Source organism: Nansenia antarctica, assembly GCF_963989245.1.
Source record: "Nansenia antarctica genome assembly, chromosome: 10".
Lineage (NCBI taxonomy): Eukaryota > Metazoa > Chordata > Actinopteri > Argentiniformes > Microstomatidae > Nansenia > Nansenia antarctica.
This window is the reverse complement of record NC_137680.1, coordinates 31,727,157-31,793,604: the sequence shown is the minus strand read 5'-3', so window position 1 is coordinate 31,793,604 and position 66,448 is coordinate 31,727,157. Positions and strand designations below refer to the sequence as shown.

At 43.1% G+C, this 66,448-nt stretch overlaps 2 protein-coding genes across 2 annotated transcripts; one reads left to right on the top strand and one right to left on the bottom strand.

Annotated features, from left to right (window-relative positions):
* Positions 1–5,798: 5,798 nt before the first annotated feature.
* Positions 5,799–27,933, bottom strand: psmc4 (proteasome 26S subunit, ATPase 4). The gene is made up of 11 exons (XM_080540922.1): positions 27,892–27,933; positions 26,087–26,185; positions 25,518–25,704; positions 25,044–25,190; positions 23,171–23,280; positions 12,785–12,878; positions 10,872–11,039; positions 9,502–9,578; positions 9,120–9,288; positions 7,526–7,581; positions 5,799–6,269 (listed from the first exon to the last, which is right to left on the bottom strand). Exons 1-11 carry the CDS (start codon positions 27,925–27,927, stop codon positions 6,156–6,158), a joined length of 1,257 nt encoding a protein of 418 aa, XP_080397048.1. The 5' UTR covers positions 27,928–27,933; the 3' UTR covers positions 5,799–6,155.
* A 25,641-nt stretch (positions 27,934–53,574) lies between these two features.
* On the top strand, positions 53,575–62,192 carry LOC308166871 (kinetochore protein Nuf2-like; the record flags this gene model as incomplete). Its single annotated transcript, XM_080541195.1, has 12 exons — positions 53,575–53,700; positions 54,751–54,803; positions 55,508–55,569; positions 55,750–55,847; positions 56,144–56,217; positions 57,669–57,762; positions 58,226–58,288; positions 58,426–58,551; positions 58,913–59,053; positions 59,433–59,608; positions 61,402–61,537; positions 62,085–62,192. The coding sequence occupies 12 exons, from the start codon at positions 53,575–53,577 to the stop codon at positions 62,190–62,192; spliced, it is 1,257 nt and encodes a 418-aa protein (XP_080397321.1).
* Between the last annotated feature and the right edge of the window lie 4,256 nt (positions 62,193–66,448).

The following is a 66,448-nucleotide window of genomic DNA, read 5'->3' as shown; positions in this document are numbered from 1 at the left end:
CAAACAAAGCCCCCCAAAAATAAAGACGTCGGCAGAGAAATGGTGCAACCGTTCTCGTCATGGGCAACCTCTCCAGCACCCTGCCCATCCATTGTCATTGCAGCTGGTGCACGTCTCTTCAGCTGCTCCCCCAGGTCTGTGTCCACTGGGACAGGCTGTGGCTCTCTCTCTCTCTCTCTCTCTCTCTCTCCCTCTCCCTCTCTCTCCCTCCTCCTCTCCCTCTCTCCCTCTCTCCCTCCTCTCCCTCTCTCCCTCTCTCCCTCTCTCCTCCCTCCTCCCTCTTCTCTCTCTCTCTCTCTCTCTCTCTCTCTCTCTCTCTCTCTCTCTCTCTCTCTCTCTCTCTCCCCCTCTCTCTCTCTCCTCTCTCCCTCTCTCTCCCTCTCTCCCCCTCCCTCCCTCCCTCCCTCCCTCCCTCCCCTGCTTGTTTCCATAGTGCGGCGACTTCTTTTCTGGCTTGGGCACACTCCTCTGGGAAGGCCCTCGTTGCAATAATGATGACAATTTGCATGGCTCAGTGACTAAGCAATGGCTACCACGGGAACCAAAAGAAAATGATAACCATTGTCAACTCATAACAAAATGGCCACAAAGAAACAGTGACGCACACAGACACAAACGCAAACATCATTCCTGAGCAGAAAACAAACAAACTAACTAACTAACTAACAGGATAAAAGATTAGAATAGCAAAGGAGTCAGACACAGGTATAAGCCTACCACTCCCATGCTCACAATGCTCAAAGATCAGGCTATAAACGATTCATTGAATCTTGATGTTTCATATAAGACGCCACGGTAGTATTCAATATCAGGAGCTTCAGTTAACCAAACCCAAAGCTCCTGTATTCTGATGATAAATCAATCAGCACCAACAGTTTAAAGTCTGAAGCCTGAGATTAGGGTTTGAGTGCTTTTAAGAAACATGGCTTTCATTCCAGCAGGCAGTCAGTCCCTACATGAAGAGGGAGAACACTGGTCAGCTGTCTGCTCCTACTGATATCTACACAGGGGTCACATTCCAAACCATTAAAGAAAATAAATACCCTAACAATTGGACAAAAACAAGGTTAGCGAGTAGGTCTATTTCATTTATGAACCATTTGTGTGTCTAGCTGATTTGAGTTACCAGAAAAAAAGAAAAGAAAAAAAAAAGACAGGCTTAACAGTCTATCATTCGGGATAGGACTAGTAACATAATTAAATGTCTTCTTGCCTCGTGTCATATTGGCTTTGTGAAGCATGTCATCGCAGTCACTTTCTCGACATGACACACGGACCGATACCTTCAGATGTCAGTGTCCTATTCTATGTCTGTGGAGAAAACATACACTGGCAGACACTGGCAGATACGACCAAGTACAATAAGGCTATCAGGTTCTCTCCCCTTGACACTTTTGGACCTCTCCTGGACCCTCAACTCCTCCAGCTCCAGCCTAGCCAAAAAGGCACAGCAGCGTCTATACTTCCTGATGAGACTGAAAAAACCCAGCTGTCTCCCAGGATTCTGGTCAACTTCTACTGGTCAACTGGTCAACTTCTACTGGTCAACTGGTCAACTTCTACTGGTCAACTGGTCAACTTCTACTGGTCAACTGGTCAACTTCTACTGGTCAACTGGTCAACTTCTACTTCTACTTCTACTTCTATTGAGAGCATTCTGACCAACTGCATAACAGTGTGGTATGGCAGCTGCTCTGTCTCTGACCGAAAGGCAACGGGTGGTGAAAACCTCCCAGTAGATCACTGGTGCCCAACTCCCTGCCATCACGGACCTTCAGGAAAAGCAGTGTCTGCGGAGGGTGCGATGGTGAGCGCGATGGTGACACCTCTCACCCCAGCCACGGACTGTTTGCCCTCCTCCAACGCAGAAGGCTGTACAGGAGTCAGCTTCTCAGCTGTTCCCCCCCCCCCCCCCCCCAACAGGATGAATATTGCACCCCCGCCCCCCCCAACAGGATGAATATTGCCCCCCCGCCCCCCCCATACCACTCAGGACTTCAACTCAGCTTTTACCCACTGCTGTTAAATTAGACATTGATAACTAATAACCATTGCCCTGGCTCTGTACATATCATACTGCATATCGTATTGTACATATCTCGCCATTGTCTGTACATAGCACACTGTACATACTGTATATCTGGCTACATACCGAATGCGTTTTGTTGTCTTCGTACTCTCTGCCAATGACAATTAAATTGAATCAGAACCTCCAGGAGTACTCACAGTACTCTACTCACCCACTGCCAGCTTCGACTCGATTAATATGACAGCTTTAGGGCCTTTTGTTCAGGGAGGACTTCTGTTTGTACGACCACTCCGAAACAGAGGTAGGTTCACCCGTATCACATGCGCGATATGGTAGGTAGGTACACCTTACAAAAACACAGAGTATGTAAATAAAAGGAATGTAACCTTTCAAATTGTTTACTCAACTTTGGTGAGTTCAATTCACACCCTTCATTGTGTTTGCTGAAAGGTTGCGTTGAAAAATGACCATCGCCACCATGACACTATAGGATGCGCCTTGTGTATACAGGTCATTCATATAGCTAAGCCCTATTCAAAAAGTGTTTGATTTAGTGGCCTTAACCACTTACATCACAAGGGATCACGACAGACAGAGAGAGACACACACACACACACACACACACAGTCTGTCTCTCTCTCTCTCTCACATACACACTCACGCACAGCTTGTCTGTCACACACTCTCTCTCTCACACAGACACACACACACACACAGTCTGTCTCTCTCTCTCTCTCTCTCTCTCTCACATACACACTCACAGCTTGTCTGTCACACACTCTCTCTCTCTCTCACTCTCTCTCACTCTCTCTCACTCTCTCACTCTCTCTCACACACTCTCAATCTCTCTCTCTCACACACACACACACACACACACACACACACACACACAGACACAGACACAGACACAGACACAGACACAGACATACACTCACAGCTTGTCTGTCACACACTCTCTCTCTCTCTCTCACACACACACACACACACACACACACACACACACACACACACACACACACGTTTCCACCGTGTTCCCTCAACACTAGATGACTCTGATGATGGGGTGTGTTCAGTGTTGTTGGCATGGATTCAACACTACTAACGGTGTCTCATATAAGATACAATGACTCCTGTGACCACGGTGCCACATCATGTAACCCGCTGTGATGTCTAAATAAAGCAGCAACCAGAGCGTTTAATCAGACAGACAGACAGACAGCTGTCAGCTCCACGCAGCCCTGACCATCCTGACTCCTGATGTCTCCTGCTAGCCGAGAGCTAACCAGCTAACGACGCTAGCTAGGATGATGTCGCTGGCTAGTGACGAATTTACACATGACTAGCCATCTAAACTAACATAGGGATTTCCCATGAAACATTAGAAATAATCTTATTGTATTATTGTTCAATATATATATATGTAACACGTGTATATAGCGAAGTTACAGGACATTCTGGTAGCCACGACCAACTTCGCCAGAGAAGGATGGGGTGAGCCTAGCCTCGCTCAGCCTTTCTAGTTAGCGGAGAAAAAAAACAAAACCGATTCCAGCTCACCTTAATAAACCATTCCATTCTTTCTGCAGTTGTTCGTAAGTATCTGAACGGTTCCCTTCGTTTCTCCTCCGTTTCCTTTGTTATTCCATTTTGACCAGCAAAGATATCTGGAGCTCGACGACTGAGTTTCTGCTCCACAAAACGAGGGGAGCGACGTGAACCAGCAGAGAGACTGGACGGGAGGCAGCGATGGAAACAACGTGAAGCTGTCTGGTGTCGTTCTACAATCACTAGTGTCTGCGCAGCCCCGGAGAGACGTCTGATCTCACCTCCTCCTATTTTCATAGGAAAGACTTAAGTTGGTGTGGAAATAAAAATAAAGCCCAGTCTTGCCATTAGGCAAGTGGTAGTCAATATGTTCATAGGCAAAGGATTTAAGTTGGTGTGAAGATGGGAAACAATCAGTCTCTCTTTTTAGTGTTTCCCCCTGCTTTTATATTCATTCTATGCATGTAGATGTTTTTATATTCGCTTGATGTTCTTATTCCTGTTGTAAAGCACTTTGAGCTGCATTTCTTGTATGAAAGGTGCTGTATAAATAAAGCTTTACTTACTAACTCCTCCACCCTCCGCGCTAGGGACGGTGTCGTGGTTGTCTTACCAGGTGTCTGGCCCCAGGCGTGACCATGTGTGTCACATATCAACTGTTTGTGTGTGTGTGAATCACGATCATGTCCTCAAGTTTCATGTCTCCATCATCGGTGTGGTCCAGGCAGGAGAACAACACCTTCCCGTCGGGTCGCAACAACAGATCATTGTTGAGGGGGGGAGGGGGGGGGGGGTCCTGACGTGTGATGTTCTAGAATGGGGCTGACATCACATTTAACGTTTGAAATCAAGTGTAAACAAATTGCTCTCAAGTATTACTATTCTTCATATTTCTTTCTGTTTGAAGGTAAGGAACTATTTTCTTAACTCAAATCCATTGTATTTATCATTGTAAATGATAATGATAAAACTCAAGTAACAGGTAGCCTTACTTTACATGGTGGAACAACATTAATCTGTGTTGTACTTGTCCTTTACTGGTCAATTAAGATGAATGTATACTGTAGTGGCCAAACCTAATACATAGATTCGTATTGAATGCTTTCTTTTAATATAAATGTATTTAATAGGCTGTGTAAGAGGTGAATCCCCTAGCTCCCCCTGCTCATTTTTGTTGTTGTAAGAGTGTATGGCTCAAACCACATTAGGCACACTCATTTGGTAGCAGTAGGGTGGTCAAGTTACTGACTTATAGCATCTAATAGCTTTCCCCAGAATGTCTCAGCTGCCATCCCACCTTCCTCCCCATCATCCCTGGGGGCCCCGGCCCACTCTGGATGCAGTGGTGTCAGCATTGTGGTGTCGTCTATGCCCTGGCCATAGGGTGGGTCCCAACTACAACTTGGGTCCAATCTTTGCCAAGATGTCGCAGCACCCCGAATCAGCAACCTTGGCTCTCTATACCAACTACTTCGACCCCGTCACTGATCAACTGCCCAACAGTTTCGTATTGGGACACAAGTGGGTAGTTTGGATGTTTTTAGTTTGTTTTTCACTCTGATACCCTAACCCTACAATCTGACCCTTGAGATAAAGCTAAAATCATCATGCTATTATTGGGTATCTAGGGGCTGATTAAAAGCTATTTTCAGGGATTTGGCAAAACATTTGGACCACTAACTCAGATTAGTCTTACCATCTAATCCATGGATATAAATCATTGGCAAGTAGCGCATCACATCTGGTGTTTTGCTGAACATAGAGATCCCAAAGATAGACAAATCTCTCAAGGGATATACCCTTGCTATGCAGTAAATGTAGCCTTCCTCCCCCTTATGGTCTTAAGGCAGAACTACAACCTCAGGCTGAACATCTTCGACTCATGGGCCGACCCTGAGATGGAGAGGGAGAGAGAGCGGGAAAGACGACGCAGAGGACAGCGCATCAGTGGTTTCTGTCTGTCTAGACTGTCTCGTTTCAGGGCACAGAGCACAAGTAGAAGTTCTATGTCGGATCTGGAAGCCAGATTCATCATGGCTTCCACAGCAATTGAGAAAAGGCATTTTTCCATGTTTGATTTCATATGCCTATGACCACCAAGTCAGTGAGATCTAGTGTCAAGTGTTTCAAATGAAAGATGCTACATGGATGCATTTAAACCAATATATTTCAATTCAATAAAAAAATAGACGTCATTTTTTATGGAAAACTTTTTAATGGTTATTTTAGAGACCACTGTTTGGTCCAGTAAGTACTCACATACAGGTACAAACTCTCTGCCATCATACAAGCTACAGTCAAGGCAACGATACTCAAGAACCTGCAGAGAGTCCATAAAATTCACTAGATGTGTGTGTGTGTGTGTGTGTGTGTGTTTACATTGCATCTGTGTTTTCAAGGTTGGACTCACTGCCCCTACACGAAGGCCTAGTGTAGTGAAGTCAAATTCCATCCAAGGTCAATGCAGGTCAGGGTTTCGGAAACCATATATGGGCATGTAGACACACTAACATAAACCAAACAAAGTGTGTGTCTGAAAGCCACATCTTTTTTTCAGAGGGGGATGGGACATACTTTCTATCTACTTGTAGAACTCATGCTCCTGTTCATCCTTTTTTATAACAGTTTTGTAGGCCTTCTCAAAGTCCTTGGCCAGGACAATGTACCTGTTCTCACGGACTGCCAGCATGCCAGCCTGAAAGAGAGACACAGAAGCATGAATATGTACCACAGAAACAAGTTTAAACAGTAGTGTAGACGAGGCTAAGACCTCAAGTGTATAGTGTGTGTTCTTGCTCATTGGAACGTACATTCATGGTAAAAAATATTGGCACCCCTGCATAATGCACCACTTCTCCCAGAAAGTTGTTGCAATTACAAATGCTTTGGTACACCAAAAAATTAGAAAAAAGCCAAATCTGATATCATTCCACACAGAACTCCAAAAACAAAATTATTGGCACCTTTTAAAAATGTTAAGAAATAATTATATTTCAAGCACATAATGCCCCTTTAATTTGCATTTAAACTCACCTGTGGCAAGTTAGAGATGCTATAGAAATCACACTTGCAACCAGTTAAAATGGAGAAAAGTTGACTCAACCTTTGTGTTGTGTCTGTGTGTACCACACTGAACATGGAGAAAATTTAAAAAAGAGCAAAAAAATTGTCTCAGGATTTGAGAACCAAAATTGTGAAAAGGCATGGACAATCTCAAGGCTACAAGTCCATCTCCAGAGATCTTAATGTTCCTGTGTCCACTGTGCGCAACGTCATCAAGAAAGCTGGGTCTCCGTCAGAGGTCATGGTCTTCCAGCAGGACAATTACCCAAAGCATACTTCAAATAGCACCCAGAAATGGTGCAACGCGCTGGTCAAAGCGCTAGAGTTCTGAAGTGGCCAGCAATGGGTCCAGATCTAAATCCCATAGAACTCCTGTGGAGCGATCTCAGAACAGCAGTTGGGAGAACGCACACTTCAAATGTGAGAGATCTGGAGCAGTTGGCAAAAGAAGAGTGGTCCAAAATTCCAGTAGAGAGGTGTTAGAAACTCATTAATGGTTACATTAAGCGATTGATTTCAGTTACTTTTTCCAAAGGGTGTGCTACCCAAAATTAAGTTGCCAATCATTTTGTCCAGTCCATTTTTGGAATTATATCAGATTTGGCTTTTTTTCTCTGCTGTTTTGTGTTGTTCCAATGCAAACAAAAGAAATAAACATGAGAATACCAAAGCATTTGTAATTGCAACAATTTTCTGCGTAAAAGGGTGCCAATATTTCTGGCCATGACTGTACGTTAGGCCTAGCTTGTGTAATGCGGGCTACTATGACACGTTAAACCATTTTAAAAGTATTTAATAAAATGTATATTTAATAGTATTTAAATATGGTACTTTTATGGAGGTTATTTGATTATGCCTGAAGAAATTCCTCCCCACAGCCCAACTCACCTCCTGGCAGATGGAGTTGATGTCGGCTCCTGAAATCTTGTCTGGTCTGGCCACATCTACACACTGATTAAGGACAAACTGCACATGACCACTCAAGAAACAAAATAAATAAAGTGAACCGCTCCAAATATATTTGGCTATCTATTTGTACATTATATATATATATACACAATTATTAAATGTGGGCAGTACTTGTGTGTTATTCAATGACAAAAGAAAGGAATGTGGGAAAGTGTGAGAAAGTACATAAACTGATACCAAACATCACAGCTCATTAGGTCTTTTATGTACGGTAACTATTGTCAGATAAGAGGATGTAAATATTAGCTGGAAACCAATAGCCCACAGCAACGTACACGGAACAGTAAGGCCTCTGTGCTCCTGCTGTTTGTTCTGAGCACGAAGACTTCTGCTTACACCCTGCAGCATTTTCTCAAGGAATTGTAGTCATGTAAAAAAGTTAGGACTAAATTAAAGGATTACATATTATTATATATATATATATGTTTTTTTTCTTCCTAATATATAATAATTAATTATAGAATATATAATAATATTTGATCTCCTTTCAAACTATATCAATTGATAATGGTGACATTTTACTTTATCATTTATTTAACAAAAGAATTAACAAAGATGCCAATTCCTATTGAGGAAAAAGTTAGGACACCCTATACCCTAATAGCTGGTATTGCCCCCTTTGCTGAAAAAACCTCAATTAGACGTTTTCTATAAGTGTCTACTAGTCTCTGACTAGTAGAACGTTTTGGAGAAGGTTTATCCACTCCTCCATGCAGAATTCTTTGCGGTGTGTCTTGCATGCACAGCCTGTTTCAAATCGCCCTACAGCATCTCAGTAGGATTAAGATCCGGGCCATTCCAGAACTCTCCATTTCTTTCTTTTGAGCCATTCCGTGGTAGATTTACTGGAATGTTTTGGGTCATTGTCATGCTGCATGGTCCACATCCGCTTCAGCTTAAATTTGAACAGATGGTCTCACATTTTCCTCAAGCACCCTCTGATACAATAAGCAGCTCGCATCAGATTCAAGACCCTGGTGCTCGCCTACCGGGCGGCAAAGGGAACAGCCTAACGCATCTACAACCTTCTTTCTGAAGGCCTCAGAGAGCTCTTTTGATCTCACCATGGTGATACCACTCACTTCAACAATCAAGAGCAAACCAAACTAAATGTCTGAGGTTTAAATAAGACAGACCCCTCCAAAATCCTCTCTAACAATGTTCTTATCATTAGCACCTGATGTGGTGCATGTGTGGATTACATTCTACAAATCACAAAAAATCGGTTTAATTTGTTTAGTTATATTACCGCTCAGTTATATATATCGCTCAATATTGTTAAAGTGAAGATCAAATGTCCATGTTTAAATATGTTGAAAAAAATCAAGGTTTTCATGGGGTGCTGTGTTTAAATAAAAATATTTTGTTTTTTCATCAAAATTAATTTGTTATTTTGGTAATGATTATTTCTCACCAAAAAAACAACAACATCTTCCACTGGAGTTCATCTTTAAGCGGAATACGAGTACAATGCGCACATGCACACAGACGTAATGAGAGGGTGTAAGGATACAGTCCTCCAGGTCCACCTCCTCAGAGAGGTTCATCTTGCTGGTGATGGTGGAGAAGACCAGGCGTTTCTGCCGGCGGTCGGGCAGGGGGAACTCAATCTTCCTGTCCAGACGGCCTGGGCGCAGCAGGGCGGGGTCCAGGGTGTCGGCCCTGTTGGTGGCCATGATCACCTGATGGCATGACGTGGCAATTAAAGCAACACATAGCTAACAGATCAATCAAAACCGATAATGTTTGTTCTCAAGACAGCTTAAGGTGGGGCTCCAACCATGCCAAAGTTACCACCAATATAAATTGTATTCATGGTACTGTAACTACAATGCCAGGCAGCATAAAGGAAAAAGACTGGGCATTTCACAAGCTCTCATGCTAGGTGACCACACCTTGACGTTGACATTCTGGTCAAAGCCGTCCATTTGGTTGAGGAGCTCCAGCAGGATCCTCTGAACCTCTCTGTCCGCTGTTTGGTGAGGAAGCAGAGGGTTAAGTCAGCAATAATATATATACTCTGAAATGGTGTAGATGGATTTGAAGAGAGGCTGAAATTAAACTGGTCTGAAAATATGATTAGTGTGGGTAAATACAACTGTTGGCCAAACCCGTGACCAATCATCTTTTATGAATTGGAGTCAGATCAAACTTGTTCACTAACTATTCTACACTCTCCAACCTAATATATGGAACCTCACTTCAATGGTGGTTTTATTGAGACGCGCCAATAATGCTTTACACTTGTTTTTCTGTCCCACAACTGAATGAGAGGAATGTTAATATATCTTATTTTCAAAGTTATTATTTTAAAATTAACAATTTAAAGTTGACATTGAGAAGTGCCAGTGCCAACCGTGATTGGTGTTGTTCACACAGTCTACATCCTACCAAATATATCTTTCTGATTGGTGTTGTTCACACAGTCTACATCCTACCAAATATATCTTTCTCCAGAACCAACCCGGTTCTTCATGTTGATAAGGCATCCTCATGACATCACACTTGAGATCATACAAATGAAGGCATCAACGGTAAACATTTCCAGCATGACAGTGACCGAGCACATTAGCCTGGCCTGACTACATTTGAATAATGACAAATTATGATTTTTCTAATGGTATTTGCAACACTAACAGGTGACTTTAACTATAACTACTGTGTCCTGATGCGACTCCATAATGCAACGTTACTCAACTGAGCATGGGGAAATGCACAGTTGCACACACAAGAACCAGAGGGTTGTCCAACACGCAAGATAAGCTGGCAGACCAGGGAAATTGGGCCCGCTGTGTCCTTGTGTGTTTGAAACTAGGCCACAAACAACACAGCCAGCACTCAAGGGCAGCGATTGGAAGGCCATTACAAGGCTATACTTCCCCCTGGTGCTGGCTTCATTGGGATGGGCTGATTTAAGCATTTAAGTGTAACCAAACTAATTTGCTGTGAACGTGAATGACATCAAATGGAATGGTAAATGGACTGCACTTATATAGCGCCTTTATCCAAAGCGCTTTACAATGGCCTCTCGTTCACCCATTCACACACACATTCACACAACAATGGCCGCAAGCTACCATGCAAGGCGCCGGCCCACTCATTGGGGACAATTTGGGGTTCAGTGTCTTGCCCAAGGACACCTCGACACATGGACAGGAGTCGGGGATCGAACCGCCGATCTTGCGATCATTAGACGCTGGGTCTACCACAGCCACCCCACATCATATGTTGACATGGTATTTGGAGAGGCTATAAGGAATGGTACCTCCAGTCTGCGCGTCAAACCGCTTGGTGGCGATGGCGTCAATCTCGTCGATGAAGATGATGGCGGGGGCGTTCTCCTTTGCCAGCCTGAAGACATCACGCACCATGCGAGGACCCTCACCCAGGTACTTCTGCACAAACTCAGAGCCCACTACGCGGATGAATGCCGCTGAGAGAGAGGGAGGGAGAGGGAGAGAGAAAAAGAGAATAAGAAAGGGAGGTGGTGATGATACAGCCTGACTATGTTAGCACCAGTTCATCAACATGTGTATCAGTGACGTTGTTAGGCCTGGGCATCCAGGGCTCGAGCCCTGAATGGTTACAGAAAAGCCCCGGATCCTGGGGGACGACGACGACGATGACTACAAATAAAAAAATCGATTTAGCGCATCGTCATCGATTTATATACCGTATTTTCCGCACTATAAGGCGCACTTAAAAGCCTTTAATCTTCAAAAAAAACGACAGTGCGCCTTATAACCCGGAGCGCCTTATATATGGATCAATTGGTTAATTTGTTGATCCATACTGGTTGTACACGGCGCTCAAGGCGCTCTGTCAAAATGTTTCAGTACGACTGGTAAACTACAAAGCCGCACCGCTTGCAGCATTACGGTAATCAGTAAACACCGGTATACTGTGCTTACTCACAGTCCCACACCACAAGACCCCAAGTAAAGAAGACTAAACAGAGTTTCCGAGGGAACAAAGTGAGATTCTTGGTGCTTTCAACTTGAAGTTTTAAAGTACCCACTCGATATAATAAACAACAGTTTAACGATCACTAAACACTTATCATTTGTGTATTGGATTCATTATTCTCGTTTGCCGGAGGCTACCGGTAAGGGAGGGTTGACTTGTAAACATAGTTTCGTTTTAGCTCGTGTTCAAAAGCAAGAACTGTGTGTTCATCTAGTTATGTGTAGTTATGTGTTTTTAGCATGTCGATGTTCTCCCAGTATGTTGTCATGTTATTAAAATACAGTTTAGACCTTCGTAGCGATGTGTTTTGTTAGCTGTTAGCCGCTAGCAGCGTTTGTTGTGGTTTGGTCAGAGTCACTTTTCTCCCATTCAGTGTTTGAGGTGAACCAACATTCAAATACGCCTGTCGTGTTCAATCTTTCTCTGATTTGAATGTATGACACATCATTTGAAAGCTTACAATCTGTAGTTTAAGCATGTGTAAAAACTGAAAAAGTACGTTGCACATTTCACCAGGAGCTGTCACATATTGGTTGTTGGTTATAATTGTATAGCCTATTGGTTGTTTTCTGGTGTTGTTTTGCTCTGTTTGTAGTCTACTTGATGTATTTTTATCAGCTGTTAAATCACCACAGCGGTTAATCCACTAATAGAGATAATAGCAGATTGAAAATGCTTGTAGCTAACTACTCTATATCTCGTGGTTGCAGCTATTGCGAATTGCTATTCACGCGAGTCAGCTGTGAATCACCGCAGGTCCTTGACGCTTGTTGCAAAAATGGATGACGAACGGCTGATACTTGAGGTGGAAAAATATATATTTTTGACAGTGGAGCAGGTAGAACGTTGACGGTGACAACGCTCAGGTGAAGCATGGACAACGGGAAGTTGACACAACACCGATGGAGAGGTGACGCAACGCAGTACGTGGAGCTTGGGCGTAACGCAACCCCAGTCAAACGTTTGACTGCAGTATCTATTCTATGCGCCTTATAATCCGGTGCGCCTTATAATCCGGTGCGCCCTGTATATGAAAACAGTTCTAAAATAGGCCATTCATTGAAGGTGCGCCTTATAATCCGGTGCGCCTTATTATAGTGCGGAAAATACGGTACATCTAAACACTTGGCTGCACAATGAATATCCCTACTGGGACAATAAAGATTTGGCTAATTGAATTGGTGTGCATAGCGAGCAGGGAGCAGCCTATACCTGTCGTGTGGTGGGCCACGGCCTTGGCCAGCATGGTCTTCCCACAGCCTGGTGGCCCGTACATCAAAACCCCCCTGGGTGGGTCAATGCCAATCTGAGGACAAAGAGGGACACAGAGGGACACAGACCAGGGGTTGAGCATGTACAACAGACTGTACTGCTGCACTGGTTTCAAGAGACACAGGTTCTCAACGCCTTGCCTGATAGGATCAAGTAAGTATACACCTTAATCAACTTGTGTTGATGGTGCAACACACGTGCACGCACACGCACACGCGCACTCGCACGCACTGTTGGGATCAGTGAGTAACCAGACGAAGTTCATCTCAGCGTTCACAGGAAGTGTTTTATACTAACCCCAGTGTTTCCTCTATATGCATTTATTGGTGGCGGGCCGCCACCAATGAATTTCCTCCGCCACTAATTGATTCAGACAGTCCACTTTGATTCAGGCTGCGCAGAAAGGCAGCGAGTTATTATGACCGGAGAACAGAAAAAAAGCAGATTGAAGCTAGATTTAGGCCGCTTCCAGACCAACATTTCGTTACGATTTAGGGGTAGTTATTTACAATATGTTACAATGTTGCAATTAACCTCGTCGTTTGTGTTCGCACTGCAATCGAGACTCTCAACAGGCGCGCGGCGCAAGGCGACGCGCTTTCAAAACAGTTTTGTGATTGGTCCGAATTTAGCGGGACATTTGGATTTCTCTCTTCTCCCGTCGCCGGTGCCTTTAATCCCATATCCTAATCGAAAATGCAACATCATCAGCGACGACTGTGGGTTATTGCATTTACTGCTGTTCTCTGGTTCATGTTCTTATACCAGTGCTCCAAGGACGTGTCGTCCATATAAGCAGAGTAAGCAGTGCTTACCCAACGGGAAAAAAAAAAAGGACCGTGAAAATATTATTATTTGTTTTCATTAAAAGAGTCATATTTTAGGTCCCAGGGCAGCAGGAGTCATTAATTTTGACGCCACCTGCATGAGTAAGCACTCGCTATTCTGCTTGCTTGCATTGCGTTACATTATAAGCACTTCTCTCTCTGCTTTCCCTCGCGTACATTCGAATGTGTGAAAATGCCTTTTTTATTTTTTCCGATGCCTCAGCCCGCTGTTTAATGTGGCCAGGGTAAGCATGCTTACAGCCAATCAGTAGTTCTTTCATTCCGATAAGAGCTACTGATTGGCTCTTATCACTTTCAAGTTCACTTAAGTTTCACACTACTTTCTCTCGCCCGGCAGAATAGCATATGCTACCTAGCTCAAACGATCTAAATAATAATAATCAATAAGGATAACTTGCTTGATTTTGTGAATATGGACATTACTGTCAGCGACCTAAAGGGATTTCGTAGACTGGACTGGAGCCACCGCTCACCGATCTTCACACCCAGAAAGTGAGAGTCGCCAGCAAGCCTGGTATGAGCGGTTTATATGATTTATATAATTGGCGAGGCTGGTGGCGATCTGTGCTTGTTTATATGGTTTGAGTACTGCTGTGCTGCTGGTTATGGTTTCTTATTTAAGACTTCCTCTGCTTAATCAATCAATCAATCAGAGAGCTGCTTAATCAATCGCTGAGATAGGCCTAATGTCGCTGTCCGTGCCTTCTGGACATACCTGTCAACATTGGGATTTGAAAATAAGGGATATTTTCCAAAAAATAAGGGAAAATAAGGGATATCCCCCCTGCGCACCCCTGGGTCATCCTCCCCCCCCCCCCCCACCATCCACAAACCATACCCCTTACATTTAGACTGTACACACAGTCAATCCTAACATCACCACTAGACAACCATAGGATATCCCTTACATTTAGACTGTACACACAGTCAATCCTAACATCACCACTAGAAAACCATAGGATACCCCTTACATTTAGACTGTACACACAGTCAATCCTAACATCCTTTTTTCCCCCCTCTCCCCCGATGAGATTCTCACACTTATCACATCAAAGCGGGCAACCACATGCCCTCTTGATCCCATCCCCTCCCCCCTTCTCCAATCCATTTCCGCCGACATCCTTCCTTACCTTACCACCCTAATCAACTCCTCCCTATCCACAGGATCTGTCCCAGCGGCCTTCAAAATAGCCAGAGTCAAGCCTCTCCTCGAGAAACCTACCCTTGACCCATCATCTGTCCACAATTACAGACCTGTATCCCTTCTCTCCTTCCCTTCCAAAACCCTTGAACGCGCGGCATCTAAACAACTGACTGACTATCTCCGGAAGATGGATCACTTAGACCCCCACCAATCCGGCTTCAAGGCTGGGCATTCCACTGAGACTGCGCTCCTTGCTGTCACGGAAGCCCTCCACTCTGCCCAAGCTTCCTCCCTCTCCTCTGTTCTCATTCTCCTTGACCTGTCTGCTGCCTTCGACACAGTCAATCACCAGATCCTTCTCTCCATCCTCTCAGACCTGGGCATCTCTGGCACCGCACACTCCTGGTTTTCTTCCTACCTGGCGGGCCGCTCCTACCAGGTGACCTGGAGAGAATCGCTGTCTTCTCCACGAACCCTTTCCACTGGAGTACCCCAGGGTTCTGTCCTAGGGCCCCTACTTTTCTCCCTTTACACCAAGTCTCTTGGCTCGGTAATCTCTTCACATGGGCTCTCCTACCACAGCTACGCAGACGACACTCATCTCTTCCTGTCCTTCCCCCCGTCTGATGTACACGTGGCAACCCGTATCTCCGCATGTCTCGCTGACATTTCAACTTGGATGGCTGACCACCATCTCAAGCTCAATCTTAACAAGACCGAGCTCCTCTTCATCCCCGGGAAAGCCTGCCCTCTCCAAGACTTCTCCATCACAGTGGAGAACTCTACTGTAACCCCCTCCCTGACAGGCAAGAACCTTGGAGTGATCCTGGATAACCGACTATCCTGTGCAGAGAACATTGCAGCAACGGCTCGCTCCTGCAGATTCTTCCTCTACAACATCAGAAGGATACGACCATTCCTTACCAGAGAGGCAGCGCAACTCTTGACCCAGGCACTGGTCATCTCCCGCCTGGATTACTGCAATGTACTCCTGGCTGGGCTCCCCGCTTCAGCCATTAGACCTCTGCAGCTCATCCAGAATGCTGCTGCCCGGCTGGTATTCAACCTCCCCAAATACTCGCATGTCACCCCTCTCCTTCGCACCCTGCACTGGCTCCCGACAGCAGCTCGCATCAGATTCAAGACCCTGGTGCTTGCATACCAGGCAGCTAAAGGGACAGCCCCTGCCTACCTGAAGGAAATGGTAACCCCCCAAACCCCTGCCCGCTCACTCCGCTCCTCCACCTCGGCTGGCCGACTGGCCCCACCTCCTCTACACAGCAGTCGGGCTGCCCGATCACGTCTCTTCACAACACTGGCTCCCCGCTGGTGGAATGAGCTCCCCACGGCCGTCAGAACGGCTGAGTCACTACCCATCTTCCGTCGTAGACTGAAGACCCATCTCTTCAGGTTACATCTTAACTGCTCCTCCTGAGACATCTTCTGACCCTCACCACTACGTCTCCTAAAGACACCCGCTTTCCCCTCTACTGTGTCCCTAAGAACTTCTATTGCCCCCCTTGTACTGTTCTCAGTAGGGATGCACCGAACATTCGGCCACCGAATGTATTCGGCCGAATATCGCAAAATAAAGCACATTCGGTATTCGGCCGAATGTGTGAAAACACCGAATGTTTACCACCGAATAGTGGCCGTGTTTTGATGACGCAATACAATTAAATATAACTCTCAACAGGCGCGCGGCGCGAGGCGACGCGCTTTCAAAACTGGCTGCGTTCGTAAATTCACTCAGGAAGTCCGATCAGCACTCGTGGAATGCCTCTCGTCCAATCAAATGACTCGGTTTCTCTATGACGTCGGGCCCAGTGTGCGCTCCAGCGCTCTCAGAGCGACTTTACGAACGCAACCTTACACTCATCTAGCTAGTTAGCTTAGCAGTCGTAGCGGAAGAAGCAGAGTTGTTGCCTTGTTGAAAACATATTCAGACTCCCAGCTGTTCTACACGAGTTTATGACATGCAGCTGTATCATGCGGTGGTTTCTATGCAAACCAGAGACTATAAAAACAAAAGATATTCATTCTGAAATAACATGAACTATTATCCTTACACTCAGGTGGACTCAATTCAACTTGTTGAATGACTTGTTGAAGACATTTAGCATTTGACCTAATTTTAAGAGTGACAAAGGGTCTGAATACTTATGTACGTGAGGTATTTCTGTATTTACATTTTAATACATTTGCAAACATTAAAAAACGTTTTTACTTAGATTATATTACTGTGTGTGGATTGATGGCAAATCTATTCAAAAATGTGAAAAAAGTGAAGGGGGCTAAATACTTTCTGAAGCCTATGTAGAGACAAATCATGAATATCATTAACTTGAACCCTGGAAAGCAGTAGAGATTAAATCCCACGATAATTAGTTATAATAAGTTATATATAAAAGTTCTTTTTTTTCAATCTCAATTTCTTTCTTTGAGAAGCATGAATAAAAAGCAAAATGTATTTAGTTTATGCAATGATAAAAATTAAAAACTGCCGATACACATTCGGTATTCGGTATTCGGCCAAGTGTTTCCTTAAATTCGGCTTCGGCCAAGAATTTTCATTTCGGTGCATCCCTAGTTCTCAGTTTCTCCAGAGAAAAAAAAAAGGAAAAAAAAAAAAGAAAAAATGTTTTTGTAGAAGGCGATAGGGAGAAGGTTTTTCCTTATATCAGTGGCCCCGGGCCCGAGCTAGATTACTCTTCCTGCAACGAATGGTGGATTGCTGATTCACATGCTTAGTATTCAAATGTATTGATTGTAAGTCGCTTTGGAATAAGGCGTCTGCTAAATGCCAAAAATGTTAATGTAAATGTAAAACATCACCACTAGACAACCATAGGATACCCCTTACATTTAGACTGTACACACAGTCAATCCGATTCCTAACATCACCACTAGACAACCATAGGATACCCCTTACATTTAGACAAAGCTATACACTGTCAATCAACCACCTGCTTCAGTGCAACAAGAATTAAGTAGTTCCTACATTAAGTAAGTGACTACAGGTGGTCAGAATCAGATACCTGGTTGAAAGTAAAATACTTTGAACATCCCTGCATGAAAACACAAAAGGGCATCTAAATTCAGCACATTTATTTATACATTACTTGACACCATGATGTCAATGGGAAAAGAGCGGCGCAAAGCTACCAGCGATCATTTCAAAACAGCGATAATCGAGGCTGTGTTCGTAAAAAACGCTCTGGAAATCTGATCACCACTCATGGAATGCCTCTTATCCAATCAAATTACTTGGTCCCTTTATGACGTTGCACCTAGTGTGCGTTCCGGCACTCTCCGAGCAAAATTACGAACGCAGCCCAAGAAACGAGAGGAGACATGTCAACTCTGACATGGATATAGCGATTGTGCGCATGCGTCTAACGTCTAACAATTACCGGTAAGTGTTAAATTATATTTTATTATAGGTTACAAATACGGGAGATTTACGGGAAAATATTTAAACGGGAGCACAGCGGGAAAGAAAGGTAAAATACGGGAGAATCCCGGGAAAAACGGGAGGGTTGACAGTAGGGATGCACGATATTATCGGCACCGATATTTATCGGCCCGATATTGAGGAATTAATGTTTATCGGTATCGGTATTTATTATAAAATTAGCCGATATTTAAACCGATAATATGAAGCCGGAAATATTTCTGCTTCCGGTTTCCGGTTTCCGCACTCTGCTTCCGGGTTCCGCGCTCAGGCACGCAGTTTGTATAGACGAGACGCGAGCGAAACATGCCTTCCCCTGTGTGACATTCTTCACAATTTCTAAGGCAGATGTTGCGTTTGCAATTTGCAATACATGTTCAACAAAAGTTCGGAGAGGAGGGCAAAGGGCAAAGAGTTACAACACAACAAATCTAATAAGTCACCTGAAGAATCACCATTGCAAGCACGCTGTATGGAAGGAATATCAAGCACTCGTAGCAGAACACGTTAGCCCAGCCACGGAAAAAAAAATCTGCGGTGCCTATTGAAAACGCATTTGAAAACAGCAGGAAGTTCACTCGAGACAGCTCAAAGGCTCAAGCCATCAATGAAAAAATAATGGAGTTGATGGCCCTCGACGACCAGCCTTTCTCTGTAGTAGAAGATAAAGGATTTCGCCAGCTAATTTCACATTTAGAGCCCCGGTATGTACTCCCAAGTCGCCGCTATTTTGCAGACGTGTGCCTGCCGGCTCTGTGTGATACAGTCGCCACACACATCCATAGTCTGATCGATACTAGCGTAAGCCAGATAAGTTTTACCACGGACATATGGACTTCTGACGTTAGTCCAGTCAGTATGCTTAGTTTAACGGCCCAGTGGCTGGATGAGGACTTCAATATGAAGAAGACACTGCTTCATGCGCAGGAGTTCTCCGGTTCGCATACTGCGACAGCCATCCGCGGCGCTTTTGAAACCATGTTTGGACAGTGGAATATACCTAAGGAGCGGGTGCACAAATCCCGTTTCCCGACCCTGGCCCTGCTTGCAAGGGCGTACCTGTCAGCCCCTTGCACTAGCGTCGACAGCGAACGTTTATTTTCTGCAGCTTCTCATGTGATCGATGAAAAAAGAAACCGACTCGGATGCGAGAGAGCAGAGATTAGGGATGGACGGTTTCCAATTATTGAAACCGAAAAACCGTCAGAGAGTAAAACCGCGGTTTTCCGGTTAACCGAAAAATACAGTAAAAAAAAAAAAAAAAAAAAAAAAAAAATTTACATTTTTTTACAAAAAAGAGCGACAATTTCAAATAATTGAGCCCTACTGCTACAATACACTCATGTCGAACACCATTAAAACACCGTAAGCACAGTCGCAACACATTTAGGCTATTTAGTTTCACAAATATAAGTGGAAAGGCAGACTTTTGTAAGCTACACCATACATGAAAACACATGAACACTTAACACACCAGCTCCGCTGATCCAGGGTGCACGCCTGCACGGAAGATCATCTCTTGGAACAGCGTCTTCATTGAATGAACTGCTTTCTCAATATCTTGGTTCTTAGACAAAGTTTCAGCTGCTGCTCAATGTATTTAAATATTTGAATACTGCTCAATAATCACTGAAATATTAGACTTAGAATTATGCAGTGAACATACTTAAAGCTTTTCATAAAAACCACATGCTGCGAGACTGACTCGTCCTGAACTGTCGTAAGTCAATCAACAAAGAATGCCCCATCAAAATAAAAGTGCCCATGGTAGAGCTGTCAAAATAGAGCTTTCAAAATAAATGTACTAATACAGATAGAGATAAATACAGAACTACCTTTGCGTCACTAAGTGACCGCGTATCTTCTGAGACATGCGTTCTGTCATCACTTTCAGTAGCGCCTTCACACACAGTGGCGCTGTGCACAAACACTCTTGATCCGTATAGCTCTTGTTTTATTATATTGTGGTTTAGTAAATACTGCACTTGGAGTTACATTCAATGCATGATTTGTGCTATAGAACATAAATAAAGTTTGATTGATTGATTGATATCAAATCAAATCACATTTTATTTCTATAGCGCATTTCTCACAAAAGTGACCCAATGCGCTTTACAGAGAGCAGCGAAAATTATCTTATTAAATGTAAGCGAGTAATTGTAAAAACCTTTCCTATCTACCAATAACTGAAGGCAACTATCTTTCCCATAGAGTGATTCGTTACCCTTAAATATAATCCCAATTAGATATTAATCCTCAGTTATTCTTCACAACTGACCAAACCTCTCACTCATTGCGCGGCAGATTCAGACTGTATCATTGTTATTTTCACACACGACAAACATGTGACATGTTCCAGTTTTATTCTTATTCTATTTTATTCTTAAAAAAAAAAAAAAAAAAAAAAAAAAAAAAAACGGTTTCTGACGGTTTTGATAAAAAACCGTTTCTATTTTTATAAACCCCGGTTTTCGGTTTAACCGAAAAACCGTCCATCCCTAGCAGAGATGCTTCTTTTTATGAAGAAAAATATTCACCTGATGCCCTCAAAGTAGGCTAGCATAGTGTAAAGTAGCCTCAGAGTGGTAGGCCTACATTGCAAAGGTTCTATGAGGTAGGAATTGTATTCAGTTTGTATATTAGGGAACACCAATGGAAAACGTGTCTATTATTTAGGTGAGAATGTGAATGTAGGCTATACAAGACAAGTTGTTTACAAGGAAAACATTCACTTTTAGTTTTTCCATGTCAGTGCAATTTATTTTGAATTCTTATGCAAAACGTTTGAAGGGCTTTATCACAACCTACCTCATCCTCATGCACTAAAAGTAGCATAGCCCAGCCCTTTTCAGTTGCTTTATTAAGCATACTAGTGTAGCCTACTATGTGCCTTGTATCATTCTGTTTATCTGCAGACTAAGCAGCCATTTGGCACTAGTTTCTGTACAAGTTCTATACAACTTTTGGTTCTTTAAAAGTCTTTATTTTTGTATTGACTGATGCACAAGGTGCACTTTATTTTTGTATTGACTGATGCACAAGGTGCACTTTATTTTTGACACTTTTTTGATCTAATTACTCTTAGGTGAGCCTTTTTTGTTTTCATAAAAGGAGGCCAGATCTTGGGTAAAAAAAGCATTGTGCACTGTATAACAGATTCTGTTTGTTAGAGGAAATAATAAATGAACATTTGAAGACTCAGAAGTGTTCTCTTTGTTGTGTTAACAATAGTGATGTAAGTTAGATTTGGTGAGATCACTATGGAATATTAAATCATCAATCTTTGCTCACTACATAGCCTTTCTTACCTTCAGGTGTGCATGAACTACAGGTTATCAACTGTGAAATGATATCTGAATGGTCTTTATTGTCATTGATATAGTACAGGTACCAAACAACGAAATTTGGGAGGGGGAGCTCCCCTGGTGCTAGGAAAGAAAAAATAAAATAATAATAATAATATCGGTATCGGCCACGAGAAGCGGGTAAATATCGGTATCGGTATCGGTTGGGAAAAATGCATATCGTGCATCCCTAGTTGACAGGTATGCTTCTGGACCAAAAGTGTTTGAGAGAGATAGAGAGGGAGGGTTTGTGATGTGATGTCAAGTGCCTGTGTGACAAAGTGTGAAAAGAAAGTGTGTTGTGAGTTTACTATGGAGGATGGAAACGGTGTGTGTCTGTGTTGTGCATGTGTGCGTTTGCGATGTTGAAACTGGACTAGATTTCTGCAGGCTGGCTACTTGAAAAGATCTTGGTTCAAAAAAGATTTAACAATGAGCACCCCTGATATAGTCGAAACTGGCAACTGTTTTGTTTTGTTTTTGGTAATCTGATCACAAAGTGACACTACAGTTTATTAGCGGGTTCTAGGGCATAACAATTGCATTTCCTTGAAACTGTCTATATCTTATGCTTACCCAATGTAAAAGCTCACGGCACGTGCCTGCAGTGCTCAGTATAGAGTATTTTAAATGAACATTCGTAATGTATGTCTCTGATGTTCATGGTCAATTAAATCAGCCTATTTTGTGAAACAAATAATGTTCCCGCTAATGGGTTAACCGAGCATTCTCGCACCTAACGTGCAAGCACCTAGCTTCGAACTATTCATAGCAATATGCGCGGGGTTGGTTTTCTTTAACTCAACTGATAGCATTACCTTGCTGTTGTTGTTTACCGAATGCTCCATCTGACTGTCACACTGTGATTTTACTTGTGTAAACAGTTAATGAGTAGCGTTAGCCGGTTTTGTGCGTGTACTCTCATGTTGGCCTACTTCGTATTGATCTTTCTGTGTGTGTGCGTGTAATGCGCGTTCCGCATGTTCCGCTGCAGCTGTAGGATATATTGGTATTTGATCACCTTCTATATAAAATCACCTGCTCGGCTTTAATGACTTAACCGCTATTTAAGAAATTATAATTGTTGCCACCCTATAGTTTTTGGTGAAATTACGTCTTTGTTTTGAGCGCCAGTGCGCGTTTTATGCGCGTGCACGCGGAAAAAAAAATGTTTGTAAGTATCTTTATTAAACAATATATTTAGTAATGATGGAGTAACTATCTTTATTAAACAATATATTTAGTAATGATAGAGTAACTATCTTTATTAAACGATATATTTAGTAATGATGGAGTAACTATCTTTATTAAACGATACATTTAGTAATAAGAGAGTAACTATCTTTATTAAACAATATATTTAGTAATAAGAGAGTAACTATCTTTATTAAATGATATATTTAGGAATTATAGAGTAACTATCTTTGATAGTGAAAGGTAAAGTGTTCTGATGTTTGTTGATGGAGCAAAAGGATGATTGTGTCATCAGAAGGGTTTGAAACACACATTCAAACAGTGTGTGTCGGTGTGACTCACCTGTTTGTAAAGCTCAAAGTGTGTAAGTGGCAGCTCCACTGCTTCCCTCACTTCCTGCTTTTGGATGTCCATCCCTCCGATGTCGGCATACATCACATCTGGCTTTTGATCTGTAGGGAAAAATACAGGAGTAATGCAATAGCGCCACACAAAGGAGCTTAGCAGCGAGCAATCCAGGATGTATGAGATATAACACTAGACGTCTGGGGAGAATAACCTTGAACTATAGTAAACAGAAATATCCTCTCCCGAAATGGAGGATGTTGTCTAAGTAAATTTCTAAGTGTTATCATGAGAGGTAGAAAGTAGGTGTCCTGCTCCTCTCAAAACTGACCAAGTGAAGACAGCAGGACTTTGGGCCAATCCCGATTCCCTTTTCTACCCCTATGGCTCGTTTTCGAGTGTGACTCGATTCGAAGCCAAGGCCTTCGAACAGAGCCACAAGCCATATGGGTTGAAATCTACCCCTATGAATTGGGACAGCCCTTCATGACGTCAACAACAGTGGTTTAAATAGACGCGGTACGGGTGTTGCCGGCGAATTCTCACATCTCGCAATGCCCTCTTCAGCTGTGTTTATTTCTGTTGCGTGTGCTATAAGGATCTTTTTTCGTTTGTTATCAACACACTGTAGTGTTTAGACGTTCCTTTTCAGTCTCTTCCGTTTTGTGGACATCGCAATAATGACAATGAATGACTCCAACCAAAACACAGAGTATTAACCAGATCTGTCAGCGCACGATGTTCCTCCAAAGATACCCGTGACTAAATCCTCAGCCACCACATACACACGAGTCCATCAGTAGTCATAAAGCGTTGTCCAAAAATCACGTTACCAAGCGCCTTTCTCAGAACAATTCGTCGTCAAGAATCCAAAATCAATCCATCATAGTGGTGGTCAAAAACGTAGAAAGAGGATCTCTTGGGGACGCGGCCACATTTGCCCGTGAAGGAGAGATGACAAAATAGGTGGAAACATTTCTCAGTAGAGTCGAACGGTGATAGATCATCTTCCTTTACGCGTATCCGTAACTGTAGTTACATTTCGCGTGTCATATGCCATTAGACATGGAAATATGTCAATGCGCGGCTGTCATGCACAAATCAGCTTGTAACGTTAGACACACAGCACATCGGCATAATAACGTTTTGTTGTTGTTGTGCTTGTTATAAAGAAAAGGTCTATAATGCATTGAAATGAATGATACAACCCATTAATAATATTACCTAATAACAACTGCTCGGATTAGATTGCGGGTGCCTATGGAAATAGGTCAGACGAACGTTTGATAGATAACTTTACATATATGTGTACCATCATCCGCTGTCAAACGCCACAGGTAATAATTGATTTATGATTGTACATCTCTGAAATGCTCGACTGTCATGCAGCGTTGCGTTACTGTAACGTTAGACACAGCACCGACATAAAAGCGATATTTGGGTTATGCTTGTTATAAATAAAAGGTCTATAATGCATTGTAATGACATTAAACTAAGACAATAAGATGGTTATCATAATTTTTCAAATCTTTATTAATAAGTAATTACAGAGAAAGTAAAATGACATGTCCGCATTGAATAGAGCGACATAAGATTTCTGTCGATGATTCGCAATGCATCCTGGAATCAAGGGGTAGCGTACCCCTACGGCTTCAAAGCTAGTCTGGTCCTGGAATCGCTCGAAACGAAGTCATAGTTAGCCCTCGAAATGAAGCCATGGCTCGATGAAATATGAATTGGGATAGCCCTCCCCCTAAACGTGAACGCGCAAATCGAGCCATAGGGGTGAAAACTAAGGGCTAGGGGTGAATTGGGACAGAGCCGTTGTGTGTTGTGCGTGTTAATACCTAGGTGAATGTAAATGTAGTACCTGATGTGAGCATCATGATGCTGCTGTCAGCCTCCGGAGGGAGGACGTCCACCAGGGCATTGCTGTGCTTGTGCAGGGCCACAGAGGCATTGGGCTTCAGCAGCTCTCTGTCTATGGTGCTCAGGATACGCACATAATAGTTGGAGCCTGGTGGAGGGGGCGTGGAATCAGGCAGGAAGCGAAAACAGAGAAGTAGAAGAGGGGAGAAAAATAAAAAGGGGGATTATCATGAGGAATAGTTTTGGACCGAAATCACACTCCTTTGTTGATTTACTGACAGTGCTGCTGCCCCTCAGACTGTAAAATGTGAATATTTTGATGGGTACACATATTACAAATTGGGTGGGAACAAATATACAGTAGGTGACAGTTAGCTCTTGAATTCGAGGCATTAATTTACCGCATTCCTTTTTGAAGATGTATACTATGGACGGTTCTACTTCCTTTATAAATATGCACACAATGTAACAGTACCTGTAGTGGAGCCAACGATGGCTGTGTTCTGGTCTACAGCCTCCAGGAACTGGCCGATGACCAGGGGGATGCTCTGTATCCTCTTCACCTCCTCCTGGGCGTGGAGGAACTCCTTCTTCAGGTTCTTCTGTTCATCTTTGATATACTCTTCCTGCACTTCCAGAAACTCCAGCTCCTGCTGCAGCTTCTACAACACACAAAGAGAGGGTAGGGGAGGTGAATGGGAGAACATTGGTGTCAATGATATTATTATTATTATTATTGATAATTAGTTTGACACAAAGCATCAAGTGGTGATAAAAACAACTGTTCTGTGATTAAAGACAAAATGCACTGTAAAACGTATTGTGTTACTGTTAACATTGCATTATTTGTCAGTCATTGATCTGGTCTACCAGAAAGACTGAGCTTGGCCCGAAAGCAAAATAGCTGCTTTTATGTAGTAATGCTGTGGGAGATCATCCAGCTGAATGTGTGTGCAGTCTTCACTTAAGTTAAAATGAACATTGGCATGTAAATCAGAACATACACAAAGCATTGTCCACACAAAACAATATTCAGATACAAACCTTGTATCTGCTGTAAAGGTCTTCAAGATCCTCTGGTTCTGGGGCCAGGAAGGATAGACCTGTCTGGGGCCTTGAGCTGATCATGGCAGGCACCTCGTCCTAGTGAGAAAGTGACATTCACAATCAACACACAGGCACTAGATTCATCATCATCATCATCATCATCATCATCATCATCATCATATATGGCCAACAATGGTATTATGGCAGATATTCATAGCTTTCAGTCACATGGTTTCTTCCCTAGCAACCACCAACCTGACGGGCAAAAAGTATCATAGCAACATCGCTCAAAATGGCGAGTGGACGCAATTTACCGGCTGCCTACTATTTAGACCACCTCACCCATGAAGAACTATCAAGATACACGACGGTGATAGGAGAGTAGGATTGACACCATTCAAATGGTTTTGCATTCCCTGGCTTCTCCTCTATCCGGACACGTTGGAATTATTTTCCTAACCCCCGGAGAATCAAAGTTATTAACCCGCAAAAGGTGCTTCCTTGACCGGCTTTGTCCGTGAATAACACCGGTTATGGAGGTGCTACAAACACAGTTTTAATTTCTCTAAATTCCCCATCAGTATACGGTCATTTTGAGCCCACCGCGCTGACACCCCGAGAACATATACTTTTAATACGAAACTCGATCAACCGGGCGTTCGGGAGTTCTACCGCTGCTGGACGGAACTCCCGCTGACAGCGGGTCGAGGGGATATTTCTACCCGGGAATTCGCTCCTTGCTGTGTCCACGGTGATAGGAGTGGAGGATCGACTCCATTCAAATAGTTTTGGATTCGCTGTCCTCCCATGTATCCGGACACGTTGGAATTATTCTCCTAACCCACGGGAAATCAAAGTTATTAACCCGCAAAAAGTGGGTTTTGCCTGTGGGTTTTGCCCGCAAAAAGTGCCTTTTGCCCGTCAGGTGGGCGTTTCCACTATGCTGTGACGTCACATGAAAGCTATGAATAGCGACTGCATTTGATGCATGCAGATGAAAATGATGGTGGCACATATCCTCTTCCTAAAATAATCAGTAGTGACACACACAATAGCATTCTACAAAAGCATAATATCCACACAACTCGTGAGCTTATAAGGTTATATCTCCGTTTAGAATGATACGGTTCTATCTCCGTTTAGAATGATAAGGTTCTATCTCCGTTTCAGTAGTTCAGAGATATTGAGCGTCAGAGTTTTTACATTCCATTATGTTTTGTGAGATGGAACCTTTGTATTTTATGAATTACTAACTCAAAAATGTCAACATTTTAAAAATAACACCACACAGGCATTAATAAACACCTAATGGATCAGATTATGTAAAAAAACTCAATTTTGACAAAAATGGAGATAGAACCTTATAATTCTAACATCCACACAACTGTCCATCCCTGTGTCATTATGAAAGCTAGCCAGCTACTTAGCTAACGTTAGCTACTGTCCAAGGACTGCTGCTGACTTGTGGAGTTAACATAACGAGTTTATTATTGTTTGGGAGTTAGAGAACTTTTTAGCAAGTCATAATCTGAATTTCGAAAACACAAAAGGATGTCTTTACTCTTCAAACAGCCCTCCTTAGCTCGCTAGGCTAACACGTTAGCTGCTCGCATGACGGAGCATTAAGCTAACTGAATGAATTGGCACGATTACATCTGCGGGTTAAGGACTTACATGTCCCCAGAGAACACCTCAGACAGCAACAAACACATCTGAACAAGTACAGTGTAATTACATTTGTGTCCGAGGCCCCCGTAGAATGATAATAAGGTTAATTTGACACAATGATTGAAAATACAGACCTGGATTTTTTCCACAGTTACTCCGATGTCGTCCATGTTGGATTCCTAACTGACGTCAGCGCGTAGTACGTACAGGGAGACATGGGTAATGAAGTTTTTTGTAACGTCAATAAACTTACCTCATAGACTTCTTATTATAAGAAAATGTAATCATGTTGTTCCATTTCTTCGGGTTTTCTGAATGCACCCTCAAATCAAAAGTGATGGAGTTATACTAGACAAACGGACAGTTAGACAGACAGTCACATACAATGTCCTGCATAAGTGATGGTATAATAATAATAATAATAATAATAATAATACAAATAATACAAATAATAATAATAATAATAATAATAATAATAATAATAATAATAATATAAACAGCACATGACTACAGAATAAGGTAACGGTTGAGTGAACATTTACTTACTTTAATCCTGAATTATCAAACGCTCTCAATGAGGACTTTCAATGTGAACATAACAAATGGCTGTGACAAATACAACAACTGTCTATGCTGTTGTGGGTTGAAACAAACAGAAACATTAAAATGCAAAGGAAATCAATCCTGACCCCATATGTCTGTCTAATATCATGTTATATGTTGATGATTATGAAACACATACATTGATAAAAATAAAAAAAGGCAGTCAAAATGAGTCTGTGCAACTATTTTCCTCTCTAAACAGGTGAAACTACCCTAACATGCACTACAAGATGGACACTGTGTTTGAGGGGAAAAAGCTGAATAATCAAAACAAAAACAACAGTTAGAACAGGGGGTATTCCATCAATGTCGTCGGTATAGTGAAGCATTTTGTTTCTCTTTTGGCTCTACACTCCAAAAATTGTGGATTTGAAATCAAACAGCTATTATGCGGTTAAGTTACAGATTATCTACTTTATTTGTGTGCATATTGGTTTCCACATTCAGAAATGACAAAACCTTTTATGCATATTCCCCCTATTTCAAGGTGCCCAAAAGTGATGGGACAGTTGGCTTGACAGGTGTTTCTGGTTTGTTAGGTGTGTTCCGTTACATCATTTGTGCAGTCATATGAGAGCTCTCAATGTCTAGTATTGATTCTAGACTTTGCGTTTGCCTTTGGGGTCTGCTATTGGTGTCTGTCAGCATGAGGAAAAGTGTGTGCACTCTTACACACCTCTGTAGAGCTGTCTTTATTGATTTATTTATCGCTATTATATCTTCAGAGAGGTGTTGAAAGTAGTGTTTCCTACCTTCCAACGTTGCTCATTTAGACAAAACACAATGGTAGTATGGACACTTTATTTAACTTGCATGCATTTGGACTCATTAATTGTGCAACATTTATTGTGTTTTTGTTTTTTGTTTGTTAGTTTGTTTTAAAAAAAGAAGAAAAAAGAACATGCTCTGTTATTATTTATGGACAATGTACTACATATAGGGAAGTGCAAAACTAGTTTTCTATTCTTACCTGTGACAATAACCTTCCCCACGGACACTAGTTGTTCTGATGTCCTGTTGTGTACATGTCTCTATGTGAAATTCAATAACAAATATGAACCATTAAAAATGTGTTTTGTCTTAATAAGACAATAATAACAATTTAATAATAAGACAATCATACAGTTATACAGCTCAACCAACAATTTCCATCTCACAAAGACCAAATAACTCACATTTCTATTGGATATTGATACAAAACCAAAACTCAAACTGAGAAACTGATTGAATTGGGCCCATACTGTTCTGTTGCTCTTTAAAATAGCTGATTAGTTATTTTATATGATCTACATTCTTATTGTTCAATGGGATATTTTAGCTACCACAAATGACTGATAAATAGTACCTGCAAGCACCCACAATTTCCGAGTAATATCTTCCGTTCCTATAGTACGTAGATTATTCTTGGTATGGGTGGGTGTCACTTCTGGTGAAATTCAAGACCCGACAACAGGATGTGTGATACTGTCATACTTAGTAACTGTGTCTCAAGCCTTCCTGCTGCTATAGTTATTATTGCTTAATTTATCTACTTCTGAGAGTAGAAATGACAATGACCTCCATGTCTTCTAGTCAATATGGCTCAAATTGGAAAAAATATGTTTGGAACATTCTGAACATGTACCTCCTCCACCTTCTTTCAGGTTAGATTTTTCAGGCTTCTTTTATTACCTAGCAATGAATATTTCTGGAGTTATTGCTTACAATCTGAACTAAAATTTGAAATGAGTTTGACTGTTGGTTTCAAAACCTTGAGACTAAGCTCTGTATTTCAAATGGCATTCTGAAATGGAATTCTTATCATCTCTTCTTATCATCTCTTATGATCTAAATTGGTTAATTTGATAAACGGTATATTCCTTGATTCAATACAATTGTAACCTGATAAAAACCAATCCATAGATTATGACCATAGTGCTCCATAAAGTTGCATAAAGACAACAGTGAATTGACAGGAAATAGGTACGGTAGAAGTTAGGTTAACAACACCACTAGATCTGTAGTTCTGTTGCTGTGAGTACCATGGATGACTAATTGTCTATTTCCTCTTTTGGACTCTCTCAGGAACGAGTGCCAAAATCTTGGTTACCTTGAATCCTTCTGTGGTTGTATCCAAACTGGCTCAGAATGTCACTTTACCATGCAAGTTCACCTACTCCTCAGAAGATGAGGTCGAAAATAATCCTGTTCACTACTGGAATCTGATTCAGAGCAAAGAACATAGTGCTAGACTGCGGCCTGAGGATCCACAGTACAAGGATCGTGTGGAAGATCTTGACAGTGACCAGAACTCATCAAATAAGTCTATCCTCCTTAAGGATGTGCAGTGGGAAGACGCTGGGAAATACCAGTGCAAACTGTCTTATGTGGCAGGAGGAAAACCTGATAGGACGGCGAGCTGGGTTCAACTGTTGGTCTATGGTTATTATATTCAATTAATTTCAATTTGTTTTGCCAAATTGTAAGTTTGCTCTACCTGCAGGGTCGGTTATTGTTGTGGCTTAATAATCCATTGTGTGTGTGTGTGTGTGTGTGTGTGCGTGTGTGTGTGTGTGTGTATGCGTGTGTGTGTGTGTGTATGCGTGTGTGTGTCTGTCTGTGTGTGTGTGTGTGTGTGTGTGTGTGTGTGTGTGTCCCAGGTTCTGAGACCTGTGATCTCGTTCCTGAGGGAAAACATAGGTGTGCCGTGAACGTTTCCTTGGACCCTGGGGTCATCTTGTCCATGAGTGGCAACGCCACCAAAAACATCCACCGTCTCCAGGGCAACACTCTGTCTGTGGTCCTGTCCCCGAAGAGCGCCAGGGAGTATGAATGTCAACTGGACCTGAACTCTACTGTGGTACTGAGCTGGACCTGTCCACAGACTGGTAGTGTATTCTCATTCACACTTTCACCCTAACCGCTTTCCCTTCTCTGCAGTGCAGATCTGGACAGATCAGTTGGTTCTGTCCTCTTAAGGCGATTTTGTCGCACCGCGAATTCGATTCCATTGTTTTGAATGAGACAATGCACATGGCGTGCGATGCGATATTGTCGCACGACAACATTCGATTCTCAATTCACACCACCGAAGTCGGACCAGGCAGGCTGAGAATCAAATGTTGTCGTGCGACAAAATCGCACACCGGGTGCATTGGCCTTTACTCTGTTTCTCATACCCCTGAGCTCTCTCTCTCCGTCTCTATGACTAGGGCATTCTGGTGGAATCTCGCTTGCTTGGAATCACTTCCCTTGCCACATCATTTGCATTGGGTTTGTTTCAAAACAATGTAAATGAGATCTAAGACAACTCTTTTTTGTTTGTCATTTATGTTGTTGTTGTTGTTGTTGTTGTTGTTGTTGTTGTTGTTGTGCTCCCCCAGTGGAGGAGAAGCCCCGACTGGAGGAGTTCCCCCAGCCATGGCCTCTGTGGATAGCCCTCCTCTTGGTCCCCCTCACGGTACTCTTGGTCCTGCTCACAGCCTGTGTCTTCATGTTCAAGTGCAATCGGAGAGGGTGAAGACAGCTCCACTGGGCTTAGATGGAGAAGCAGGCCTCAGGAAAGGCAGAGAGTGAGACAGTCAACACAGTGGGGACTGAGAGTTAGTGTCACACAATTTGGACTTTGTGTTTTTCTCTTTTTATGATTTTATGTTTTTCTCTTTTTATAATTATTATGCAAATAAAAAACAAGTGTCTTTCTTTTATATTGGCTCATGTTTGTACCTTCATTCTGATGTCACACTTTTGATTGTTTTTACATTTGGACATTTTGGGGCAAACTAAAGCCAGCTACCACAACTGACTTATAGCAGCTACAAGCAACAATCACACACGAAGGAACAGACACACAAACAGCTGAGTTATGAGAATATGCAGCTGCCAATGTCTTCAGGAAACATCTGTGTTTTACTGCAGTTTCACTTAAGCAGGCCTCAGCCACTTAATCTCAATCAAGCACAAAACTGAACTGACTCCTTTAATTTCTGCAATATACATACTGTATATATAATTGTTGATCAACGCTTCACTTGCACAGCAATGTGGGAGGGAAGTGCAGAGCAGAAGAGCAGTAATCTTCTCAGCACTGATTAAATACTGCAGTTCAGGCATGTTTAAATGACCTTTTACTTGTAACATTCCAGTGAATTGCACACAGGCAAGATCACAATGGTAATCAATCTCCACAAAATCAGAGACCAATGGAAAAGTGGTCTGTTTCCCTCTTGACGACATTACTTATCATCATCAGCAGGATGGTTCGATTAAACTGTAAGCCGAGCTGCCTCTAATACCGGAGATCAACTGTAATGTAATGACCAGTAATTATGTCCCAGCATCACTGCATTTGGCTGTTAATTTAATTCTCCTTTATTTTATTATATTTTTAATAACATCTTGTAAGTAAAAAAATAAATAAAAAGTGTATCAATTCAGTAGGCCTATGTATGCGTTACTGTTTTTCAAGTGTCATACAAAAAAAACTTGCTTGACGATTACATACAACTTCCATCTTCCTCATGTAATAAATAGCAGATCTATAGCAAACCCAGGGTTTGTGATATTAAAGGCCAATAGGGGTAGTGCACTTAATTGTTAATTGTTAATTGTTAATTTTATTTATAATGCGCCCCCCATCCAACTTTTACATCGGCCCGGGGCGCAGCCCGGGTAAAGGAACAGATAAAGACAAGGACAAGGACAAGGAACACAGAAAGCAAACAGACATAGACTACTTAAACGAACATCTCAAGGGATACAATTTACAACAAATAGGGAGTAGACTTAGGGAACATCATTGACGAAGAGGTGGGTTTTTAACTTGGCTCTAAAGGAGTCCAGAGTGGGGGCAGACTTGATGGCGGAAGGGAGCGCGTTCCACAGGGTCGGTGCTATCACCGCAAAGGCACGGTCACCCTTCCTCTTGAGGTTGGTGCGGGGGACCCTCAGGCTGAGTTGGGCGTCGGACCTGAGTCTGGGCCTTGAGGTGGAAGACAGGTCCAGGAGGTCCTTGATGTAGGGTGGGGCGAGACTGTTGAGAGCTTTGTAGACAAAGGTGCAGATCTTGAACTTCAATCTCTTCTTTACTGGGAGCCAGTGAAGGGAGATGAGGACAGGGGAGATGTGGTCCCTCATTTTAGTGCCTGACACCAGCCTGGCAGCGGCATTTTGGACTAGCTGCAGGCGGTAGATGGTCTTATCAGGAAGTCCAGCATAGAGTGAGTTGCAGTAGTCGAGCCTAGATGAAATTAGCATGAGGACGACCCTCCTCAGGTCACTGGGGGTGAGGAAGGACTTGATCTTGGCTATGATACGTAGTTGGTAGAAACATGACTTCACGACGGAGCTCACTTGTCGGTTAAGGTTGAGCTCGGAGTCAAAGATGACACCGAGGTTCTTGACATGTGGTCTGACAAGGGTGGACAGGCTTCCCATGTTGGTGCTGAGCTGAGTGATGGCGGTGGTGTTGCCGATGAGGAGGATTTCCCCCTTGCTCTCATTCAGCTGTAGGAAGTTCTGGGCCATCCACTCCTTCACATCGTGGAGGCAGTCCATCAGGCGCATCAGATCGGCGGGGTCGTCAGTGTTGATTGATAAGTAAAGCTCATGGGTGTCGTCCGCATAGCAGTGGAATGAGATCTGGTAGCGTTGAGGGATTAGACAGAGGGGGAGCATGTAGAGGGAGAACAAGATGGGACCGAGGATGGAGCCCTGAGGGACCCCACAGGTGAGGTTGGCTTGTCTGGAGGAGCTGTCTGCTATGTGGACGGCGTAGGTTCTATTGCTGAGGTAAGACTTGAACCAGGACAAGGCGGTGTCGGTGATGCCAACCTCCTGCTGGAGTCGATTAAAGAGGATGGCGTGGTCTATGGTGTCAAAAGCTGCGCTGAGGTCCAGGAGGACCTGGGCAGCACATTTCCTGGAGTCTGCGATCAGGAGGATGTCGTTCCAAACCTTTAAAAGTGCCGACTCAGTGCTGTGGCCAGGTCTGAAGCCAGACTGAAACTTCTCCAGGATGTTGTTCTGTTGGAGGTAGGGCCATAGCTGGCTGAGGACAGCCTTTTCCAGGAGCTTGGCCACGACTGGGAGCTTGGAGATGGGTCTGTAGTTACTGAGGTTGGAAGGGTCCAGGTTGGGTTTCTTAAGGAGAGGCTGTACCACTGCTTGTTTGAGGGTGGGCGGAACAATGCCAGTGGCCAGCGAGCTGTTGATTATTGAGAGGATGTGTGGCCCTACTGTGTCGAACACCTCTTTGAGGAGGGGGGTAGGGATGGGGTCCAGAGGCGATGAGGCCGGCTTCAGTACAGCGGCCATCTTGGATAGGGCTGGTAGAGTGAAGGGACAGAAGCTGGAGAACGTGGATGAACATCCCAGTGTGGTGGCTAAGTTTTTGGTGGAGTGCGGGATGTTTTTTCTGATATTGGTGACTTTATCAGAAAAAAAGGATAAAAATTCCTCGCACTTAGCCGGGGATGGATCCTGGATGACGGTAGGGGGGGGGTGAACAACGGTGTTGATCTTCCTGAATAACACTCTGGGGTTGTGTGAGTTAATGGAGATGAGAGTGGCAAAGACTGGTTACGCACTTACCCACTATCAACAACCCAAAAATCATTAAGCCACTAATACAACACAGAAAAACAAGTCACATCAAATTCAGAAAAAAAAACATGTCTATAGATATTAAAGTACACAGGTTAACAAGTCGCTGGAAGGTGGCAGGGGCGTTACGTAAACCGAATGGCATAACAGTGTACTGTAGAAAAGTATCCGGGGTAGCAAAGGCGGAGATCTCAGAGGCCCGAGGTGTGAGCGGAACCTGAATAGTGATGGCTATGTTGGCCAGTTATAACGGCTTCAACCTTCAATTTTGCCATTTTTGTCCAAAAAGCATTTCATGCACGAAAACAAACTGCACGGTGTATTCAACAGCTTGGAGCTCGAGGATGATCTCCTCTCTCACCCGCAATTAGGAGTTGAAGGGCAGTTCAAATAGATTTTTCGCACTTGGGAGTTTTCGACTTGTCTTCCAAATGTCTGACTTGTCTTCACTACCCATTAGTCAAGCCTCCAGCCTCACTTGGTCAAGTGTCAACCCTGCACTAGTCAAACATGTTGAACCATGTTTTGAAGCTGTACGGTGTTTACAATTAGGACAGTAAAACAAAGGTAGGCTATCTGGTAGGTCTGGATGGGATAAGACATTTGAACTAAGCCTTGCTCCACATCATTCAGAATGCACTGCATAATTTTAGAACTGTGATACAATCCCTAGCCTTCCCCCCCACCTAGCTATTGGTCCCTGGCTTTTATTATCTTGTGGTTTTTGTTGTAGGTCCCTGGCTCTTATTGTCTTATTGTCTTATTGTTTTATTGTTTTGGTCCTTTTGTCTTCTCTTTTGATTTTGCCATGTTTTGTGTTGCATTGTGTTGTGTGCATTGTGCTTGCTTGTTTCCCGCATTTTATCTATTTTTACTGTGAAGCACTTTGGCTCAGCATTGCTGTACGTAAGGTGCTATACAAATAAAGTTGACTTGACTTGACTTGACCATTACCATGACAATTGTGTGCATGCATGTATGTATATATTCAAACAAATTCAGTTTCCATGTTCTTATACAAGAGTGCAAATGCTGACTGTTCACTGGTGTTAATGGTTACACCGCCCCCTTTTCTGGGTCTGAAATTCCCAAATATTTTCTTTAACTTCTAACTATCAAAAGCTAATATTGTGAATTGGAGATCTTGGAGGAAGAAAAATATCCATCTCATTTACATTAAGGGCAAATATCCTTAAGGAAGACAAGATGGAGAGATTGGCGGTGGCCTGTTTCAAGGAGTAGGTGAAAAGAAACAGAGAGAAGACAGAAGAGGAGAACATTGTAATATGTACAGAGAAAGAAAGGTGTGAGAGAGTGAGAAAAGCCATTGAGAGAGGAAAAGAGGACATCAAAATAATGCAGGAGATGGTTGAGCATAGGAAGAAGGAGGTGGAAGAGATTGAGAGAAAGGTGATGATGATTGAGCAAGAGTGGGAGGAGCTGGACAGAGATAATGAGAGATTAATTGGAAAATGGAACAGTTATGGGGAGGACTCCACATAAAATGTGACGTTCATTTTCATAGCACTATAATAAATCTGAATTGGTATTCAAAAGTTGCAAATGTTTTGGAAATCACTGTAACATTGGACCAGTTAATAAGGAATCATCATCAGTGACCAGATAAAGTACTTAGCAGCTTGACCTTGAGCACACACACACACACACACACACACACACACACACACACACACACACACACACACATTTGAAATTGAAAAATGACTGTTGTCTCAAGGATTATCATACTGTTTTGGTTTGAGACAAACGTACCCATCCAGTCTGCCTGAACTTGTCTAATTCTACCAACTTGCTTTTTAAATTATTATTATTATTTACGTGGATTATGCTTTTAAATCACAGCAGCCGCAGCAAGAAAGTTTCGTATATTTTGGTATCTGTTACTGCTAAAAATGAAGAAGAGTTCTTGAGCAAATTTAAGACTGTTTATTCAAAAAAGCAGGTTACACAGCATGGCCCCTCAATGGAGCTGGTCTTCCGAATCGGGCACAGGATATGAAGAAAAAGAGAAAGAGCCAATGTGTGTACAGGATTTTATACCCCCCCCTGTCACTGTCGCTGAGCCAATCAAAACAGAGATATGGTCTTGTTAACATCTGGTAATGATCGGTCCACGTCATTTTAATTTGGTCAGATACAAAGTTTGCCAGTGAGGTCATAGTAGTTTTCTGTCCTGTAAATAGGATGTTATTATCTTATTATCTTATTATCAGGGGCCATCCTAAGGATCCTTTGCTGTGTATTATCTGCCATACCTGAAGGCAGATAATGTACTCTGCATTGGTTTAATGCAATTCACCCTATGGTCTAATACAATTCTAATGCAATTTATGCTATGGGCGTCTTGCTGGCTCGGGCCCTAATGCAATTATATCTACCCATGATGATATTACAGCCTCTGCACATGCTGGTCAAAAGGCCATTGTGTGTATTAGAGGGCCATTGCTATGGTTACAGAGCATGAAATAAATAAATAATACACGACACAGCCCCCCTCGGAACACCCAGAGGGTGTTCCGAAACTAAACGACAGACAGAAAAACTACATCAACCCATCAACTACACCAACAACATCAACACATCAACACATCAACACATCAACACATCAACAAATCTCGGTAGAACCTCCACACAGACCAACCCAGGACCAGTACTATGAACCAAAGATAACACATACAAAAAATAGAAAACAACCAATAATAAAAAGAATCTTGTAAATAACAATCACAATTAAACCACACTCAGTTCATCATGCATAATACAAAAACTGAGATACAGAAATTTCCAACGACCGATGTTTCCCTCGTCCTCGAAGCGGCAGGGTCAGAGGTTACTAGCACATGGCCCCAGTTGGAGAACAGCCTTTACCGCTGTCTCAGATTGATAACACTTTCATAGTCAGGAGCTTCCATTGTCGCGTAACCATTACATCACTTCACAACCGACATCAATCACATGATATAGAAAGAAACAAACAGGAACCGAAGCAAACAATCACAAAACATCACTTAATAAACAAATCATCAAAAGAGGAAACAAAATCAGAAAGCAAAACAGAATCCAGCTTTTGCTCATCAGCTATGTCGGCCATCATTAAAGCATTAACCGGAACATCAGAAATACACTTTCCAAAACATTTGATTAAAATACCAAGTAACATAATACAGATGATAATGACAACAAGAATAATAGCGACGGACCTGATCATATTACCAATACCTGAAAAAGCAGAATCAAAGAAATCCAATGTATTCCAACCGTGTTCTTTACGTAAATCCTCTATACCCTTCTTGTTAGATTCATGGAAATCATACAGAGCGTTACCAGAATCCGAAATATAACTGCAGCATTCACCGCCTATCAAAGCACAAGTACCACCCTGACTGGCCAAAATAATGTCCAAAGCCATTCTATTTTGGAGAGCTACATTCTTAGTTTCAGTCAATTCAGTAGCCAGGGCAGATACTACAGCATCCGAAGCATTAATGTGTTTTTCAAGAACGGATGATAGGGCACTTAATTCAGTCTGAGAGTTGTAGACACCATAACTTGGGAATATTAGGCCAAAAAACTTCTGAGCGGTAGATAACGCCCTACGACTACGATGGGTTGCTTGTTTGTGAAGTACAGACATCTCCTCCCGAGTAACTTTCCTAATCAAAGGTATCAGATGAGCTAAATAACAAAGACCCTCACTCAAAGCAGGAAGCTTAGAGAATGCATTATTATCACACACAAGAAACACACCCTCCGGGAGTTGAAGCTCCTTACCAGGATACGAGAAAATGACACCACCTATACAAGACGCGGCCCCTAGCTGACGAATCGCGCTGCCCTTGAGCCGAGATTGTATGTCAATACAGGTTGTAATATTTACGAGAGGCATGACTTTAAGCTGCGTGGTGCCTTTCTGCCGTCTGGTAGTATTGGTATCATGTAATTTCATTTGAGGCACCATAGCACAATCAACAACTTTACATTTCAATCCAGAAATAACAACTGAACCTCTCCACCGTGTAGAAGTCACACTCCCAGAACATGACAGATGAGGACTCAATGCAGTACCATTCAATTGAACGAACATAGCTTGGATAATATATATCTTCTTCGGACCTGTTGGTTGTGACAAATGTGTAAGCCTATCAATAATAACCTTCCCCACACCGCTAGGCCTATGGTGTTTGTTAACTGCTGCTGTCAGACGTTCCAACACACCAATATCCACACCTGCATAGGAAGAATTTAAAGGAACCAGAATCGTGCTGGGCTGACAAGAAGAGCTCTGGTTCTTGCCCTGTAAAACAAATTGGGCTAAACCCTGCCAATTATAATGAAACCATTCTGCTTTAGTTAACGGTATGGGGAAAAACATAGGAGCAGATGTACTTACAGGGACCTGTTGACAAATCCAGCAATCAGAATAATTCATTTTTGAAGCAAAATCTTTCATGATACTAGTGGCAGAATTAGGGTGGGACCGTGTCCCCAGGTGATTAGAATCATACAACAAATAATCGTCAGTAGCGACTACAATCGCCTTCGTAGAAGCCTTCACAGCAACATTTTCAACCTTTCCTGGTAACTCAACGTGAACATATTCATGCACAAATTTCTCACAGTCCAACGAATAGTAGTGTGGAAAGTCAGGAGTGTTCCTACAAACTTTGTCCTTGAAATTGTTGGATTTACTAGACACCTGTTCACCGATATTACGTCTAGCACACCAATACGAGTTCAACACCTTGTCAACATTAGTTAATGTCACACGAGTTTCTTGCGTGTTGATTGAGTGTTGATTAAGTGTAACATATTTAGCATCCAGTAAATACCACTCGTCCGCTTCGGCGGTATAGATCAAACAATCATCAACAGTACAACGTGAATGTGGGCAAACAAAAGCTCTACCTGCTGTGATCATTCTTCTCTGACGTCCAGGCATAACAGTGTGTGAGTGAAGTGTAACATTGTCCAAAGAAGTCAATGGGGTAGGAACACTAAGGGGTATATTAGTCTCTGAAACGGCATGGCTTGAGTTTCCTCCTAATTGGCCTCGGTGTATCACGGGATCTGTCTGGTTGGGGTGTATCACTGACAGGTCTGTGTCTCTCAATGGTACCTTGGTCCGGGCAGCCGCCCGGGTTGCTGACATCTCCGTCTGGAGCATTGTCAGGGTCGGAAGGGGAGACAACAGGGGCAACACCAGGCTTGGTAGAACCCCCAAGAGGGGTGTCGCAGTCACTGGATCCTTCACGATCTCCATTGGCCCACTCATCTCTGGGCTGGACAGGGTCTGGGACGAGGCCCCCGGCATCATCTGCATCACGGCGCAGATACTCACCAACATCTTCGTCAGCCTGGATGTCCAAGTTGTGGACTTCCTCGTCCCCAGGGGTCTCCTCACCATCCTGCTGAGGCTCTCCCTCATCGTCCTCATTGGGTGCCTTGATGCAGTGATGAACGTGATACCAGGTGGGGGACCCCTTGATTTGGATGGCAGTCCCAGTGCACCGAACGACCTCGTATGGTCCTTCCCGTCGAGCCTCATGCCACTTCCGTCTGTAGACCTTCACGTATACTTTGTCACCCGGCTGCAACGCGTCCTTCCTCTCCTGTGCGTTCACCTCCTCTTCACGTTCCTGTTTGTGGAGCACATAAGAAGAGATACTCTTTTGCCGGTTAGTCATGTACTGTACATAGGCTTTCATGTCACTCTCCAAGAGAGCCAAACTTGGCCCTTTCCCACTGGTTCGTGCACAGGGAGCTGTCATTATTCTCCCCATAGCCAGTTCATGGGGAGTCAAGTGCAGCCCTCGAATCTCACTGGAACGACAGGCCATCAATGCAAGAGGGAGTCCTTCCACCCAATTAAGACCTGTATGCTGACAGACCTTAGAAAGACGGTTCTTAAGGACCCCGTTCATCCTCTCTACCATCCCCTGGCTTTGAGGTGAGTAAATACACCCAAATCTCTGCTTGATTCCCAACTTTTGTAGTATAAGCTTTACCGTCTTATCCACAAATTCCTTACCATTGTCTGACGCTATCCTATCTGGAATTCCAAACCTAGGTATGAATTCCCTGCATAGGAACTTTGCTACAGACTGAGCATCCTTTTTTCGAGTGGGGCATGCTTCTACCCATCTGCTGAACCTGTCCACTACAACTAACATGTACCTGTATCCTGCAACAGGACGAATCATGTCCACATAGTCAATCACCAAATGTTTCATTGGCCCGTTTGGGGTAGGGATATGCCCAGTTCCCACTGGTATTCCAGGTCTGATATTGTTTTTCAAACAGACCACACATTGACCAAGGATATGGTCTATTTGTTCCAATAAATATGGAGCCCAAAAACCATATTCCTTGGTGATCTTGCGTCTTACCTCCCCCCTGGCCACATGTGCTAATCCATGGGCTTCCTGTATCAGCATGCCTAATAAATCTGGGGGTGCCACAACCAGTCCCTCATGATTTCTCCATAGACCTGTGTCATCCTGACTAGCCCCCCTTGTTAACCATAGGTTTTTGTCTAGCGCATTTGCCCCACTCTGTAACATCAACAAATCCTCAAGCGTGACCATGCCCTGTAACTGTGCTTCATGTGTGACCAGCAGAACTTTACCTGCTTTGTCTGCTCCTGTAATGGCTTTGGCTGCATCATCTGCAGCCCTGTTACCTTGTGTGACATGTGATGAGTCAGATCTGTGTGCGGCACACTTCACTATGGCTAATTCCCTTGGTTTCATCATGGCTTGTAACAGCTTCATGATTTGAGCGTGGTGCTGAATAGGCGAACCATCAGTTTTCTTAAAACCCCGTCCCTTCCATACAGCTCCATGTAGATGACACACATTATGGGCGTAGGCAGAGTCGGTGTACACTGTCACTCTTCGTCCGGTTCCCAAGTTGCATGCTTCTGTGAGGGCAATCAACTCAGCCAACTGAGCTGAACAAGGCTGAGGAACAGCCTCGGCTTGTACCACAATGAACCCTGAATTTTGGGATCGGACTATGGCATACCCAGCACGTAAACTTTCTCCTACCCGGTAACAAGATCCATCAGTCCAATACTCAACGTCAGCTTCCTTTAAAGGCAAAGCTAGTAGATCTGCTCTAAGCTTAGAGTACCTCATAGCTTCCTTCACACAATCGTGTGGTTCCCCATCTTCTGGGGTTGGCAAGGTCTCTGCTGGGTTAAGTGTGTTACATCTTAGTAATGTTACATCTTCCCTTTCCAACATCCTGTAATAATTCCTAATCCTAGGCATCGTCAAAGTGTACTTGCCTTGATTCAAAAGATTCCTTAGACTGTGGTGGCAGAGAATGGTAATTGGGTACCCCATTGTTAAGGTTGTTGCCTTCTCGTACATAAGATATGCCCCGGCCATTGCTCTGTAGCATGGCGCGAAACCCATTTCTACCTCTGAATATGCGACAGAGTAATAGGCTATGGGCTGTGGACTAGGTCCAATGCCTGTTGGTTGCGTAAGAACAGCGCAGGCATACTTCCCTTTGGCTGAAGAAGAAACATACAATCCAAATTCTTTGGAATAATCTGGAAGCGCTAAAGCTGGCGCTTCTTGCAATTTGTGTTTAATTGTCTCAAACGCCAAATCAGCTTCCCTTGTCCAAGTAATGCAACATTGGAGTTTATCACTACCTGTTTCCTTAATCATCCCCCTCAATGGAGCGACCAGTCTAGTGTAATCCTCCACCCATGCTGAACTATACCCAGTAATGCCCAAAAACATCATCATTTCCCTAACCGTTCGTGGTTTTGGAGCCTTCTGAATAGCTTCCAAGTGTTCATTAGTGACACTGCGATGTCCCTGTGTAATAGATTGTCCTAAGTAAGTTACCTTTTCCTGGCAATACTGTAGCTTCTTTTTAGACACCTTGTGTCCCTTCTCCGCCAAAACCTTTAACAGTTTAACGGAATCCCTGTGACATGTTTCTTCATCTGGGGCACAAAGGAGTATGTCATCCATGTACTGAATGGCAGTACTACTTATCGTCTGCCCTAACCCGTCTAAGTCCTCCTTCAAGACCTGATTAAAAACATGAGGACTGTGTTTGTACCCTTGTGGCATTCTGGTATATTGATAATGTTGACCTTTGTAGGTAAACCCAAATAACCCTTGACTTTCTACACTAAGAGGTATAGAAAAGAAAGCCCCGCATAAATCAATCACTGTAAATACTTTGGCTGTAGATGGAATCTGGGTCAACAGCACATGAGGATCAGGAACTTCAGCTGGATAGCTGACAACTACCTCATTCACAGCCCGTAGGTCATGTACCAGACGATATGAACCATCAGGTTTCGTTACTGGCAGAAGAGGTGTGTTACTTAACGGATATTGAGTTATCTTCAAGACTCCTGCCTCTAACAATCCTTTGATCTGTGGCTCAATTCCATCAATTGCTTCCTGCTTCAATGGGTATTGGTTTTTCCAAGGGGGTTTTGCACCCGGTATGAGTTCAACTCTCAATGGACGAGCTGATTTCACAAATCCAATGTCTGTACTGTTCTTTGCCCACAGGTCTGCTGGCACATTCTGTATCATTTCTTCTCTGAGGTCTTTTTCAGGTTGTACAGGAAGGATTAGCTGGTTCATTAGCTTCACAGTCTGCGGATGTCCTATTCCTTGAGCAGAGATCATCAGTTTTGTGAACTGTCCATCAATGCTCCTCCAGATAGCAGGGTTTTCTTTTGTCGTTACAAATCTGGCTTTTTCTGAGTCTGCCATCATTGCCCCTAAATGCTTCTGTTTATAGTGTTCAGATATCATAAGTGTCACATGAGGGATGCTACCCTCAATCTTATGCTCCTGATCTAGATAAGTGTCACTGTTTATCTTCATAGCCACTCCCTGAGGGCCTAGGATTATACAACTTGTACTAAGCTGTACCTGTTTTGGCTGATGCTTCAGCCACTCATCTGGGTTTGCATCTGCAACTTCTCTAAAATACTGGAGTGTACAATGCAATGGATCAGTAGGCCTTCTGGCCTCTGACATGTGTGCCAGGATATAATTGTCCCACATCCTTGCTGGTTCCATTAGGTCTGGGCTAAGCCCTCCCACCCAATACACCATAGATGCGTTGTTGTCCATCATGACAGACAGCTGTCTGTTCTCTTGTGGCACTGTCACCCGACAGCCGTCAGGTGTGCATTTCACTGTACAATTCAATTGGCATAGTGCATCTCTCCCTAGTAGCCCTATTGGCGTGTGTTCTGATACAAGTATTGACAGATCTGCTCTCTGTCCTTTGTACTCTAAGCTTACAAGCTCAGTGGTAGGGATCAGCTGTTTAATTCCCTCGAATCCGATTGTCTTCACATATTTCCCAGACATAGGAAGGTGCGTGGCATCTTCAGGCTTCAGACAGGTGTAGGCTGCTCCACTGTCCACCATCAATTCTAATGGACGTTGGTTGACCGACACCCATATGGTAGGTTCATCTTCAGGCCTGTTTGTCACCACCAGCTGGCACCCCCCTCTCGGATCTTCTGGGCACCCCTATAGCCCAGCTGCTGGGCCTCCGTAGGGGTTCACCACTCCTGGAGCCGGTGTAGCAGGGGGATTATATCTTCCTTTTTGTTTCCCCCCTGCGCCCCCCTGGTTCTTCTTCCAGCAGGTACGGGCTAAGTGTCCATGCTGGCCACATTGGAAACATGGTCCTAACATCTTCTTCCCGGCTGCGGTCCATCCCTCTTGTGGTGGTCCTTGGCCAGGCTGGTTGTATGGCTGGTACGGAACCACTTGCACCCCTGGTGGCCCCTGTGGGTATGGATACCCCCCTTGTGGCCCCTGTGGGTATGACTGGGGAGGGACAGTTTGCAGTTGCTGTGGCTGAGATGGGACCTGTAGGGCTATGGTCTGCACTCTCTCTCTGGTTTTCTTGCCTTCAGTCAATTGTACTTGAGTTAGTTTTCTGAGTGAGTCTTCGTCTTGTGCCTTCTGTATCTGAATCTTCTTTCTAAATAATTCTACTTGGTGTGCTACGTTGTCTATATAAACAGCCTTGTTCATGTGTCGTAGCCCCACCACTTCTGCTAACTTGTTCTTAACTGGGGTAGGGAGACCTTGTTGAATCTTTTCCCTGATTATGGCTTTTTCTAACGGGTTATCTTCGGCATCCTTCCCTGTCACACTTCTCCATTGAGAGTGCACACGGGCAACAAAACCCCTGGGATTCTCATCTTCTCCCAGTGGCATCACGATGATATTGTCTGGGTGAATGTGAGTAGGGTATGTCTCTCTGATTGCCTTCCACAGCCTGCCTCTGTTTGCTGCGAAGAGCTCTGGGTCATAAACTGATGTACCGATATATTTATGAAGTCCTGCCTTTGTCAATATTTCCTGCATGGTGTCCAATCCTGTAATAAAGGCTAAGAGTCTTTTCAGGTCTCCCATCGCGGCCTGCGTCCCTGTCAGTCTCACGTCCATCTCGGTAGTCCATGGGTGACCCCCATCTTCCAGGACTGGGAGTTTTTCGATCACTTCAGACAGATCTGTATGACCCCAAGGACGATATTCTATCTTGTTATCTCGAATCAGCACCGGGAAGGTCCCCTGAATTTCCTCTTCCTCCGATGCCTTCCCTCTTGGTCTTAGGCCATAATTGCTTACTAGTGGCTTCGTTTTTTCGTCCCGCCTTGGTGTCGCTGTAGACCTTGGGAGGTTCGGCTGGGATGTATGATGTGATGTCACTTGAGCTACCTGTTCTAACAGTTCCTCTATCTGTCGTCTGTGACTTTCCTCCTCTCTTAGGCTTCTCTCTTGGAGTTTTCTTGCCCTCTTTCTTAACTCCTCCTTATCCTTTTTCACCCTTTCTTCCTCCTCTTCCTCCAACATCTTCTTCTTTTGCTTTAAGCTCTCTTTCTTCTTCTCTATCTTCAGAGACTCCTGCTCATCTTCAGAACCACTTTCTTCTTTTCCCTTTTTATAGCGTCTTGTCCCTCCCTGTTTTTCAGCCCTGGCTATTAGTTTTCTGATCTGAGCACTGTAACCTCCCTGTGCATTGCTGTCAGCACCCGAACACTCGCCATCACCTCCACTGCCATCTTCACTGTCATCTGTCTTGTTCTCTGGTTCGAAATCCACGGTCACTTTCGCTCTTCCCCTCTCTAGTACATTATCACCCTCATCTTTGATAGTGAAGGCTCCGTTCGTACTTAGGACGGGGACCTGAGGGTAGATCCGCTGAGAATTGTCCTCCAGTATCTTGGCATAGGGAGGAGGACTGGAGATTGGAGCTGTGTGTGAGAATGGAATGTTCACTTTCTCTTCCATTGCTTTGGCCAATTCATCTCTTTTTTCTGGATCCATGTGAGCTGTTTTCTCATTCCAAGCTAATGCTACTTTCTGCCCCTCTACCTTGAAGAGGTCTAAAATAGCTAACTCTAACCTGCGTTTCTCTGATCTAATCTTTCCTTTTTGATGCGCCTTATGTGCATTGATAAGTATCTCCAATGTTGTAATTAATTGTAAGTCAAAGGTGCCCTCTTCTGGCCATGGTTGTTCAATGTCTGCCCAACGAATATTCCATTTCGTTGACATTTTGCTAATCTCCTTAACAAGAGGATTCATTTTTTCCACTATAGCCACAGGGGATGAATTTGCTAATATTCCCTTATCTGTATTAACAGCCCTCACAATTTTACTGGGTTTGGCTCCCATGTCTGAAATATTTATACTGCTCAATATGCTGAAAGTATGCTATAAGGTGTACTTTTCTTACAACCCACCTTCTGTTGCCGTATCTGCTAAACAGATGCTAGTCCAACTTTTAACTGTGTCAACTGTCTACACAGAACATTAAAATTCAGAACAACGGATTGTTTCAGTGGTATTGTGTATTATTGACTTAAATGTAATCTATGTGTGTGTGTTTTAATCTAAATGTTTTTCCCTTATTGTGTATGAATGTGTGTCACTTAATTGCTCAATCAATACTAATTATAGTTCAGGTCAACTTTAATTATTAAACTACAAAGGCTGTTCAACACAATTATCAAATTACAAAGGCAGGTCACGCTCTAAGTCTTTCTGATCCACAAACCCTTGATTGATCAATCCTCAGATAGAAACTGTTCTGCTATTCTTTAATCAAAAACTGTGAAAAAGAACTTAACTTGAAATGAAAAGATGTAAAACACGAATATTAATTACAACCTGTAAAGAAATCGACTTGTTATTTGGAAGGAATAAAAATGATTAATTATTAATTACAATCTGTAAAGAAATCGACTTGTTATTTGAAAGGAATGCATAATTAATTAGACTTAGTCATTGACACTTTATTGATGTAAACCTGTGAAAGAAAACGTTATCATTGGACTTATTACAATCCAATTGATCAAAGTTTTGTGAAAACAGAAAATGAAATGATCTGAATAATTAATTCAATCAATTTGTAATTAATTAAATTAATTGAAGTAATGTAATATATTACAATCATTTACAACCATCCATTTATTATTGTATAGGACTATTTCATCGACCCCAGATGGATCTGAATGATTGTATCAGATGGATGCACTGAGGACCAGTGTTCCAAAATGTCTTATCGTGTTCCGTCCACTAGATGGCGGCAAGCAACCGACTTGGGTATCGATTGCTTCAGACCACCCTGCCGTGATCTTCAAGTCACAACCTATTATTTTCTACAATCCATAAACAACTCAACTGTCAAGCGAAAGGAATGAACGATTAGTTAGAATTATTCATTATATAATCATATACATTGATTTAAAACCTGTGGAGTCAATTATCTGTTAACAAAATGAATGGTTATTCAGAATGGTTTTCATTAGACAGTTGAATTATCTATAGACCGCAAAAAACAATAGGTTGTGAAAGTAATAGGTTGTCAAGGGGCTAACTCTCTTGGTGTAGTGGTTGCGCGGCCGGTTGGTATGCGGGAGATCGGGGTTCGACTCCCGCATGGAAGGATGGAATTCTCCGCTGCAGGAGTATGAAGTGAATGAATCAGCTCCTCCGTGTAAAATGGAGTCTATGAATGTTTTTAACCGTAATTCTAAACTATTTAAAATACCCCGCTGATCAATTCACTTTATCTCTAACTTTATAAATTGTAAACCTGTGTGTAATGGATTCAACCTTATCCCATAAGATGAGCAATGCAATCGATCAAATTCAGCTTCCTTTTTTCTCTTTGAAACTGGAGACAAAGACAGCCTTGTATGAGACAACATGTGTGAGCTCGGATCAACAGGAGAGGAAAGAGGAGGGGGAGGGGCTGGTCTTTGCCCTTTTCCTCAGGGGGGGAAACCCGCTGTGGACTCTTAGATTAATCTTTACAACATAACATTGCTTTCCACAATAATGTTATTTTCCACGACACAACAATTTCACGATTATCTTTCAATGCAGTTAAACGTATTATTTACCAAATGTTTCATTCTAATATTCTCTAATGCCTTTTTTCCACAGCCTCTCTCTCAAGAGGGACCTGAGCCTGCGGGCGTAAGGCTCGTCTGTAAGACGGCACTAAAGCAATTAGCTCTGCTTCACAAGGACAATGGTCCTCTTGTCTTCTCAAACAGGAATTCTCATTCCTTATACATACAATAACACAATTATCAGCTTCTCGCTAATCTTCACAATAACCAATATTGCCGACCCATTAACAAAACGTCTTCCGTTAATTTTCTGTCGACAAGTCTACACTTTTCATATAGACACTACTAAAGTTCGTCTCCCTTTAGTACCACAGGCACACACACGATATTTTCCCAATACAGTGCAATTTACACATATTATGTACAAATACAGATTTCTAAATCCGGCTCTTTAATTCAATCCAATTGTAATTATCTTATATTTCTAACAGATACTCAACACAAATTAAGATTCTTTTGTTTATAGCTTAAGACCATTTATTACAAAAGTACATCAAAGCTGAACACTTGTCTGGCAGAGAGAGAGAGACAGAGAGAGCAGAGAGAGAGGGAGGGGGAGCAGCTGCTGGGACTGTGGGACTGGGTCAGGCACAGAGAGAGAGACAGAGAGAGCAGAGAGAGGAGGAGGGGGAGCAGCTGCTGGGTTACAGGCACAGAGAGAGAGACAGAGAGAGCAGAGAGAGGAGGAGGGGGAGCAGCTGCTGGGTTACAGGCACAGAGAGAGAGAGAGAGAAAGAGAGAGAGAGAATGGTACTTACCTCCAGGCGCTGAATGAAGAGATGTAAAAATTGACGGTCACTATAATCACTATAAGCTATATATATTTACTCGTGGACTAGGCTCGCCATTTATTTCGTATATTTTGGTATCTGTTACTGCTAAAAATGAAGAAGAGTTCTTGAGCAAATTAAAGACTGTTTATTCAAAAAAGCAGGTTACACAGCATGGCCCCTCAATGGAGCTGGTCTTCCGAATCGGGCACAGGATATGAAGAAAAAGAGAAAGAGCCAATGTGTGTACAGGATTTTATACCCCCCCCTGTCACTGTCGCTGAGCCAATCAAAACAGAGATATGGTCTTGTTAACATCTGGTAATGATCAGTCCACGTCATTTTAATTTGGTCAGATACAAAGTTTGCCAGTGAGGTCATAGTAGTTTTCTGTCCTGTAAATAGGATGTTATTATCTTATTATCTTATTATCAGGGGCCATCCTAAGGATCCTTTGCTGTGTATTATCTGCCATACCTGAAGGCAGATAATGTACTCTGCATTGGTTTAATGCAATTCACCCTATGGTCTAATACAATTCTAATGCAATTTATGCTATGGGCGTCTTGCTGGCTCGGGCCCTAATGCAATTATATCTACCCATGATGATATTACAGCCTCTGCACATGCTGGTCAAAAGGCCATTGTGTGTATTAGAGGGCCATTGCTATGGTTACAGAGCATGAAATAAATAAATAATACACGACAAAAGCAAACCAACATAGGGCATCATTTAATTTGAACCATTACATTAAATTAAACTGGAAACTGTTTACTAATTAAATGGTAAACAGTCTGGACTGGGAATGGTTATTGCATCAGTGCTCTCTCTGATACAAGTGTAATTGTTTGAACAGCAATCTGAACTAAACATTCAAAGGAGACACATTTACTTGATCAAGATAAGTTAGGTTAGTTGCTGAGAACTGCTCAAGGGCTTTTTCAAGTTATACTGCATCAAGTCACAGATGTCAGACCTGAATCTCCTTAAGACATCAGCTGTACCGTATCTTCATTGACTGGCTGTTTACTTCTAATATAGATAGGGCTATTGTATCATTCAACGCCATATGTTCCTTGTTTTTTTAAAGCAGAAAGGGTCATCAAGGATAATGAACATGCTCTTAATGTTTATGGATGTAAAATGTTTGTTTTTTTAAACTGTGGTGATGACTGTTGCACGTTCTACTTGGCATGGTGGTGGTGTGTTGTAAAGTTAACCATATGGTACGTCACCACTAGAGGGGGTAGATCCATACTATGGCAAGCCGTTTTAACATTTATTTGACTATTCGTAATTCGATTTTTACTAGTCTAAATTTGTATTCAAGATATCTATAACGTCATTCTGACTAGTCAAAACGACAGTTAGAGATATCTGTAATTGAGTTTTGACTAGTCAAAATAATAGTTGCAGATATCTCAAACGTCATTATGACTATAGAATTGTATTGCATGACGATGCTCATGGTGCGAGGTATCTCATGATATTGGTCATATATAGATTATATTATCATGATGGAGGTATCTCATGATATTGGTCATATATAGATTATATTATCATGATGCATAGAGTAGGTATCTCAGGATATTGGCGGGAGCAGCAAAGCATTGATGTTGGCAGAAGCAATGGGGGTTGCTGTGGTGGAGGACAGCGCGAACATGCCATGAAATAGAGAGAATATATTATCATCAAGGGATTTGTGGTGAACGTGAGATTCGTTCACTAGATGCTTGTAGTAGAAATCTACAGCGCAGTAATTGAAGCTGCTCCCGCGTTTTCTGACAACAACAGACATTATCTGAAACGTCATTTCGCCTAGTCTAAACTCTAATTTAAGATATCTGTAATAACATTTCGACTAGGCAGAATGAAAGTTAAAGATATCACCAATTTGAGATATCAATCATTAAAATGAATTTTAAGATATCTATAACTTTATAATAGATATCTACAATTAAATTACGACTATTCCTAATTAATTCCAGTTTGATATATCTACAACTTCATTCAAGATATCTTCAACTTAATTTAAGATATCTTAAAGGCTATATCTTAAGTAGATATCTTGAATTAATGGGAATTAAAGATATCTTGAACTGGAATTATGACTAGTCAGAATGAAACCGTAGATATCCGAAACTGTAATTACAACTAGACATAATTCAGTTGCAGATATCTGCAATGTGAATAGCTGATATCTACAACTGAATTGTAGATATCTGTAATGACAAACCCCATACACTTGAATGGCAAAATCAATTTGAATCTTACTAGTCAAAATATAATTACAGATATCTCAAATGTGAGTTTCGATTAGTCAAAATATAATTAAAGATATCTTGAATTTGAGTTTTGACTAGGCAAAATGATGTTGCAGATATCAGTAATGAATATCCATTGTAGCTAATACATGTTAAAACGGCTTGCCATAGGTTAGCTCTTTATGAGTGTGACGTCCCTGTCTGTTTTTGCTTTGTGTTTGTGTGTCTCTCTCTCTCTCTCTCTCTCCCAGGTGTTCGTGATCCCTTGATTGTCTCCCTGTTAATCATCCATCATCAAGTCCACCTGTGTTCCTGTCCTGTCAACCAATCACCTGTCTACCTGTTCCCTATATATGTGGCTGTTTGTTACATGTGTAGGTTAGAGAGTAGAGAGGTGAGGTTGCAGTCCGTTGCAGTCCGTTGCAGTCCGTTGCAGTCCGTTGCAGTCCGTTGCAGTCCGTTGCAGTCCGTTGCAGTCCGTTGCAGTCCGTTGCAGTCCGTTGCAGTCCGTTGCAGTCCGTTGCAGTCCGTTGCAGTCCGTTGCAGTCCGTTGCAGTCCGTTGCAGTCCGTTGCAGTCCGTTGCAGTCCGTTGCAGTCCGTTGCTACATTTGTCTGTCTAGTAGTGTTTGTTTGAGTTACATGGTCCCCGGTTGCCTTATCCTGGGAGAGGGCTAGGTAAGATACCCTGGGGTTTACACCACATCACGTAGGTAACTGGTTGTCTAAACACACTAGGTAAGAGCGAGTGTATGTCACTCATCCTTTGTAGCAGTTAGATTTAGGTTCCGGGTAGATTAGTTCGCAGTTCTGTACATAGGTAGATAGGCTAGATTAGAGGTGTAGGGAAGCATAGGGCTGTGGTTTTATTGTGACACCGTTCGCAGCCTTCTCCCTCCCTTCCTACCCTCTGTTTATTTCCCCCGGTTTAGTTTTTGTATTATCCTTCCCCCCCTGTTTCATGTTTATTTGTATGTCCATGTTTTTCACTTTATTATTATTATTATTACCATTGGCAAATAAATCATTTTCTTTAAGGTACACCTTGTTGTCGGTCTGACCGTATTTGAGCACCACACACACGGTCAGTTGCTTCACCAGTGCTGGTACACAGGCTATGTTGCAGTCCTCCCTCCTCCCTATCTGAGGGAGGACGTAACACTATCTGCCTACCTGCCTGACTACTTGTCTGTCTACCTGCCTGCCTGACTGTCGACCTGCCTGTCTGTCTGTCTACCTGTCTGTCTGTCTGTCTGTCTGTCTGTCTGTCTGCCTGTCTACCTGTCTGTCTGTCTACCTGCCTGTCTGTCTGTCTACCTGTCTGCCTGTCTGTCTGTCTGTCTACCTGCCTGTCTGCCTGTCTGTCTGTCTGCCTGTCTGTCTGTCTGTCTACCTGTCTGTCTGTCTGCCTGTCTGTCTGTCTGTCTGCCTGTCTGTCTGTCTACCTGACTGTCTGCCTGCCTGTCTGTCTGTCTGTCTGTCTACCTGACTGTCTGTCTGTCTACCTGACTGTCTGTCTGTCTACCTGACTGTCTGTCTGTCTGACTGTCTGTCTGTCTGTCTACCTGTCTGTCTGTCTGACTGTCTGTCTGTCTGTCTACCTGTCTGACTGTCTGTCTGTCTGTCTGTCTACCTGCCTGACTGTCTACCTGTCTGTCTTTCTGTCTGTCTGTCTGTCTGTCTACCTGCCTGTCTGTCTGCCTGTATGTCTGTCTGTCTGTCTGTCTGTCTGCCTGTATGTCTGTCTGCCTGTCTGTCTGCCTGTATGTCTGCCTGTCTGCCTGTCTGTCTGTCTGCCTGCCTGTCTGCCTGTCTGTCTGCCTGTATGTATGTCTGTCTGCCTGTATGTCTGCCTGTATGTCTGCCTGTCTGTCTGCCTGTATGTCTGTCTGTCTGTCTACCTGCCTGTCTGTCTGTCTGTCTGTCTGTCTACCTGTCTGTCTACCTGTCTGTCTGCCTGTCTGTCTGCCTGTCTGCCTGACTCTGTCTGTCTACCTGACTGTCTGACTGTCTACCTGCCTGTCTGTCTGACTGTCCTGTCTGTCTGTCTACCTGTCTGTCTGACTGTCTGCCTGTCTGCCTGTCTGTCTGTCTTTTCTGTTTATTCATCCCCTCTTCCTTGTCCTTGCCTCTCAGAGCTACAATGGCAGAATGCAACACGTTCCCAGTGTACAAGGTGGACGCCTTACTGGAGTTTTCCCGCAGTGAAGTCTTGACTGGCCAAGAGGCCAAACATTTCACAAGAAATGACCTCGCCCCAAGCCCAAAGGTAAGCTTGTGTTAATCATTCTGTATAATAATAGTGTAAAAGTGTGATCCATTACTTCACGTTGACATTGTGATATGAGTCTGGTGCCTGGCTGAACGTCAGATGTGAGAACACGTCTAGACACGCATGTCTACGAACATGCATATGGACACATGTCTAGTCTACAAACATGCATATGGACACTCGTCTAGTCTACAAACATGCATATGGACACGTCTAGTCTACAAACATGCATATGAACACATGTCTAGTCTACAAACATGCATATGAACACATGTCTAGTCTACAAACATGCATATGAACACATGTCTAGTCTACAAACTTGCATATGAACACATGTCTATTCTACAAACTTGCATATGAACACATGTCTACTCTACAAACATGCATATGAACACATGTCTAGTCTACAAACATGCATATGAACACATGTCTAGTCTACAAACTTGCATATGAACACATGTCTATTCTACAAACTTGCATATGAACACATGTCTATTCTACAAACTTGCATATGAACACATGTCTACTCTACAAACATGCATATGAACACATGTCTACTCTACAAACATGCATATGGGCACATGTCTAGTCTACAAACTTGCATATAAACACATGTCTATTCTACAAACTTGCATATGAACACATGTCTACTCTACAAACATGCATATGGGCAGTCAACAGTGTATTGAGAGTTGTTTTCCCTCCCAGTCAGTCAGTGGGTTTTATATGTTGCTTTGTGTGTTTCTATTACAGCCAGACTCGATCCAGAGACTCTACATAAGAACATTGGAGCTTCTGTTTCTGAATGTTCCAGAATGCCATTCTATGGTACGTTCTGCACACATGCATGTCTCTAGTCTAATGTCAGCTTGGCCAGGGTTAGGGGTTGGGAAGTTACTGTATATATCTAGTTTCTGTATGTCTGACAGCTTGGCCAGGGTTGGGGGTTAAGGGTTAGGGGTTGGGAAGTTACTGTATATCTATGTTACTGTATGTCTATGACAGCAGAACTGTTTCAAACAGGTCCCGCTCTCTGTGGACATCCAGAATCCTGCCTTTCATGAGCGGACCACTGCCATGCTGAGCGTTTTCGTTCGAATGTGAGTCTTTCTGTCACTGATCTTCAAAGATGTGCTGCTATTAAACTCTTCATAGAGGCCTTATCTACTGCTATTCAACTCTTCATAGAGGCCTTATCTACTGCTATTCAACTCTTCATAGAGGCCACATCAACTTATTAAACTCTTCATAGAGGCCATAACAACTTATTAAACTCTTCATAGAGGCCTTATCAACTTATTAAACTCTTCATAGAGGCCACATCAACTTATTAAACTCTTCATAGAGGCCACATCAACTTATTAAACTCTTCATAGAGGCCACATCAACTTATTAAACTCTTCATAGAGGCTGCAGTCAACTTTTAACCCTTCATAGAGGCCATATCAACTTATTAAACTCTTCATAGAGGCCTTATCAACTTATTAAACTCTTCATAGAGGCCACATCAACTTATTAAACTCTTCATAGAGGCTGCAGTCAACTTTTAACCCTTCATAGAGGCCATATCAACTTATTAAACTTTTCATAGAGGCCATAACAACTTATTAAACTCTTCATAGAGGCTGCAGTCAACTCGGCCATTCAATTGTAGTATTTCCAATTGGAGTTGTACCTAGTAGTAGTGGACTCAACATCAATCATGCATTATCTTCATTCCATTCCATTTGGTATTCCATACCAAATTGTTGGTATTTAGACAGCATTTAATCCTGCCTTTTATCTGTGTTGCTGTCTGTTACAGGCAACAGTTTCTGCCCATGTGCTTCGTGTACGACTTCTCCCTCAACGATCTCCTGGCTCCTAGTAAGTTCTGCCTTCACGAGGTGAAGGAGATCCATAGCGTTTCTTACGCTATTGTAATGAGCTTTTATCCAACGTGTTACACACAATATTTGTTATCGCTTCAACTGAAATTAGAATGACAATATAAACTATACGACCTCGTATCATAAAAAAATACTGTTGCTTGTCTTTCCCTTACAGAGTTCAAGCGAACTCTCGTCATTTTAAGCGGCATCATGAACTTCCTTCTCTTCAGAAAGCAGAGGATGGAAATGACGGTGGAGCACCAGGAGAGATTTGTAAGTCAAGTCAAACCCGCCGCCCAAAGTGCTTAACAGATAAAAGTAATAATAGGGGCTGCTGTGTCTCAGGAGGGAGCTGCCGTCTAACGATCGCAAGGTTGGCAGATCGGCGGTTCGAGCCCCGGCTGACCACATGTTGAAGTGTCCTTGGGCAAGACACTGAACCACACACCTTACCACACAGACGACAGATATATGTTTCAAAGAGGTCCCGCTCTCACACGTAATGGTAAGGTGTGTGTGTGTGTGTGTGGTAAGGTGTATAAGGTGTGGGAACTCTTTCTCTTTTCCAGAGGGAAGACATGGACAAGTTCCAACACTACACAAAGACCATCAAACAAGCAGAGAAGACGATAGACAAGCTGACGTGAGGGAAGTGGCATCAGCAGCCTGGACTAGTTCCATTATACAGTGTCCTGACCTTCTCTCTCCCTGGACTAGTTCCATTATTTAGTGTCCTGACCTTCTCTCTCCCTGGACTAGTTCCATTATTTAGTGTCCTGACCTTCTCTCTCCCTGGACTAGTTCCATTACTTAGTGTCCTGACCTTCTCTCTCTCTGGACTAGTTCCATTCTAGTGTCCTGACCTTCTCTCTCTCTGGACTAGTTCCATTATACAGTGTCCTGACCTTCTCTCTCACTGGACTAGTTCCATTCTAGTGTCCTGACCTTCTCTCTCTCTGGACTGGTTCCATTATACAGTGTCCTGACCTTCTCTCTCTGGACTAGTTCCATTATACAGTGTCCTGACCTTCTCTCTCTCTGGACTAGTTCCATTATACAGTGTCCTGACCTTCTCTCTCTCTGGACTAGTTCCATTACTTAGTGTCCTGACCTTCTCTCTCTCTGGACTAGTTCCATTACTTAGTGTCCTGACCTTCTCTCTCTCTCTGGACTAGTTCCATTATACAGTGTCCTGTCCTTCTCTCTCTCTGGACTAGTTCCATTATACAGTGTCCTGACCTTCTCTCTCTGGACTAGTTCCATTACTTAGTGTCCTGACCTTCTCTCTCTCTGGACTAGTTCCATTACTTAGTGTCCTGACCTTCTCTCTCTCTGGACTGGTTCCATTATTTAGTGTCCTGTCCTTCTCTCTCTCTGGACTAGTTCCATTATACAGTGTCCTGACCTTCTCTCTCTCTGGACTAGTTCCATTACTTAGTGTCCTGACCTTCTCTCTCTCTGGACTGGTTCCATTACTTAGTGTCCTGACCTTCTCTCTCTCTGGACTAGTTCCATTATACAGTGTCCTGACCTTCTCTCTCTCTGGACTAGTTCCATTATACAGTGTCCTGACCTTCTCTCTCTCTGGACTAGTTCCATTATACAGTGTCCTGACCTTCTCTCTCTCTGGACTAGTTCCATTACTTAGTGTCCTGACCTTCTCTCTCTCTGGACTGGTTCCATTACTTAGTGTCCTGACCTTCTCTCTCTCTGGACTAGTTCCATTACTTAGTGTCCTGACCTTCTCTCTCTCTGGACTAGTTCCATTATACAGTGTCCTGACCTTCTCTCTCTCTGGACTAGTTCCATTACTTAGTGTCCTGACCTTCTCTCTCTCTGGACTAGTTCCATTATACAGTGTCCTGACCTTCTCTCTCTCTGGACTAGTTCCATTACTTAGTGTCCTGACCTTCTCTCTCTCTGGACTGGTTCCATTATACAGTGTCCTGACCTTCTCTCTCTCTGGACTGGTTCCATTATACAGTGTCCTGACCTTCTCTCTCTCTGGACTAGTTCCATTATACTGTGTCCTGACCTTCTCTCTCTCTGGACTAGTTCCATTACTTAGTGTCCTGACCTTCTCTCCCTGTTCAGGACCATCCCTCCAGAGCAGCAGGCGGAGGCCAAGGAGCTGGCTGCCACTATGGCTGAGCTGGACAACGCCACTAAGCACCAGTACCAGGAAGTGGTAAGTATCCATGTCACTATGGAAACCCGAAAAAAACAACTCCTTGCCTTGCTGGTTGTTGTAGTAGTAGTTTTGGGGTTCCCACGGGTCCTTGAAATCCTTGAAAGTTTGTGAATTTGAGAAAAAAAAATCAAGGCCTTAAAAGTTTTTGAAAATAGACATGGGTCATTGAAAGTGCTTCAATTCACCTCTCTCTCTCTCTATCTAAAAAAAATAATATATGTATATATAAAAAAACGTTGTACGTAATTATAGAGACCATCTAGTGTTCAAGCCTATACATTCAAGCCTCTCTCTCTTTTTAATTGTTGTCTGTTAGCGGATGGTTCCTACTATATAAATTCTCATCTCGATCTGTCTCAAACTATGCCGTGTTGGGTCTTTGAATTTGAGGGAATTGAGTCTTGAAAGTCCTTGAAAGGTGCTTGAATTTGAGAGTTGAATTTCTCTCTTTTCATTTCAGAATGCACTCAACGAGCAGATCACGGAGTGGAAAACTGAAAATGCGGAGCGGTCACAGAAACTGGCATGTGAACGATCAAACACATTGATTCAGCCATTACACACTCATCATCTCACGTCTGGTCACTAGTAATGTTACATTGAAATGTGTTCATGAATTTAAATGTTCTCTTGTTGTTGTTTTGTTGTCGTCCCTAACAGACTCAGCTGAGGGTGGACGTGACCACGCTGAAGGAGGACATCGGCAAGCTGAAGTCTCAGGTGGTGGAGTCTCCAGAGGAGCTGAAGAACCAGATGGAGAACGTGAAGAACATCAAGCTGTCCATTGTGAGTGGAGACAAAGAGGGGACCTGGCTAGGCTTACATAATACTTAAAGAAACCGTTTTTTGTTTTGGAGAGGGGCAGTTATCCTTGAGGGGCAGTTATCCTAGAGGAGCAATTACCCTAGAGGGCTTGTTTCTACAGCATCAACTGAAGGTGGTTGTTGGTGGTCTAGTGGATATTGAGTTGAACTGGTGATTGGAAGGTTGTGGATCCTCAAATCCTGCCTGAAAACACCACCATTAATGTGTCTTTGAGTAAGGCACTTAGCCCTCAGTTACTCCAGGGGGAATGTCCCTGTCATCTGTAGTTGTAAATCGCTTTGGATTAAAGGCGTCTGCTAAATGGCAACCTCTCCTTCCACAGGAGCAAGCAGACGAGAGGATGGGGGAGTACCAGGGCGCGGTGCAGGGTGTGAGTCACAACGAGGCGGAGCTGCAGGTGGTGTTAAAACTGCTCCAGGACCTGCAGACCAGCATGGACAAGGCCAACCAGCACCAGGACGAGGTACCTGACCCCTTTACCCTAATTACAAATACATGTTGTAATGTCCTGTACCCCCTTGGCATGTGTCTCCCCCAACAATACCCTTTGACTGTATTAACGTCTCTCTGTCTCTCTCTCTCTGTCTCTCTCTCTCTCTGTCTCTCTGTCTCTCTCTCTCTCTCTCTCTGTCTCTCTGTCTCTCTCTCTCTCTGTCTCTCTCTCTCTCTGTCTCTCTCTCTCTCTGTCTCTCTGTCTCTCTGTCTCTCTCTCTCTCTGTCTCTCTGTCTCTGTGTCTCTCTCTCTGTCTCTCTCTCTGTCTCTGTCTCTGTCTGTCTCTCTCTCTGTCTCTCTTTCTCTCTCTCTCTCTCTCTCTCTCTCTCTCTCTCTGTCTCTCTCTCAGGTCCAGCAGCTGGTCTGTCTGTATGAGAAGCAGCAGAAGGACTTGAGGAGCCTGGCCACGGAGGAGGTTCAGGTGAAGAGAGCTCTGGGCATGAAGATGGACAAGAAGGCCAAGCTGCAGATACGCAGGCAGAAGAAGAAGGAGACCACCGACCAGCACGTCAAGGACGTGTTAGGGTATGAAAGGGTTAAACAGCATGTTAACGATGTGTTAGGGTATGAAAGGGTTAAACAGTGTGTTAAGGACGTGTTAGGGTATGAAAGGGTTAAACAGCATGTTAAGGACGTGTTAGGGTATGAAAGGGTTAAACAGTGTGTTAAGGACGTGTTAGGGCAGGAAACAGCATGTTAGGGTAGGAAACAGCATGTTAAGGTTGTGTTAGGGTAGGAAAGGGTTAAACAGCATGTTAAGGACGTGTTAGGGTATGAAAGGGTTAAACAGTGTGTTAAGGACGTGTTAGGGCAGGAAACAGCATGTTAGGGTAGGAAACAGCATGTTAAGGTTGTGTTAGGGTATGAAAGGGTTAAACAGTGTGTTAAGGACGTGTTAGGGTATGAAAGGGTTAAACAGTGTGTTAAGGATGTGTTAGGGTATGAAAGGGTTAAACAGTGTGTTAAGGACGTGTTAGGGTATGAAAGGGTTAAACAGCATGTTAAGGACGTGTTAGGGTATGAAAGGGTTAAACAGTGTGTTAAGGACGTGTTAGGGCAGGAAACAGCATGTTAGGGTAGGAAACAGCATGTTAAGGTTGTGTTAGGGTATGAAAGGGTTAAACAGTGTGTTAAGGACGTGTTAGGGTATGAAAGGGTTAAACAGCATGTTAAGGACGTGTTAGGGTATGAAAGGGTTAAACAGCATGTTAAGGACGTGTTAGGGTATGAAAGGGTTAAACAGTGTGTTAAGGATGTGTTAGGGTATGAAAGGGTTAAACAGTGTGTTAAGGACGTGTTAGGGTATGAAAGGGTTAAACAGCATGTTAAGGACGTGTTAGGGTATGAAAGGGTTAAACAGTGTGTTAAGGACGTGTTAGGGCAGGAAACAGCATGTTAGGGTAGGAAACAGCATGTTAAGGTTGTGTTAGGGTATGAAAGGGTTAAACAGTGTGTTAAGGACGTGTTAGGGTATGAAAGGGTTAAACAGTGTGTTAAGGACGTGTTAGGGTATGAAAGGGTTAAACAGCATGTTAAGGACGTGTTAGGGTATGAAAGGGTTAAACAGCATGTTAAGGACGTGTTAGGGTATGAAAGGGTTAAACAGTGTGTTAAGGACGTGTTAGGGTATGAAAGGGTTAAACAGTGTGTTAACGATGTGTTGGGGTATGAAAGGGTTAAACAGTGTGTTAAGGACGTGTTGGGGTATGAAAGGGTTAAACAGCATGTTAAGGATGTGTTGGGGTATGAAAGGGTTAAACAGTGTGTTAAGGACGTGTTGGGGTATGAAAGGGTTAAACAGCATGTTAAGGACGTGTTAGGGTATGAAAGGGTTAAACAGTGTGTTAAGGATGTGTTAGGGTATGAAAGGGTTAAACAGTGTGTTAAGGACGTGTTAGGGTATGAAAGGGTTAAACAGCATGTTAAGGATGTGTTAGGGTATGAAAGGGTTAAACAGCATGTTAAGGACGTGTTGGGGTATGAAAGGGTTAAACAGCATGTTAAGGACGTTAGGGTAGGAAACAGCATGTTAAGGATGTGTTAGGGTAGGAAACAGCATGTTAAGGTTGTGTTGGGGTAGGAAAGGGTTAAACAGCATGTTAAGGATGTGTTCGGGTAGGAAACGGCATGTTAAGGATGTGTTAGGGTAGGAAAGGGTTAAACAGCATGTTATGAATGTGTTGGGGTAGAAAGGGTGGGGTAGGAGTTTAGGAGCAGTTTAGATCACTGGACCCCCCAGGCCACGTTTTAGTTTTAGTAGAACCTACTGCTGCTGCTGATTGTGTCTCTGAAGGCGTCTCCCCCTCCTTGGTCTCCAGGCAGTGTGACCACGTGCACCAGAAGAGGGAGGACATGGCGGCGCAGATCCAGGAGATCAGCCGACAGACGCATCAGATCAGGGCGGAGATCCAACGCCTGAGGGACGTCTGCAAGCAGGAGACTGAGAAGGCCCAGGTACGGCTCAGCAGACGCTTATCCATAGAGACTCAGGCCTTGTCCACACGGAGACGAATTTGGGTGTATCTGTCTCAGAGTGAACAAATCTGAAGACGTCACCCTTGCATTTCCGTCTTCACAAGCCATACGCATCTTTCCTGAACCTCTCCCGTAACCCGCATGCGCTAACCTAGCCAACAACAACTACAGGTTTTGTGCATGCTCCATTCTTCTCTGTTTTTGGTATAATTTGTGGCAGCGTTACAGCATTTTCAGTGGTTTCGTTGGGACGCACATATTTCAAGAGACGACTTTGTGTTTACGGGAAGAAAAAAAAAAGAAAAAGAAAAAGATTGGTTCTGTCTCCGTGTGGATGTGGCTTGTAGGAACCCTGATGTGTCTAACTGGGCTGTCCTCCTGTGTAACTGGGCTGTCCTCTGTGTAACTGGGCTGTCCTCTGTGTAACTGGGCTGTCCTCCTGTGTAACTGGGATGTCCTCTGTCTAACTGGGCTGTCCTCCTGTGTAACTGGGCTGTCCTCCTAACTCGGCTGTCCTCTGTCTCAGGCGGTGTTTGATCGGATCCTGGGGTCTCTGAACCAGTTCCATAAGCGCATCGAGAGCCACGTGGTGGAGGGCAACAACGACATGAAGATCACCTTCCACTTCAAGTGACTCTGTGTTCAGATTCTCTCTCTCTCTCTGTCCCTCTCTCTTCTCTTTTTTTTGTGTTATTATTCTAAAAATAAAGGGATGCTGAATAAGAAATGTATGTCACCTAACTGACGTAGTGGACAATAACACACAGGAGAGCAACTATGAAAAGCAAAGCCTTTTTGTAGCTTTGGGCCCCCGAAAGGTTTCTATTCTCTCAATTTCTACACATAGTTCCTTGACAAAGAGATTGTGAGGGACATGAAACTTAACATATATACACGGTCTGAGAAGGTCCGAGACCTGGACTGTCCGTTGAAGAGGCCCTCGTCACAGCGTCCTCATCAGGGGCGGATTTAGGATCGCAGGAGATCCGGGGCTTAGCCCAGAGGGAGAATATAATGTGCGCGCGGAGCGCGGCGGAAAATTTTGCCTTCAACCTTCAACTTACCACCACCTTAAAGCGGACAAAAGGCACTGGAGAACACATATACATTCACACCCTTTAATGAAGCAAACTAATTGTGGTGGTTCTGGGCACAGAGGGAGGTCAGCACACGTAGCTCCCCCTGTCAGTCACCATCATTTATATTTGTATAGAATTACATAATTGATGGGCTGAGGCTAGTTATGTTACAGTATGTATATCAGGGCAGACTCTGTGCTCACCACTTATATTGTATTGATTGTCTTGACCTGTGTTATATGACGATATATTACATGTATTGTTGGCCTGTGTATAGTACTGTGAAATCAAATCCCCCCTGGGACATTAAACAAACTTAGTTAGTTAGCGTTACATCTTAGGATAGATTTGAGTCATGTTCTGTATACATACATACTACCATAAGGGCATACTTAATGTGGTTACTCCATGTTTACTAGCTGTAACATTAACGTTACATCATTCTTTTTCACTTGTTACTCAGTCAACCAGAGTGCAGATATCAAAGACTATCAGCCTGTTATTCACTTTATTTGTATAAGTATTATCCGTTGTTTGATTTCTTACCATGTACCGTAACAGTACGCTTCCAAAGCGATTTACAACTACAGATTACAGGGACGTTCCCCCTGGAGTAACTGAGGGCTAAGTGCCTTACTCAAAGACACATTAATGGTGGTGTTTTCAGGCAGGATTTGAGGATCCACAACCTTCCAATCACCAGTCCAACTCAATATCCACTAGACCACCAACAACCACCTTCAGTTGATGTTTCATTTTCATTATAACATAACGTTATGTTATGATAGCCAGCTAGCATTAGCAAACCGGAAAAGTAGTGTCAGTGAGTCAGTCACCTTTCTAATAAGATTCACAAACCTGAAACATCATCTATGTCATCACTGCTGGTGATGTTATTGTTGTCAGCTGCTGATACTGCTGCTGCAACAGTTCTTGGCGCTTGTTTTGTTGAAAACAACTTTGGGATATCCATCCTTACAATTTTGCAAGTCAGGCACTGAATGAGATCACTTCTTCTTCAGGGCAGGGCAGGCTACGCAGTACGCAGGCTAATGTCGCGCAGCTGCTGCCTGTTGGACTCCAGACTCTCTGTTGGACTCCGGTACTGCACGTTACTCACGAGAGTTTTTATTTTTTTTATTTTTATTTTTATTTTTTTAAAGTAAAACATTCGGGGCTTTTCAGAAAACATCCGGGGCTTGAGCCCAAGTAGCCACCCCCTAGCGCCGCCCCTGGTCCTCATAACAGGTGACACGTTCTAGTGTTTTGGTCCGCATGTCGGCAACCAGGTTTAATGTTCAGACTTTTCTTTAGAAAGATGTGAATACATTTCCGCGTTGTTGAAAATCAACGACGCGTCACTAGTCAACTAACACAGCTTGTTTTGTGAGCCTGCTAACAATGTAAAGTAGTGTTGTAGTTCACTAGGTAGCAGTGGGGGGGATTACTCACCCAATCCATTGCGTTGTTGCAGTATTTTGGGCTTGACTAGAGAGTTTGTGTTGTGTGATTCTCAACAACGTTGAAACGTAGTTCGGTGGTTTCAAAAGAAAAGTCTGAACATTTCAATTGGTTTGCGGACAAAAACACTAGACTAGACCGTGTCACACAGGCCAAGGACCCCAATTGAAATAAGCCAGTGGCTTTCTTGGGTTTTTATCCTGTTAGTTAACCTTGTATGTAATATGTACTTTCATGTACCTACTTCTGCAAATCTTCTAATAAAGTTTTCAATCAATCAACACGTGGATGTCCTTGGACATCACTGCTTGGACGTCGTACGTCCGGCCACCAGGGGGCAGGCTTGATCAGCAGGAGATGAGGAGCGCGTTGAGCGACTGGTGACTCTGTGCCGGAGAAGAGGATCTCACAGGCAGACAGTTTGTGATGGAGGGCGTTGAGAACCTCCAGAATAATATGGGCTTTCCCTGTAAAAAAAAAAAAAAAAAAAAAAAGAGGCAACAGATGTGCGTACATTAGATTACCAAGCCTCTCCACACAAAGTCAATTTAATTCACTTTACTCGCGATCTTTTTATTCTCATGTTTCACAACGCTTTTATTCATTGTATGGGTGCCGGCAAGGGAACATCTGTCTCACCATGCTGCGGGTCGGCTGTAAGGCAGTTAACTCATTAACTTAGCAGTGTGATTCTCTAATAACGGTGTAAAGCAGCTTATAAGCACGTTACGTTAAAAAACCGCTGACAGGATAAGCCTTCAACCTCCCAAGATGCTAATATATGTGTGAGTGAATAATACAATAATGTTGTGTTAATTAACAACGGCAGCAGTATATTGTTTTCAGTCAGACAATGTGTTACAGCTCAAACGTTTGGACACACTTTCCCATTCAATTGAAGGGGGAAGTGTGTCCAAACGTTTGACTGTTACTGGGGAGGGAGGGAGAGAGCAGGAGGGAGGGAGATAGATAGATATTTATTCATAATAATATTAATAATAATAATATATTTTATTTGAATGATGTTGCCTTGTCGGTGAGACTGAGGAGTGAAGGAGAGTTTTCGTCCGTTCACCACTAAAGCTTTCTTTGACGTTCTCCAGCCAAGATGATGTCAGGCCAGAAACATCAACATCCCACACAGGGAAACACTCCTTCCTAGAGGACGGCATGAGACCATTTCGCGGTCTGACAGGAAATGACCACAGTGCTTCACTCCAGAGCTCAGTAGACCAGGGGCGGCGCTAGGGGGTGGCTACTTGGGCTCTAGCCCCGGATGTTTTCTGAAAAGCCCCAAATGTTTTACTTTAAAAAATAAAAATAAAAATAAAACTCTCGTGAGTAACGTGCAGTACCGGAGTCCAACAGAGAGGCAGCAGCTGCGCGACATTAGCCTGCATACTGCGTAGCCTGCCCTGCCCTGAAGAAGAAGTGATCTCAATCAGTGCCTGACTTGCACAATTGTAAGGATGGATATCCCAAAGTTGTTTTCAACAAAACAAGCGCCAAGAACTGTTGCAGCAGCAGTATCAGCAGCTGACAACAATGACTTCACCAGCAGTGATGACATAGATGATGTTTCAGGTTTGTGAATCTTATTAGAAAGGTGACTGACTCACTGACACTACTTTTCCGGTTTGCTAATGCTAGCTGGCTATCATAACATAACGTTATGTTATAATGAAAATGAAACATAGCAAGGTACTGTTACGGTACATGGTAAGAAATCAAACAAAGGATAATACTTATACAAATAAAGTGAATAACAGGCTGATAGTCTTTGATATCTGCACTCTGGTTGACTGAGTAACAAGTGAAAAAGAATGATGTAACGTTAATGTTACAGCTAGTAAACATGGAGTAACCACATTAAGTATGCCCTTATGGTAGTATGTATGTATACAGAACATGACTCAAATCTATCCTAAGATGTAACTCTAACTAACTAAGTTTGTTTAATGTCCCAGGGGGGATTTGATTTCACAGTACTATACACAGGCCAACAATACATGTAATATATCGTCATATAACACAGGACAAGACTCTAAATACAATATAAGTGGTGAGCACAGAGTCTGCCCTGATATACATACTGTAACATAACTAGCCTCAGCCCATCAATTATGTAATTCTATACAAATATAAATGATGGTGACTGACAGGGGGAGCTACGTGTGCTGACCTCCCTCTGTGCCCAGAACCACCACAATTAGTTTGCTTCATTAAAGGGTGTGAATGTATATGTGTTCTCCAGTGCCTTTTGTCCGCTTTAAGGTGGTGGTAAGTTGAAGGTTGAAGGCAAAAAAAATCGGCGCGCTCCGCGCGCACATTATATTCTCCCTCTGGGCTA

Excerpts from the sequence above, each read along its gene's own strand:
- psmc4 (XM_080540922.1), bottom strand. The coding sequence starts at position 27,927 with ATGGACGACATCGGAGTAACTGTGGAAAAAATCCAG. Across the intron at positions 12,879-23,170 it reads ACTTTGAGCTTTACAAACAG|ATTGGCATTGACCCACCCAG; the intron begins GTGAGTCACACC and ends CTTTGTCCTCAG. Across the intron at positions 9,579-10,871 it reads GTTTGACGCGCAGACTGGAG|CGGACAGAGAGGTTCAGAGG; the intron begins GTACCATTCCTT and ends CTCACCAAACAG.